General features: G+C 44.0%; 2 protein-coding genes across 2 annotated transcripts; both read right to left on the bottom strand.

Moving 5' to 3' along the window:
- Positions 1-25,457: 25,457 nt before the first annotated feature.
- On the bottom strand, positions 25,458-27,242 carry LOC123429503. Its single transcript, XM_045113530.1, has 2 exons — positions 26,736-27,242; positions 25,458-26,585 (listed from the first exon to the last, which is right to left on the bottom strand). The coding sequence occupies exons 1-2, from the start codon at positions 27,092-27,094 to the stop codon at positions 25,931-25,933; spliced, it is 1,014 nt and encodes a 337-aa protein (XP_044969465.1). The 5' UTR covers positions 27,095-27,242; the 3' UTR covers positions 25,458-25,930.
- Positions 27,243-41,120: 13,878 nt separating this feature from the next.
- LOC123429502 lies at positions 41,121-43,962 on the bottom strand. The gene has a single exon (XM_045113529.1). The coding sequence runs from the start codon at positions 43,845-43,847 to the stop codon at positions 41,250-41,252; it is 2,598 nt and encodes an 865-aa protein (XP_044969464.1). The 5' UTR covers positions 43,848-43,962; the 3' UTR covers positions 41,121-41,249.
- Between the last annotated feature and the right edge of the window lie 28,127 nt (positions 43,963-72,089).

The raw sequence follows: 72,089 nt of genomic DNA, 5'->3' as shown, positions 1-72,089 counted from the left end.
ATATACTTATGTTTTTGTCCTTTGGTGCCCACCATATGAGCGTGTGGGTGATCAAACCTTCACTAGTGGAAAACGGGCCTTTGGCCTGGACCCTTTAGTCCTGGCCTGCCTGTGGGCCGGGACTAAAGGCCCAGCCACGTCGCCCCAATTCCCAATGCCTCCCTCGAGGCTTTAGTCCCGGCCCGTAAGGAGCCTTTAGTCCCGGTTCGTGTCCCAAACCGGGACTAAAGGGCTACGCGGTGGGCAGCCCGCATGTGCGCCACCTTTAGTCCCGGTTTGTGTCTCAAACCGGGACTAAAGTCCTCTACCTATATATAGCACAGCCCCCCTCTCCCCTCTTCCTTGCATTTTTCTTGGATGGAGGATTGTGGGTGGGTGCTTGCTCTACACTTTTTTTATGCACTAGAGGTGTTTGTGGAAATGTGTGTTAGAGCGATGCCGCTTCAGTTCACCGAACACAACTACGATATGAGATGCCTGAGCCACGCTTAAACCTCTTCCTCTTTATTTCTACTTATTCTAAAAGGTTAGCAACTATATTTCCTTGTTTAGACCGTGCGGTACTAATTTTTAGGATCGTGATTGTATTTCATATACTGTCGTATAACACAGATGAGCCATCCATGGATGTACGGTGATCGACGCACAGCCGCTTACAGAGAAGGCGTGCATTCTTTTCGAGATGCAGCCGATGCGAACAAGCATGGTGGTGGCTATATGTTTTGTCCATGTGTTGAATGTCGGAATGAGAAGGATTACACTTCCTCAAGAGTCATTCAGAACCACCTGCTTCGGTCCGGTTTTATGTCGGGCTATAATGTTTGGACCAAGCACGGAGAAAGAGGGGTTATGATGGAAGACGACGATGAAGAAGAAGAGAACGATGATGACAACTACCGATCTATGTTCCCTGAGTATGCTGATACCGCAATGGAAGACAATGAAGAAGAAGATCAGGATGAAGAAAGGGAACCAGATGAGCCCGCTGATGATCTTGGCCGGGTCATTTCTGATGCACGGAGAGGTTGCAACACAGAAAAGGAGAGGTTGCAGTTCGAGCAGATGTTACAGGGCCACAACAAATTGTTGTACCCAACTTGTGAAGATGGCCAGAAGAAGTTGGGTAGCACACTGGAATTGCTGAAGTGGAAGGCAGAGACCGGTGTGACTGACTCGTCATTCGAAAAGTTGCTGGTACTGATGAAGAAGATGCTTCCAAGAAAGAACGAATTGCCCGCCAGCACGTACGAAGCAAAGAAGCTTGTCTGCCCTCTAGGATTAGACGTGCAGAAGATACATGCATGCCCTAATGACTGCATCCTCTACCGCGGTGAGAAGTACGAGAATATGGATAAATGCCCGGTATGCACTGCATTGCGGTATAATATCAGAAAAGATGACCTTGGTGATATTGAGGGCGAGCCACCCAGGAAGAGGGTTCCTGCCAAGGTGATGTGGTATGCTCCTATAATACCACGGTTGAAACGTCTGTTCAGAAATAAAGATCATGCGAAGTTGTTGCGATGGCACATGGAAGATCGTATGAAAGACGATAAGTTGAGGCACACCGCTGATGGTCGGCAGTGGAGAAAAATCGAGAGAGAGTTCCCGAGATTTGCAGCTGACGGAAGGAACTTATGGTTAGGTCTGAGTACAGATGGCATGAATCCTTTTGGGGAGCAGAGTTGCAGTCACAGCACCTGGCCCGTTACTCTATGTATCTACAACCTTCCTCCTTGGTTGTGCATGAAGCGGAAGTTCATTATGATGCCAGTGTTTATCCAAGGTCCAAAGCAACCCGGCAACGATATTGATGTGTACCTAAGGCCATTAGTTGATGAACTTTTACAGCTGTGGGCCGAACCAGGTGTACGTGTGTGGGACGAGCACAAACAAGAGGAATTTGACCTTCGAGCGTTGCTTTTCGTAACCATCAATGATTGGCCTGCTCTTAGTAACATTTCAGGACAGTCAAACAAGGGATACAATGCATGCACACACTGTTTGGATCAGACAGAAAGTATATATCTGGACACATGTAGGAAGAATGGGTATCCGTACAATCGTCGTTTTCTTCCGCCCAAGCATCCCTTAAAGAAAAAAAGGCAAGCATTTCAATGGCAAGGCAGAACCCCGGGGAAGCCTGTCATCTGTACTGGTGCTGAAGTATTTGATATGGTCAAAGATTTAAAAGTAATCTTTGGAAAGGGTCCTGGTAGCCAACCTGTTCCTAACGGCCCTAATAAGCGCGTACCCATGTGGAAGAAGAAATCTATATTTTGGGAGCTACCCTACTGGGAAGTCCATGAGGTCCGCTCGGCAATCGACGTGATGCACCTGACGAAGAATCTCTGCGTGAATATTCTAGGCTTCCTGGGCTTGTATGGGAACTCAAAAGATACACCGGAAGCACGGGAGGACTGGGAACGTCATAAAGGAAGAGATGGCATGCATCCAGGGTAGTTTCAAGGGCGTTCCAGCTACGCTCTTACTAAGGAAGAGAAGGAAATCTTCTTTGAAGTCCTTTTCAGTATCAAGGTCCCGACTGGCTTCTCGTCGAATATAAAGGGAATCGTAAATATGAAAGACAAAAAATTCCAAAACCTAAAGTCTCATGACTGCCACGTGCTTATGACGCAATTGCTTCCGGTTGCATTGAGGGGAATTCTACCGGAAAATGTTCGCCTCGCAATTGTGAAGGTATGTGCATTTCTCAATACAATTTCTCAGAAGGTAACCAAATTTAACTTCTCGACAAGAATTTTTATGTGGGTTGGAATTTCCGGTTCACATACCTCCTAGATTAAAAAAATATATGTCACGTTGGTCGTCATAATTGTCATAAACACTAAATAAAACAAATAGTTATAAAAGATAATATATACCACATCCGAATCATAGACAGGACGAGGGCCGACGGAGGCGGATACCAAAACCATCGCACTATATAATAACAAAAAATAATGAAAGTGAGTAATTTATACAAGTATGTATCTAAATCATACAAGTAAGATTTTTTTTCTTTTAAAAAGAAGATAAGAACAAGAGGCTCACCAAGGTGGTGCTCGCGACGAGATCGGCACGGGGCGATCAACAATGGTGAGGACGGGCACGGGACGACTGTTGGGGAACGTCGCATGGGAAACAAAAAATTTCCTACGCGCACGAAGACCTATCATGGTGATGTCCATCTACGAGAGGGGATGAGTGATCTACGTACCCTTGTAGATCGTACAGCAGAAGCGTTAGTGAACGCGGTTGATGTAGTGGAACGTCCTCACGTCCCTCGATCCGCCCAGCGAACAATCCCGCGATCAGTCCCACGATCTAGTACCGAACGGACGGCACCTCCGCGTTCAGCACACGTACAGTTCGACGATGATCTCGGCCTTCTTGATCCAGAAAGAGAGACGGAGAGGTAGAAGCGTTCTCCGGCAGCGTGACGGCCCTCCGGAGGTTGGTGATGACCTTGTCTCAGCAGGGCTCCGCCCGAGCTCCGCAGAAACGCGATCTAGAGGAAAAACCGTGGAGGTATGTGGTCGGGCTGCCGTGGAAAAGTCGTCTCAAATCAGCCCTAAAACCTCCGTATATATAGGTGGGAGGGAGGGGACCTTGCCTTGGGGCTCCTTGAGCCCCAAGGGGGTCGGCCGAGTCCAAGGGGGGAGGACTCCCCCCCCCCCAAACCGAGTTGGACTTGGTTTGGTGGGAGGGAGTCCCCCTTCCTTCCCACCTCCTCCTTTTTTTTCTTTTCTCTTGATTTTTTCTTCTTGGCGCATAGAGCCCTTTTGGGCTGTCCCACCAGCCCACTAAGGGCTGGTGTGCCACCCTCAAGGCCTATGGGCTTCCCCGAGGTGGGTTGCCCCCCCCCCCCGTTGAACTCCCGGAACCCATTCGTCATTCCCGGTATATTCCCGGTAACTCCGAAAACCTTCCGATAATCAAATGAGGTCATCCTATATATCAATCTTCGTTTCCGGACTATTCCGGAAACCCTCGTGACGTCTGTGATCTCATCCGGGACTCCGAACAACATTCGGTAACCAACCATATAACTCAAATACGCATAAAACAACGTCGAACCTTAAGTGTGCAGACCCTGCGGGTTCGAGAACTATGTAGACATGACCCGAGAGACTCCTCGGTCAATATCCAATAGCGGGACCTGGATGCCCATATTGGATCCTACATATTCTACAAAGATCTTATCGTTTGAACGTCAGTGCCAAGGATTCATATAATCCCGTAAGTCATTCCCTTTGTCCTTCGGTATGTTACTTGCCCGAGATTCGATCGTCAGTATCCGTATACCTATTTCAATCTCGTTTATCAGCAATTCTCTTTACTCGTTCTGTAATACAAGATCTCGCAACTTACACTAAGTTACATTGCTTGCAAGGCTTGTGTGTGATGTTGTATTATCGAGTGGGCCCCGGGATACCTCTCCGTTCACACGGAGTGACAAATCCCAGTCTTGATCCATACTAACTCAACTAGCACCTTCAGAGATACCTGTAGAGCATCTTTATAGTCACCCATTTATGTTGCGACGTTTGATACACACAAAGCATTCCTCCGGTGTCAGTGAGTTATATGATCTCATGGTCATAGGAATAAATACTTGACACGCAGAAAACAGTAGCAACAAAATGACACGATCAACATGCTACGTCTATTAGTTTGGGTCTAGTCCATCATGTGATTCTCCTAATGACGTGATACAGTTATCAAGCAACAACACCTTTGTTCATAATCAGCAGACACTGACTATCTTTGATCAACTGGCTAGCCAACTAGATGCTTGCTAGGGACGGTGTTTTGTCTATGTATCCACACATGTAAATGAGTCTTCATTCAATACAATTATAGCATGGATAATAAACGATTATCTTGATACAGGAATTATAATAATAACTATATTTATTATTGCCTCTAGGGCATAATTCCAACAGTCTCCCACTTGCACTAGAGTCAATAATCTAGCCCTCACATCACCATGTGAATTACATTGTAATAAATCTAACACCCATACAGTTCGGGTGTTGATCATGCTTTGGCCGTGGAAGAGGTTTAGTCAGCGGGTCCGCTACATTCAGATCCGTGTGCACTTTGCATATATTCACGTCCTCTCCCTCGACGTAGTCGCGGATGAGGTTGAAGCGTCGTTTGATGTGTCTGGTCTTCTTGTGAAACCGTGGTTCCTTTGCTAAGGCAATGGCACCAGTGTTGTCACAGAACAAGGTTATTGGATTCAGTGCGCTTGGCACCACTCCAAGATCCGTCATGAACTGCTTCATCCAGACACCCTCCTTAGCCGCCTCCGAGGCAGCCATGTACTCCGCTTCACATGTAGAATCTGCTACGACGCTTTCCTTGGAACTGCACCAGCTTACTGCACCCCCATTAAGAATAAATACGTATCCGGTTTGCGACTTAGAGTCGTCCAGATCTGTGTCAAAGCTTGCATCGACGTAACCTTTTACGGCGAGCTCTTCGTCACCTCCATACACGAGAAACATCTCCTTAATCCTTTTCAGGTACTTCAGGATATTCTTGACCGCTGTCCAGTGATCCACTCCTGGATTACTCTGGAACCTACCTGACATACTTATGGCCAGGCTAACATCCGGTCTAGTGCACAGCATCGCATACATGATAGAACCTATGGCTGAAGCATAGGGGACGGAGCGCATATGCTCTCTATCTTCATCAGTTGCTGGGCAATGAGTCTTACTCAATCTCGTACCTTGTAGAACTGGCAAGCACCCTTTCTTGGACTGTTCCATTTTGAACCTCTTCAAAACTTTATCAAGGTATGTGCTTTGTGAAAGTCCTATCAGGCGTTTTGATCTATCCCTATAGATCTTAATGCCTAGAATGTAAGCAGCTTCTCCTAGGTCCTTCATAGAGAAACTTTTATTCAAGTAATCCTTTATGCTCTCTAAAAACTCTACGTTGTTTCCAATCAGTAATATGTCATCCACATATAATATTAGAAACGCCACAGAGCTCCCACTCACTTTCTTGTAAATACAAGATTCTCCAACCACTTGTATAAACCCAAATGCTTTGATCACCTCATCAAAGCATTTGTTCCAACTCCGAGATGCTTGCACCAGTCCATAAATGGATCGCTGGAGCTTGCACACCTTGTTAGCATTCTTAGGATCGACAAAACCTTCGGGTTGTATCATATACAACTCTTTCTTAAGGAAACCGTTAAGGAACGCCGTTTTGACATCCATCTGCCAGATTTCATAATCGAAAAATGCAGCTATTGCTAACATGATTCTGACGGACTTAAGCATCGCTACGGGTGAGAAAGTCTCATCGTAGTCAACTCCTTGAACTTGTGAAAAACCCTTTGCCACAAGTCGAGCTTTATAAACGGTCACATTACCATCAGCGTCCGTCTTCCTCTTAAAGATCCATTTGTTCTGAATGGCCTTGCGGCCCTCAGGCAGTACCTCCAAAGTCCACACTTTGTTCTCATACATGGATCCTATCTCGGACTTCATGGCTTCCAGCCATTTGTTGGAATCTGGGCCCACCATTGCTTCTTCATAATTCGCAGGTTCATTGTTGTCTAACAACATGATTGATAAGACGGGATTACCGTACCACTCTGCAGCAGCACGTGCTCTCGTCGACCTGCGTGGTTCGACAGAAACTTGAACTGGAGTTTCATGATCATCATCATTAACTTCCTCCTCAACCGGCGTCGCAATGACAGAGGTTTCCCCTTGCCCTGTGCCACCATCCAGAGGGATGAGAGGTTCGACAACCTCGTCAAGTTCTATCTTCCTCCCACTCAATTCTCTCGAGAGAAATTCCTTCTCGAGAAAAGCTCCGTTTTTAGCAACAAACACTTTGCCCTCGGATTTGAGATAGAAGGTGTACCCAATTGTCTCTTTTGGGTAACCTATGAAGACGCACTTTTCCGCTTTGGGTTCCAGCTTTTCAGGCTGAAGCTTTTTGACATAAGCATCACATCCCCAAACTTTAAGAAACGACAACTTTGGCCTTTTGCCATACCACAGTTTGTATGGTGTCGTCTCAACGGATTTTGATGGTGCCCTATTTAAAGTGAATGCAGCTGTTTCTAATGCATAGCCCCAAAATGATAATGGCAAATCAGTAAGGGACATCATAGATCGCACCATCTCTAATAGAGTATGATTACGACGTTCGGACACACCATTACGCTGTGGTGTTCCAGGCGGTGTTAACTGTGAAACAATTCCACATTGTCTTAAGTGAGCACCAAACTCGAAACTCAGATATTCACCCCCACGATCAGACCGCAGGAACTTGATCTTCTTGTTACGATGGTTTTCCACTTCACTCTGAAATTGCTTGAACTTTTCAAATGTTTCAGACTTGTGCTTCATCAAGTAGACATAACCATATCTACTTAAATCGTCAGTGAAGGTGAGAAAATAACGATATCCGTCGCGTGCCTCCACGCTCATCGGACCACACACATCGGTATGTATGATTTCCAACAAGTCACTTGCACGCTCCATTGTTCCTGAGAACGGAGTCTTAGTCATCTTGCCCATGAGGCATGGTTCGCACGTGTCAAGTGAATCAAAGTCAAGTGACTCCAAAAGTCCATCAGCATGGAGTTTCTTCATGCGCTTTACACCAATATGACCTAAGCGGCAGTGCCACAAAAATATGGCGCTATCATTGTTAACTCTAACACTTTTGGTCTCAATGTTATGTATATGCGTATCGCTATCAAGATTCAATATGAACAATCCTCTCACATTCGGTGCATGACCATAAAAGATGTTACTCATAGAAATAGAACAACCATTATTCTCTCACTTAAAAGAGTAACCGTCTCGCAATAAACAAGATCCAGATATAATGTTCATGCTCAACGCAGGCACTAAATAACAATGATTTAAGTTCATCACTAATCCTGACGGTAACTGAAGTGACACTGTGCCGACGGCGATTGCATCAACCTTGGAACCATTTCCTACGCGCATCGTCACTTCATCTTTCGCCAGCCTTCGCCTATTCCGCAGTTCCTGTTTCGAGTTGCAAATATGAGCAACAGAACCGGTATCGAATACCCAGGCACTACTACGAGAGCCGGTTAAGTACACATCAATAACATGTATATCAAATATACCTGATTTTTCTTTGCCCGCCTTCTTATCTGCCAGATACTTGGGGCAATTGCGCTTCCAGTGACCCATACCCTTGCAATAGTAACACTCCGTTTCCGGCTTAGGTCCAGCTTTGGGTTTCTTCGTCGGATTGGCAACAGGCTTGCCGCTCTTCTTCGAATTGCCCTTCTTGCCTTTGCCGTTTCTCTTGAAACTAGTGGTCTTATTCACCATCAACACTTGATGTTCTTTACGGAGTTTAGACTCTGCGACTTTCAGCATCGCAAACAACTCGCCGGGAGACTTATTCATCCCTTGGATGTTGTAGTTCAACACAAAGCCTTTATAGCTTGGCGGCAGTGATTGAAGGATTATGTCAGTGATAGCTTCTTGCGGGAGTTCAATCCCCAGCTCAGCTAGACGGTTTGAGTACCCAGACATTTTGAGCACATGTTCACTGACAGATGAGTTTTCCTCCATCTTGCAAGCATAGAATTTATCGGAGGTCTCATACCTCTCGATTCGGGCGTTCTTCTGAAAGATAAACTCCAACTCCTGGAACATCTCAAATGCTCCATGACGCTCAAAGCGACGTTGAAGTCCCGGTTCTAAGCCATACAAGACTGCACATTGAACTATTGAGTAGTCCTCCTTACGTGCTAACCAAGCGTTCTTAACATCCTGATCAGTTGTAGCGGGTGGCTCATCTCCTAACGCAGCATTAAGGACATAATCCTTCTTCCCAGCTTGTAAGATTAGCTTAAGATTACGAGCCCAGTCTACAAAGTTGCTTCCATCATCTTTCAACTTAGCTTTCTCTAGGAACGTATTAAAATTCAGGATGACTGTCGCGTGAGCCATGATCTGCAACACAAATATATTCAAAGTGGACTTAGACTATGTTCAAGATAATTAGAGTTTAACTTAATCAAATTATTCGCTAAACTCCCACTCAAAAAGTACATCTCTCTAGTCATTTGAGTGGTTCATGATCCACTTACACTAGCTCAAGTCCGATCATCACGTGAGTTGAGTATAGTTTCAGTGGTAAGCATCCCTATGCTAATCATATCATCTATATGATTCATGATCGACCTTTCGGTCTCATGTGTTCTGAGGCCATGTCTGCACATGCTAGGCTCGTCAAGCTTAACCCAAGTGTTCCGCGTGCGCAACTGTTTTGCACCCGTTGTATGTGAACGTTGAGTCTATCACACCCGATCATCACGTGGTGTCTCGAAACGACGAACTGTAGCAACGGTGCACAGTCGGGGAGAACACAATTTCGTCTTGAAATTTTAGTGAGACATCACCTCATAATGCTACCGTCGTTCTAAGCAAAATAAGGTGCATAAAAGGATTAACATCACATGCAATTCATAAGTGACATGATATGGCCATCATCACGTGCTTCTTGATCTCCATCGCCAAAGCACCGGCACGATCTTCTTGTCACCGGCGCCACACCATGATCTCCATCAATGCGTTGCCATCGGGGTTGTCGTGCTACTCATGCTATTACTACTAAAGCTACATTCTAGCAAAATAGTAAACGCATCTGCAAGCACACACGTTAGTATAAAGACAACCCTATGGCTCCTGCCGGTTGCCGTACCATCGACGTGCAAGTCGATATTTCTATTACAACATGATCATCTCATACATCCAATATATCACATCACATCATTGGCCATATCACATCACAAGCATACCCTGCAAAAACAAGTTAGACGTCCTCTAATTTTGTTGTTGCATGTTTTACGTGGTGACCATGGGTATCTAGTAGGATCGCATCTTACTTACGCAAACACCACAACGGAGATATATGAGTTGCTATTTAACCTCATCCAAGGACCTCCTCGGTCAAATCCGATTCAACTAAAGTTGGAGAAACCGACACTTGCCAGTCATCTTTGAGCAACGGAGTTACTCGTAACGATGAAACCAGTCTCCCGTAAGCGTACGAGTAATGTCGGTCCAAGCCGCTTCAATCCAACAATACCGCGGAATCAAGAAAAGACTAAGGAGGACAGCAAAACGCACATCACCGCCCACAAAAACTTTTGTGTTCTACTCGAGAAGACATCTACGCATGAACCTAGCTCATGATGCCACTGTTGGGGAACGTCGCATGGGAAACAAAAAATTTCCTACGCGCACGAAGACCTATCATGGTGATGTCCATCTACGAGAGGGGATGAGTGATCTACGTACCCTTTTAGATCGTACAGCAGAAGCGTTAGTGAACGCGGTTGATGTAGTGGAACGTCCTCACGTCCCTTGATCCGCCCAGCGAACAATCCCGCGATCAGTCCCACGATCTAGTACCGAACGGACGGCACCTCCGCGTTCAGCACACGTACAGTTCGACGATGATCTCGGCCTTCTTGATCCAGAAAGAGAGACGGAGAGGTAGAAGCGTTCTCCGGCAGCGTGACGGCCCTCCGGAGGTTGGTGATGACCTTGTCTCAGCAGGGCTCCGCCCGAGCTCCGCAGAAACGCGATCTAGAGGAAAAACCGTGGATGTATGTGGTCGGGCTGCCGTGGAAAAGTCGTCTCAAATCAGCCCTAAAACCTCCGTATATATAGGTGGGAGGGAGGGGACCTTGCCTTGGGGCTCAAGGAGCCCCAAGGGGGTCGGCCGAGTCCAAGGGGGGAGGACTCCCCCCCCCCCAAACCGAGTTGGACTTGGTTTGGTGGGAGGGAGTCCCCCTTCCTTCCCACCTCCTCCTTTTTTTTCTCTTGATTTTTTCTTCTTGGCGCATACAGCCCTTTTGGGCTGTCCCACCAGCCCACTAAGGGCTGGTGTGCCACCCTCAAGGCCTATGGGCTTCCCCGAGGTGGGTTGCCCCCCCCCCCCCCGGTGAACTCCCGGAACCCATTCGTCATTCCCGGTATATTCCCGGTAACTCTGAAAACCTTCCGGTAATCAAATGAGGTCATCCTATATATCAATCTTCGTTTCTGGACTATTCTGGAAACCCTCGTGACGTCCGTGATCTCATTCGGGACTCCGAACAACATTCAGTAACCAACCATATAACTCAAATACGCATAAAACAACGTCGAACCTTAAGTGTGCAGACCCTGCGGGTTCGAGAACTATGTAGACATGACCCGAGAGACTCCTCAGTCAATATCCAATAGCGGGACCTGGATGCCCATATTGGATCCTACATATTCTACGAAGATCTTATCGTTTGAACCTCAGTGCCAAGGATTCATATAATCCCGTATGTCATTCCCTTTGTCCTTCGGTATGTTACTTGCCCGAGATTCGATCGTCAGTATCCGTATACCTATTTCAATCTCGTTTATCGGCAAGTCTCTTTACTCGTTCCGTAATACAAGATCCCGCAACTTACACTAAGTTACATTGCTTGCAAGGCTTGTGTGTGATGTTGTATTACCGAGTGGGCCCCGAGATACCTCTCCGTTCACACGGAGTGACAAATCCCAGTCTTGATCCATACTAACTCAACTAGCACCTTCGGAGATACCTGTAGAGCATCTTTATAGTCACCCAGTTACGTTGCGACGTTTGATACACACAAAGCATTCCTCCGGTGTCAGTGAGTTATATGATCTCATGGTCATAGGAATAAATACTTGACACGCAGAAAACAGTAGCAACAAAATGACACGATCAACATGCTACGTCTATTAGTTTGGGTCTAGTCCATCACGTGATTCTCCTAATGACGTGATCCAGTTATCAAGCAACAACACCTTTGTTCATAATCAGAAGACACTGACTATCTTTGATCAACTGGCTAGCCAACTAGAGGCTTGCTAGGGACGGTGTTTTGTCTATGTATCCACACATGTAAATGAGTCTTCATTCAATACAATTATAGCATGGATAATAAACGTTTATCTTGATACAGGAATTATAATAATAACTATATTTATTATTGCCTCTAGGGCATAATTCCAACAACGACACCCTACGCATGTGCAGACTCTAAGAAGTTAATTTGAGCATTTGAAATGAGCTACACTAGAAGTGACAAATGAAAGGATGAAGTAGCTAACCTTTTAAAACACTTGTGCAGTTGGTGCACGGCCAAACCTAGACAAATATTAAGGAAAATGGAGCTTGGAGGTCGAGCTTGGAGAGGACAAAGCTTAAGTAGAGTGGCTCGGGCATTTCATCGAACACGTCATGTGCATGAACTAGAGTGGCAAGAGCATGGCATGGTCACACTTCAACAACCAAAAAACACGGGATATGGTGGGCAGGGGCGAGAGTTTATGTAGGCAACACTTTAGTCCCGGTTCTTTCCACGCCCCGGGACTAAAGGCCCCTGCTTCCCGCCTTCTGGTCTGCCGAAAAAGGGCCTTTAGTCCCGGGTCGTGGCTCCACCCGGGACTAAAGACACCCTTTAGTCCCGGTTCTTGCCACGCCCCGGGACTAAAGGCCCCTGCTTCCCGCCTTTTGGTCTGCCGAAAAAGGACCTTTAGTCCCGGGTCGTGGCTCCACCCGGGACTAAAGGGGTCTTTAGTCCCGGATCGAGCCCCGAACCGGGACTAAAGATCCACCTGTATAAGCGGGAGTTAGAAAATTTCGAACCCAAATCGTCAATTTCTCTTCTTCTTCCTCTCGTTCTCCTGCCCGGCGCGGCACAGCTAGCGACGAACTCGACGACGCCGTCAGGCTGCCCGCCGTCCTGCTCGCCGCCGCCTGCCGTCCTCCTCGCCGCACGCCGTCGACACCTCCGGTCGGTAAGCCCCACGCCCCCTCATCCCCAACACTCCGACCAGCACAAGCAAAGAAGAAAAAGGAGAAGAAAGGAAGAAAAAGGAGAAGAAAGGAAGAAAAGGAGAAGAAAAGAAGAAAAAGGAGAAGAAAGGAAGAAAAAGGAGAAGAAAGGAAGAAAAAGGAGAAGAAAGGAAGAAAAAGGGAAGAGAGAAGAAAAGAAGAAAAAGGAGAAGAAAAGAACAAAAAGGAGAAGAAAAGAAGAAAACGGGAAGAAAGGAAGAAAAAGGAGAAGAAAGGAAGAAAAAGGGAAGAAAAGAAGAAAAAGATTTTTTTTGTCATTTAATTCCGATTGTTATTAGGTTTGTGCTAGATTATTAGGGTTAGTAATATGTAGAATTAGGAAAAAGGAAAATAAGAAGAGGAGGAGAAGAAAAGAAGAAAAAGGAGAATAAGAAGAGGAGGAGAGGAGAAGAAGAGGAAAAATATAAGAAGAGGAGAGGAGAAGTAGTAGAAGAAGAGGAGAAGTAGAAATAGAAGAAGAGGAAAAATTAGTGTAGGGTTACAAGAAGAAGAAATATATTTTTTGTCATTTAATTTTGCTATTGTATAGTGTATATGCTTAAGTGTTAATAGTGTTTCTTAGATTATTGCTTAATTTTGCTATTGTATATGCTTGAGTGTTAATAGTTTAATTTTGCTATTGTATATGCTTAAGTGTTAATAGTTTATTTTTAGCAAGAAAATTAATAGAACTAGTTTAATTTTGCTATTGTATATGCTTAAGTGTCCGGGACTGGGCTCCGCTCGGCTGGTATTTTAGAGTTTAGGTTCTAGCCAAGACCCGGGACTAAAGGTCCTCCTATATAAAACGACACTTCGAAGTTTCCAACCCCTCTTATATAGTTTGTTAGTTTATTAGTTAATCAAATGTTCGTTTTTTGCAGAACTATGGATCCACATATCAGGAACCTCGAAGAGGAAGAACTTCTCGAAGATATAATCAAAGACGGCCCCGACGTTGAACCAGTTGAATCTCCGACGTCATATCTAAACGAATCCGGATATGGAATGGAGGTCGAGCGACATGAAGATGAAGCCGATGGGGCAGGAGATAGGTCCAATGACGGAGAAGGTGATAGCTCCACTGATGGAGAAGCCGGTGGAGAAGCCAATGAAGAAATAATAAAGTCCGGCGAGGTATACATATGAAGTTCGACAATCACTTGTAATATGTGAAAAATATTGGAGATAGCTCTATATTGTATACAATACATTCATTTGACGAATCTTTCTCCCTCTTAGGCCTCCACATCGAGCAAATCTACGAAACGAGGCCCGACTAGAAAGTAGGATGCACGGACGCATTACACCTTTGAGGTGATAATGCCTACGGGTGAACCCAAGCTTCCTAAGAATGTTGCTGACACATTCAAGAAGCAATGCGGAGTTCTCGTTAGGGATCACGTCCCGATCAGCGTTCGGGAGTGGAACAAGCGCAAAGGGGCAGCCGATAGTGACTATGTCGCTGAAAGGTACAAACATAATCTTTGGAATGATCTCATGTCACATTTCAACCTGCCAGAATGTGAGAATGAAGACGCCGCAGACAAACTGAGGGCCAAAGTCAAGCAGTGGACTCTAAAGAAGATGGCCGAACTGTTCCGTAGCTGGAAGAAGAAGCTATGGAAAAACTATCTGAAGACAAAGAAAGTGCTAGTATTCGAGGGGTATCTAGCCAAGCAGGCGAATCACTGGAAGGAATTTCAAGAGTACAAGGAGTCAGAAGATGCCGAGGCATTATCAGAAAAGAACAAGATAAATGCCGACAAGAAGAAAACCACAAGCTGGGGCCAGGGGGCTATGAGACTGCCATCCCAAAGTGGGATAAGAAAGAGCAAGATCTGATAGATAAAGGCATCGTACGTGAACCACTCCATGATGAGTGGGAATTGAGAGCAAGAAATTGGTTCCTTGTGCATGGTGGGTCGTACGACGAAACAACAGGGGACCTCATCTGCAATGACGATCTTAGGATACCCAGGGAGAATTGGAAAAGGATAGTGCAAGAAATTAAGGAGGGACAAAGAAAGTTCACTGTAGATAGAGATAAAGATTTGCTCACACTGGTCCTCGGCAATGACGAACATGTAGGACGAACGCGAGGCTTCGGTCCTTCTTACCCGTGGTGGCTTGGGTTTGCCAGAGACCAAGACACTTACAGAAGCCGAGAGAGAGCAAAGAAGCGGCAGCAGGATGAGGAGAATGACAAGTTCAACCAGTTGCTTGCCAGGATTAACGAGCAACAGAAGCAGATTGATGAGCTTAGAGGAGTACCGCGCTAGGAAGATCCTGCACTTGATATTACCAGCGCCCCATCTAAGCGGAAAAGCAGCGTGGCTGAATCTGAGGCCCCGCCCGACGATGAACGAAGAATGATAGAGGGCGGTCCCGGCTACCCCGTGGATGGAATCAAGGAGTCAACATCATGTGAACTCCATCAGAAATTCAAGAACATAACCATGAAGGTGGCCGTCGGACAAGCTTTACCTTCTGGCCCTGATGCACGCTGGCATGGCCATGAGATTCCAGCTGGCTTTGCTAAAGTCGGGGTGGATGAAATCATGACGGGGTTTAATGATATGGAGCTCGACATAGCTGGACCCGAAGATGAGAGGACACTCGGAGAAGTACTGGGTGGAGTCATCCTATGGGACAAGAACTACATCAAGCTTCCAGGCTCGGCCCCAAGGACAACACCGCCTCCAAGTCGTCGTAGGTCACCTACACCTCCATTACCTCCAAGCCCTCCACATGACGTCGGCCAGCACAACACGAGTCCATCTCGATCACCGCCGCCGGACTTGGGTCGTCCGTCTCCGCCGTCGCCCGCTCCGGATACAAAGCAGGAGCGTGCCACCAAGAACGCTCCGCCGACGATTCCTAAGCCACAGAGCACCCCAAAGCGCAAACGGTCGCCCCTCCCAAAGGTACGTCATGCTAATCTTCCTATCAGACCTTATGATCGTACCCCCGAGGAAAACGCCAGGATAGCAAAGGAACATCATGATGCGCAGATGAAAAAGAAGGAACCCGAGCCCCGCCTGGAATACACCGAGAAGCAAATAGCATTTGCAAAATACTTCACGACCCTTCCATCACAGTATGACTTACACCATAAGCCTCATGACTATACACGCACATTGCATAAGGAAGTGAAAAAGAGCAGATCACGTGCAAGCCCTCCACATGACGTCGGCCAGCACAACACGAGTCCATCTCGATCACCGCCGCTGGACTTGGGTCGTCCGTCTCCACCGCCGCCCGCTCCGGATACAAAGCGGGAGCGTGCCACCAAGAACGCTCCGCCGACGATTCCTAAGCCACTGAGCACCCCAAAGCGCAAACGGTCGCCCCTCCCAAAGGTACGTCATGCTAATCTTCCTATCAGACCTTATGATCGTACCCCCGAGGAAAATGCCATGATAGCAAAGGAACATCATGATGCGCAGATGAAAAAGAAGGAACCCGAGCCCCGCCCGGAATACACCGAGAAGCAAATAGCATTTGCAAAATACTTCACGACCCTTCCATCACAGTATGACTTACACCATAAGCCTGATGACTATACACGCACATTGCAGAAGGAAGTGAAAAAGAGCAGATCACGTGCAAGTGCAAGTGGGAGCAAATCAAGTTCAACTACAAGCAAGAAAAAATCAGACGTTCCTTAGCTTGGACAACAGGCCAAACAGTCGATCCCACCCCTCAAGGTGTTAACCGAGAATGTTCCCCCTCCGGTGCAGGGGCTAGCATTTGAAAGAGCAAAGGAGTTGGCGGCTGCATGTGGTGTCTCGGTTGAAGATTTGCTGGCTTCCCAAGACGACAGGATACCCAAGGCTGTGGTAGCCCCTAAGCCATAGTTTGTCATGGGTGAGCCTTTGGTCAGCAAAGATGATCTTCCAACAAATATGTGTTACTTGCATCAATGGTACTTAAGTGAATCAAAGAATGGGAGAACGATGATCGTGCTGAGTGTCCCACAGGAGTACTATGGCCGCCCCGAACAAATCCATATCGACTTTGATGAACTCTTCCAGATGTACAATGGCGACGCCCTCGACAAATCGCTTATGAGTTGCTATTGTCTGTAAATTTTTCAATTTGTTGTCTACATATAACTTGTTTAGTTATTTCAATTCATTGTCTATGTATAACTTGTACTCTATTATGCAGAATGAAGATTCTGGATTGTAAAAGTAAGAGCATCCTAAATATTGGGTTTATTGACCCAGATAAAATACATATAGCGACGCTAACTAATTATCCCAAGGAGACGGAGGAAAACCTTCTAAGGTTTCTAACAGATCAAAATTTATGTGACCACATACTGTTTCCATACAACTTCAGGTGAGGGTCTTTACTCTGTTGTGTCCATTCACTTATAAGTGTAATTGATAAGTTACTGACATATATATATATATATATATACATGTGCAGCTTTCATTGGATTCTGTTGGACATTCAAATTGATAAGGGAAGAGTTGATGCCTTCGACCCATTATCGAGACCCTTGGAACAGTTCCAAAGCCTATAGGACATGCTCCAAGGGTAATTTCAATCATTCTCGCACTCTATCGGTCTCTTTCGATGATTTTCTGATATATCAATTAATGAAAAACTTAGTAAATCATTATCCTTGTCGGGCAGGGTTTGGAAGCGGTTCAAGTGCGTGACTCCCGGTATCGAGCATGAGAAGCTGACCTTTAGAGCGGCTCAGGTAAGTAGTAGTATGATATACTTCTATTTTCAATACATTTATGATGCTAGATTATTATTTTGATTATATATATTCTATTCTCGTAAAGTGCGACCAGCAGCCACAAGGAACGCATCTATGCGGATACTATGTTTGCGAGACCATTCGCACGTTTACCTCTGAGCACAAGGATCACAGATTCGACGTAAGCAATGAACATTCACACCTCTATTTTTACCCGTCATTCTTTGTTATCATGATTGATATTCATATTCATCTCCTCTTCTTATATATAGCACACGGCCATGACGACGAAGGTCCTACCAGAGCAACGCGTGATTGCTGTTGCAGAGGAGCTTGCGACCTTTCTGAGGACGGAAGCTATAGATGACAAAGGACGATTTAGTGTAGCTAGGGGCCATTAGTGATGTTCGTCCATGTAATCGAATAGACGGGCTCTAGTCCCGATAATTCAGATCTTCATATAATTGTATATATATGCTCGCTTGTAAGATAAGTTAACCTTATATATATATGCATAATTATTTCTATTTAAATTATATGAAAACTAATTCCCGAACACCAAACGAGGCATCATGTTAATCTCCCGAACACCTAAACCCTAAAACCCTAAAACCCAAAAATAATTTCATTAAAAAAAACCGGAAAATAAGCAAAATCTGAAACTCTTTAGTCCCGGCCCGTGTAACGAACCAGGACTAAAGGTCCTGCCCCTGGGGCGCTACGAGGCGCCCACGTGGAGCACCTTTAGACCCGGCTTGTAACAGGGTCGGGACTAAAGGTTAGGCCTTTAGTCCCGCCCATTTAGTCCCAGCTGATGAACCGGGACTAAAGCCCCTTACGGGCCGGGGCTAAAGGCCCCGTCCCCACTAGTGCTTAGACTTAGTTGTATATCAAAGAGAACTATGCATAGGCCGGCCGAAGTGATAGATATTGCCAACGTTGAGTGTAGGGATCGATACATATTAGATGAAGGGGGGACAATTTATCTTAATGCTGTGGTTGGGTTTAACTTAATTAATGTGCTAGTATTCCAAGATGCTTCCTAACGTTTCAGTCATAACTACACATAATTCCTAGTACATATAGTAAGTCATTAGAGGCCTCTTCCACATATAAAACTGCAATGATGATGACCGGTCTAGCAACTTAGCTAATTGTCTAGGGACAATTCCACACATTCGAATTTTCCACACTCACTATTTTTATTTTATTATACTTTTAGCTAAACAACACCTAGCCTTTATGTATATGTTCTTTGTTATTTAGCATACCTATCCTTTTAAATCCACATCATAGGTTTATTTCTATTTTCTACATAAAGAAAATGTTCCGTATATGCAAGGTTGTACACTGATAGATAGGACCCGAGAGAATACTAATTCTACCTTTAGCTCCTTGTGGTTCGACACTCCATACTTATCACCCCATCATTGAATAGTGTTATGACAATTCATTACACTTGGGGGTTATGAACCCTCTATTGAAAAAAGCAAACCAATGACTAATGTTCGAAAGCGGGGTATGGTAGGACCCATGCTTATGCTGGCGACAAATTCTCTTTTAAACAAGAAAGTCGTTTTGCTCTAGACAACCTGGTAGCTGGTGATATACTGCACGATCTTTGTAGTTATCTTCCATACAATCCATAATACTCATATGACAACCTTCTTCGACCTTCTCCCTTCGTTGCTGCCAGCGAAAACCCACCCACCGTTGGTCGTGGTAGGGCCTCCCTTTTTCGCGGATCAGCAACAATGCAGAGTGTGAAGCTGATGCTATGGCATGATCATGGCGGCCGGCTGCGAATTTCATGGTGGAGAGGGGTAGGTGTTGTACTAGAGTGCACAACCACCAATGAAGAGGGTGGTGCGACAGGTACAAAATGCAGTGTCATGAAGTCTTCTCTTGTGACGAAGTCTTCTTTGATGCGACACTTGTCAGAAGCCGACTAGTACTATGTGAGAAGGCCGGTAGAGAGGTAAATGGCGACATCAACAATTGACATTGGTGTTGTGCTTAATTCGGGTAAAAACAAATGGTTTAGCATCTCACTAGGGCTTGTGGTAGGATATTGGAGACGCTGTTGCGAGGCAGGGTATGGTTTCTCTTCTTTAATTCTAAACCGATTTAATAGTAACGAGGCTGCACATTTTATGGCTCAAATGGGACGTTCTGGTCAACGCACTGCTATTTGGTTTGGTTCCTGACCAAATGAGTTCTGTAAGATTTGTAAAAACGAGTGTAAACCCATTCATTAATTAATATATACTCGTTTCACCCGCAAAAGAAATAATAGTAATTGTCGTTATCTCTTTACTAATACATAGTGCTTCCTTCGTTTTTAAATAATTTTTTTAGTGATTTCATTATAAACTACTCCCTCCTCCCTCCGTTTCTAAATATAAGTCTTTGTAGAGATTTTACTAGTGAACTACATACGGATGTATATAAGAGTATAGATTCAATCATTTTGCTCCGTATGTAGACCCTTAGTGAAATCGCTTAAAAGACTTATATTTAGGAACGGAGGGAGTATATTCAGATGTATATGGGCATACTTTAGAGCCGAGATACATTTATTTTACCCCATATTTAGTCAATAGTGAAATCTTTTAAAAAAATTGTATTTTATTTATATCAACCGGTTCAAAGGCCCGGGATTATCGTTTTTTCCGGATAAGAAAAACAGTTCTCGTCTTTGCCCCCTTATTGACCGCCTACGTGTGGTAAGCAATTTAAACTATTAAAAATAATCTCAACTGGCTACAATCATCCCACTTGACAAGTAGAAAAACAAGGCGGTGATATGTAAATAGTAAGTACATGAGCAAATTAGCCCCATTTCAAATTTCCAATAGTACAAACAGCCTCTCTGGATGGAGATTATTGCACCGGCACCGGCACCGGCACGAACATCCAACTCAAGGACAGGCCACAGAGGTGAGACCTCCCTCCTTCAAGACAGCCTGCGGTGCCGTTGCTGTGGTCCAGAGGAAGCACCGTCCCAGATTTGCCATGAATTCAAGGTCAACATTTCACAATGCCCAGCAACAGCTGCCGCTCTTCTAGCAGAGTGCCATTACCTGAGTAACGCAGCTTCAGAGATAAACTTACTTTGTCCTTATCAACAAACAGTCAAAGACCAGAATATCAAAATGATGGATTTTCACATAGCGAAATACCATGGATATAAGAGGGCAGCACTAGCCCCACGGAAGCACGGAGCAGAAATTAAGCTGCAACTTGAACATGGACCAGTCAGGTCAGCTGTCGGCATCTCAAGAAACCCCCAGCTGGAAAATCAGGCAGAACCCATGACCAGTGGTCGAAAAGGCATATGCCGATACGCTGTGCCGAAAACGGCGGCGGATTCTTGGAATCAAGAGGGTCGTTTTCCGGTTCGCAACAACCCGGTGGCTGGTGAGATGCCACAACATCTCTGTATCTATAATCAGACAGAAGATTCAGGTTTCAGAATGAATGGTGGACTCCACTCGACTGGCACCAAACATGACAGAGCTGCTACACGAGGAAACATGGATACCAGGATGCAGATAACATCATAACATACAGAAAAAGATCATGTCAGTTAATAAATTGTGGATATGCAGCACTAATGATAATAGAAATATAATTGGGCTTCACTCCGCATCAGCATCAACAAAAAAACATGATAAATGCTAATAAAGATGAGTGATCACCGGCAGGGGCCGATAAAGGGGGTGCTAGCAGGGGTCTGACCCCTCCTCCCCCCCAACCGTTCGCCCCCCAACAATTATCAGTAGATAATACTAGGCATAATTAGCCATTTAGCCTATTGTAATAATTACAGGTCCAATACACAGAGAATGACAGAAGCCCATGTAGACTAGTCCAGCCTATCGATCGGTACTAGTCCAGCCTCCAGGTCGCTGCTCCCTGGCCGCCAGCCCTCCCTTCTGCCGCGTAGAACCTGGCGCAGAACGTCTACTCGTCTAGGGCACAGGTCCAGCCTCCACTTCAGGTCGCTGCTCCTGGCCGCCAGCCCTCCCTTCTGCCGCCAAGTCACCAAGTCGCTCGTTGTTCGCCGCGACGCCGCCAACCCGCCCTTCTGTTCTGCCGCAACCCCGACATCGTCCTCGTCCAGACTCGCTGGAAATTCGGTCAGTCAGCGTCAGCCCGCGTCAAGTTTTTCTCTATGTTCAAAAGAATAGAACATGCAGATTTTCTCTATGTTCTAAACGTTCCAGAATAAATCATGGTTCTAAACGTTCCAATGCTCCCTGGCCCGCGTGCACTATGTTCTAATACTACTGTTTGTCTCGATAAGCTGGATCTAAGGCTTATTTTGTACTGTTTGTTGTGCAGTTAATACTACTACTGAATCAACCTGACTGTTGTTGCTGCACTATGTTCTAATACTACTGCTGCCGCTGCTAGTCGATCGTCTAGGGAACGTCTAGGGCACAGGCGAAGGACATAATATATTAGATATTTATTTATTATGATGGTCGTCGACTCTTTGCCCCCCCCCCCCCCCTCCATGTTGGAATCCTCGCTCCGCCCCTGATCACCGGCACCAACAACTAGGACAAAACGTAATGCAACCGTATGCTGCGACTTGGTATTATGGCGAGCAGGCACACAAAGATAAATGGTCCACAAGTGATGCAATCCTAATTGTGAAAAGGCAGGAAACAAGCTGAATATCAGATATGCTCACATTTAGTCACCACACGAAGAGATAGTACCGTTCGAGGATATCACCAATGCCAAGGTGGATAATGGATAATAAATGTAGATGCATAGGCATCTCTAAGGCCTTCCGTAATGATAGTATCTTGGCACAATATCATAGGCAAAATGCTGACGTGGCACTATATTTATTGAGGAAAGAGGAGGTTGTTGTATCTTATTCAGGATACGGCTCTTACACGGTATCATAGGCAAAATAACTTGTTAGACCAATCACATATTAGTATGAGGCCAAAATCATTAAATACATGCTTACTAAGATACGACACTTAACATACAATACATTAGGATGGTTGTATCTAACGATCGTATACTACCTAGGATACCGCGCTAAGAGACAATGCATTACGGAAGGCCTAACTATTCAGCAAGATACTACTATAGCATAACAAAGTGTATTTCAGAAATGATTGATCAGATAGGACTTTCGTGAAATACAGAGTTATCCTTGTCACAAACCTTGCTCGGTAATTGCTGCTAGACCATTGTAGGAAGCTGTTGGGCTAAAAAATGCACAACATATCAGTTTGACCTCAGCTACTCGAAAAGAAAAATCGAGACACTAGTAAGATTACAGTACAGCTGATAATTGTCGGTAACTAAAGCTAAAGACTTCAACAACCACTCACCAAAATGTAACGGAGTCCGGCACAATGGTACCTACCCGTAATGATTTTTGTGCACATTCTTCAACTGGGAACTGAGCAAACATTGACCCCAGTCCAAAGTCAAAAAACATTACTCCCTCCGTCACAGTTTATAAGGCATGTACGTATATCTAGGTCGTTAATTTGACCAACTTAATAGAAGACATATATTACAAAAAATATATCATTAGAAACTTTAGATGTTCTATTTTCTAATAATATAATTTTTATGTTAAACAATATATTTTATATAAGTTAAATTGACGACCTAGATACGCGTGCATGCCTTATAAACTGTGACGGAGGGAGTAGCGTACAGCGCATCATGGCTTGTTTTGTTGCTTCATACATACTCCCTCCGTCCCATAATATAAGAGCGTTTTTGACACTAGTATAGTGCCAAAAATGCTCTTATATTATGGGACGGAGGGAGTACAAAATTGCAACTAATGGTAAATGTAGGATCATTGGGCATCACTAAACATCATCATAGATAAATCTTACTAACATAGATGGGTTTTCTTAGATACCACGTAAAATTCAATGTTCAAAAAAGCGAAAAGCGTAAGCGAAGCGGAAGGCCACAGCTTAGAGCAATGGACGCTTAAGTACAGCTTAATCGCACTTAAGCGTTTTTTTTAAATTGGCTAGAATTTGACAGATTTTGAATAATATACACAGGAAAATAGGAAACATGGCACATGTGTAATTGAATAGCCATCTAAAATACAGTTCACACCGTAGCGAATACACATTAAGTTCACATGGCAAGTAAAATAACAACTAAAATGCAGTTCAGTTCAAATAGTCATAGCTTAATAGAGATCATGTGGCCATAATTTTGCCAGCATATGAAGGAAATAATTCCAAAACAGAGCCTAATAATAAGATAAATGGAACATTGCCATTATTGCGCAAGCAGACAAGCAAAAGTAGTTAAAAAAAAGTCAAATTCTGGTCAAATTAAAAAAAAAAAGCTTAATCTACCGCTTAGGGCAAAAGCAAAGCGCTTTGCCATCGCTCAGCGCTTAAGCGTCGCTTAAAAACGTTCAACCGCATATGTATGAATGATCTTGTCTAACAAAGATGACTGGCAGACAAGTGATACTCACTCTGTTCCAGAATATAAGGTGCATCAGTTTTCGTAAAATATCAACATCTACAATACAAAGTAAGTAATATGAAAATAATTTTCCTGATGGATCTAATTATACAAATTTGGTACTGTGGATATTGATACTTTTTCCAAAAACTTGGTCAAACATGCACATGATTGAATTTTGAAAAACTAATACACCTTATATTTTGGAACGGAGAGAGCAGAACAGATATGTTCACTATTAGCCACTACACTTGACTTAAAAGGTGAGGCGGTACTGGTGCGCCTCGCCTCACCTTACCGCCTTAAAAACATTGATGCTAAGAAGCTGTGCTAAAGATGGTGGTGGATTCTTTTGGAATCAAGAAAGTCATTTTCAGGTTCGCTATAACTTGGTGGCTGGTGGTGGGATACTAAATATCTCTGCATTTATAATCAGAGAAAGGATTCATAATCAATGATGGAGTCCCTAGTCCCCTGAGACTAAATGTTTGCTGCTTAGAGTAAATAAAACAGTTTTGGCCTCACTCAGGCTTAGAGTAAATAAATCAGATATATTCACTTTTAATCACCACACAAAGAGATAGTACCACTGCCAAGGTGGATAATGAATGAATAATAAATATAGATGCATAGGCATCAAATTAATTACCAAGATACTACTACTATAGCATATAACGAAGTGTATTTCAGAACTCTTTCACTAAGTACAGAGTTACCCTTGTCACAGACCTTACGTGGCAATTGCCGCTTAACTGTTGTAGGAAGCTGTTGGGCTACAACATGTATAGCATATCTGTTTGACCTCAACCACCAAAAAAATCTTCCAGCCATTACTAAGATGACAGTACAGCCGATAATTGGTGGCAACAAAAGCTAAAGGCTTCAACAACCAGTCACAAAAATGTAATGGGACTCCAGCAGAATGGTACCTTCCCATCATAATTTTGTTCACATTCTTCAACTCAGAGCTGAGCAAACATTGATCCCAGTCCAAAGTCAAAACTCATTAGCGTACAGGGCATGGCTTGATTTTTTCTTCACACATCCAAAATTGCAACTAATGGTCAAACAAGGATCATTGGGCATCACTCACGTGATCATAAATACTAACAAAGATGGGTTATCTTAGGTACCAATAAAAATGTATTGCAGCCGCATGTTTATGAATGGTCTTGTGGCAAGCAGGCAAACAAAGATAATAGGCAGACAGGTCACACTATACTAGTTTTGACAAGCAATGCAGGAAGCCAGCGGAACAGATATGCTCATTCTCTGTACCACAGAAAGAGATAGTACCAATGCATGATAACGCCAGTTCCAAGGTGGATAATGAAGAATAAATAAAGTGTACAGATCAAACTATTCACCAAGATACCATAGAATAACAAAGTGTATTTCAGAACACATTGATCAGATAAGCCCGTCCTTAAGTACAGAAACAGGATAACAGGGTTATCCTTGTTACAATTTACTAGACCTTGTGTGGTGATACAATTACTGCTTGACCATTGAAGGAAGCCGTTGGGCTACAAAATGTATAACATATCAGTTTGACCTCAACTACCCAAAAATCCTCCAGACATTACTAATATTACAGTACACTGATAATTGGTGGTAACTTTAAAGACTTCAACATCCACTCACCAAAATGTAATGGGACTCCAGCGCAATGGTACCTTCCCATCATGAATTTTGTTCACATGCTTCAACTCGGAGCCGGGCAAACACTGGTTCCAGTCCAAAGCCAAAACTCATTATCGCGCAGAGCATGGCATGCATTTTGCTTCACACATCCAAAATTGCAAAACAGAAACTAACTTGTCTGTCTTCCTGCGCTGTCAAGATCTAAACTTTTGGCCTCCAAAATTCAAACCATATCTCATAATGGTTAAACAACAAGCTGTCATGAGTGCGCTTCCCAACATACTCAAGCCCCAATTCAGTAAGCATACGTGTGCACACATCACCGCCCTTTCTTGAGCAAAACTTAATGTTATGCGACACAAAAATCCTGCCTGTCTGTGGCTTCAGCTTCCCTGCAAGCCTCCCAAGCCCAATCCAAACAAGATCATCGGGAATGTGGATAAACGCGGCACTAGCATAAATAAGGTCATACATAACAGTATCCCCGAACTTGCTGAAATCCATATCACCCCCTCTCACAATCAGCGGTCGCTTGTACAACAGCCCCTGCGACGGCAGCTCGTACCGAAGCGCAGCCATGAGGGACAGCTCATCCTGCTCCAGGCAATGGAATCTCCCAGCATCGAGGAACCTGATGAAATGCAGACCGACACGGAGCGTCCCGCACCCGATTTCAAGGACCTGGTCTCTGGGCGTGAGGGCGGAGGCGTTGGCCAGGAACTCAAACACATCCCGGCCACCGGCCCACGGCTCGCCGTAGTTACTGTGGTGCTCCTCGACGAGGAGCTCCCCGGGGCAAGGCAGCGCGGTGTGGTTGGAAGCCTCTTCTTCGGGATAATGAGAGATCCCATGGTGCCTGCGGTGTGGCGAGGGACAACATTGAGATGCCATTTTCACTTTCTGAAGCCCTAGGGCTAGTAATGTAGCAGGAATTACTAACTCGATCGCAGCACAACCTGGTAATGGAGATCTAAGTCGGCGTTGGTAATTGGGGGCACAGTATTACCTGTTGAGGTCGAAGAGCTGGACCTCGCGGGTGCGGGGGTTGATGCCCTTGCGGAGTTCGTGCACGTCGTCGCCGGAGGCGAGGAGGGAGTTGGAGGCGAGCTGCGCCTTGAGCCAGGCGACGTCGTCGGGGGAGGTGGCGATGGGGGCGGGGGCGGCGGTGGTGGTGATGGTGGTGACGCTGGTGGTGGTGTGGGTGGTGACGGGGTCGGAGCAGGCGCAGAGGTTGGCCCCGGACGAGGAGGAGGAGGGGGACGGGAGGAGGAGGAAGACGAGGAGCGCGGCGCAGGAGAGCAGGAGGAGCAGCGCCGGCACGGTGAGCAGCCGCGCCGTGGAGCCGCCGCCCGACGGGAGCGCCATCGGTCGCCGCGGGGTGGATCGGGGATGGTGGTGGTGGGGACGGTGGGCGGTGGAGTGCGTGGGTCGGTCGGTCGGATTTGGGGATCTCGTCTCGCGACGGTGGTCGCTCCGCTACCTGGCCTGGTTCGACCGCATCGGAAGACGCGCGCATGTGCAGGCTGCAGCTGCCATTTATTCCTTCATGAACCCACGAAAGTCTTTCTCTAAAAAAAAAATCAGTAAACGTTGGATGTTTAGGCATGACAAATCAAATATTCCAGCGTAGTTTCATGATAAATTATGTTTATCGAGGATGACATTGATGCAAATCCGCCACCGTTTGTTTTTTTTGTCAAAAACTTGTCACCCTCGTCAACTAAATTTATCGTCCTCACCCAAACATAAATTGTCATAAAAATATTCGATCCATGCCTACAAATCTGGCGTCGGATTTTTAGCATTGGTTTAATTTTGTTTTTTGAGCAAGCGATGTCGTAGTTCTTTTTGGGGTGCTAACAAAGGCTTTTGGGATGAAAGGAATTATAGAAAAATGTAAAGTCTAAGGCTGGTCATAGTGGAGAGTATCATATAGTACTATCATGCATATGCATATGGTACTATCTTCATAGTGCATAGTATCATAAAATAGTATCATATATGACCTTATTTGTTGTCATGCATGACACATAGTAGCATAACATTTAACATGTTACGGCATCTACCTATGTTACTCCAACTCTCTCTCTCATCTTTAATTGTGTGCCACATTAGCATGTTTGCTAGTCCCAAGAACATAATACTACCTAAGTTACTTCCACTATGGCCAGCCTAAGGAATGTTTTGTGTCTTTTAATGATTTATAAGAATGCGGCGTCCCAATCTGGTATTAGGCCTGTGAGAAAAAGTTTGGCTCTTTTATATGTGACTCTTCAATGATGAAGTCACATGCTGGATGAGGATGAAGATGTTGAGTAAATAGTCAACTTCTTGATTAAACTAATCAATGGAATAATCATTATGATGGCATTAACTAGATTATTGATATAATGATTACGAATCAGATTAGCATGTACTATACATGTAGTAGAAATGTCTACAAATATAGCTAGTACTACTAAGACTGAAATAGATAGGAGCGGGATAAACGTGTTATACCCTTCAATAGGCCAATTGGCCGCAGCTGCGACAACATCCTTGGTCGCCTTCTTGTCGGCTTCGAGCTTCTCGGCGGCGAGATGGTCAGCGTCGGTTGGAGAAGACCTGGTGATGACGACGACGCAGACGTAGAGGAAGTAGGTGAACGGAGGCGAGCGGTCGCGTGATCGCTTCCTAAAAACCTAATCGCCCATTTCCTGTACAGGATCGAGAGAGGCAGGGTTTCTGTGGCCTGATCTTCCGTCAACTGTGTACGCGGTGAACGAAGCGGAGTCGCCGGCGACAGCAACCACAAAAGGAAAGACGGGGCGGTGCGCGTGGGAGCAGATGTCATCTGATCTCATGGAGCCACGGTTGGTCGAAGCCTCACTTATGTAGACGCGTCCTCGTGGAGAGACGTGGGCTGGACCCACGTCTGAGTCAGTAATAGCACACGATCCAACATCTCAGATCGTGGCGCATCCGTTACATATTCTCCTTTCCTGCTCTAGACCCATCTCATATTTCAACAATTCCTCACTAGATCTCGAGGGTCCATTATGTCCTCTATTCCAATCATTTTTTTGGTATACCAGCATTTTCGTGCAGACCTGTTAAGGTTGAGCTTCACCTAGAAAAGTATTTACAATCCTTCACAACTTAACAATGGACTATGCCTTGAATTGTCAGTTTGGCATAAAAAAAGATTTTATCACATCTCTTAGTAGTACTAGGCTCTCGAAGGCTCATCCCTCGGGTGGAGCATATTAGTCACACTCCTGGCCTATTCATGAGCTTACTAGAGATCATTCCAATCTCATAGACCGTGACCAACAGTCAAGCTCATATAGGTGTGTTCCTCCAAAGGTTGCTTTGTAGGACAACATCTTGCTTACACATAAGCTTTAGAACACATTAAGATACTAGTCATCCTACCATATAATATCCGAGAGTGTTGCATCTCCAACGGAGTGGGTTAGTAAAGTTACTCTCCTCAGTTCACCACTGGCTTCTTTTCCCAGGTCCTACTTGACGGGACCTCCGATCACATAGGTTGAGTTACCACCATGGCAACTCATGTGGGTCCCATACCCATCTCCATTGACGCTTTATCTATCACAACACGTGATAACCCTTTAGTAAAGGGATCTGCCAGATTCTTAGCCGTTTGAATGTAATCCAACACTATCACTCCTGAGCTTTTTAAACATCTGACAGCTTCCAATCTCATTTGTATATGTTTGTTGGACTTCATGTTGTCCTTTGAACTCTTTACTTTAGCAATAATTGTCTGATTATCGCAGTTCATAAGGATAGCCGAAACTGGCTTCTCAACCACTCGCAAGTCCATCAAAAGATCTCGAAGAAATTTTGCTTCGACACCAGATGTGCCTAATGCTGTTAATTCTGCTTCCATTATCGATCTCGTTAAGATCTTTTGCTTGCAAGACTTCTAGGAAACAACACCATCTCCAAGATACCCTGTAGTGGCCTTCCTCTCATTAGCATCAGCGATCCAATTTGCATCACTACACCCTTCAAGTACCGATGGGTATTTGGTATAGTGAAGTCCGTGGTTCATGGTACCTTTCAGATAGCACATAATTCTTTCAACGGCATGCCAATGAATATCACCTGGATTGGCAACAAACCGGCTTAGTTTGCTCATAGCAGACGCAATGTCAGGCCTCGTTGCGCTTGCTAGATACACAAGTGAACCAATAATTTGAGAATATCTCAATTGACCTTTAGTTGTGCCTCTAAACTTTTGAATGAGCACACTAGGATCATATGGCATTTGAGAATTTTTGTGGTTCGAATATCCAAAACGACTCAAAATCTTCTCAACATAATGGGATTGCAGAACTGTAATCCCACCCTCATCATCTCTCGATAGCTTAATGTTCAAGATAACATGAGCCATCCCAAGGTCCTTCATCTCAAAGTTCCGAGACAGAAAAGACTTAACCTCCTCGATCACTTTGAGGTTGGTTCCATATATCAGTATGTCATCAACATATAAGCACGGTATAACTCCTTCACCCCACCATAGCGATAGTATACACATTTGTCAGCTTCATTAACAACGAAGCCAACAGATGTCAGAGTTTTATTAAACTTCTCATGCCATTGCCTAGGTGCTTGTCTCAGACCATATAAATATTTTAGCAACTTACACACCTTTCCTTCATGGACATCTATTACAAAGCCATCCGGTTATTGCATGTAGATTTCCTCATCTAGATCTCCGTTCAAGAAGGTCGTCTTAAGATCCATTTGATGAGAAGACCATGCGAGGCCGCCAATGAGAGTAGTAGTCGAATGGTTGTCAGTATGGCCATGGCTGAATAAGAGTCAAACAAATCTTCTTCTTCTTTCTAGCCATCCTTGGCCATAAACCTAGCCTTGTACTTTTCAAGAGTACCATCGGGCCAAAGGTTCTTTTTGAACACCCAGTTACATCCCAATGGTTTGCAACCATAGGGATGCTCGGTAATTCCCATGTCCCATTAGCCATGATAGAATCCATCTCCCTATGGACCGCACCTTTCGAGTAGTCAGCATTTGAAGATGCATAAGCTTCTAAAATAGAAGTGGGATTATGATCCACGAGGTACACGGGGAAATCATCACGAAAGGTCTTTGTAGTCCTTTGTCTCTTGCCCCTACCTAGGATTTCCTCGTCATCCTCCTCAGGATTTTCATCATGTGTTTGTTTGTAATATTCCATAGGAATGGCAAGCTTAGGATTCTCCTCGTATTCCTGTCTAGAAGTGCTTTGCATATCTCTCATGGGGAAAATATCCTCAAAGAATGTAGCATCCTTAGACTCCACAATTGTATCGACCTTCACGCTGGGTACCTCAGATTTCACTACTGGAAATCTATAGCCAATGATATTCTTAGCGTAGCCCAAGTTGCCACAGTCCATGGTTTTTGGTCCAAGCTTACGCTTTTTGGGACCGGCACATTGACTTTCGCCAAACAACCCCAAGTACGTAAGTAGGAGAGTGTCGTCCTTCTCTTCGACCACTTCTCATAAGTTGTGACCTCATTATTTTTTGTCGGAACCTTATTCAGGACATGATATGAAGTCAATATAGCCTCCGCCACCATGCCTTGGATAAACCTGATGTATCTAACATGGCGTTAACCAAATCAGTTAGAGTATATTTTTTCGTTCGACAACCCCGTTTGACTGGGGTGAATAGGGAGGCGTCCTCTCATGAATAATGTCGTGTTCCACACAAAAATAATCAAACTCATTTCAGAAGTACTCTCCACCACGATCAGACCGAACTCATTTTATTTTATTTTCAAGTTGGTTCTCAACTTCTGCCTTATAGATTTTAAAGTAGTTTAGAGCCTCATCTTTGGTATTTAACAGATGCACATAACAATATCTAGTGGAATCATCTATCAATGTCATGAAGTATTTTTTCCACCTTTAGTCAACACACTATTTATCTCACAAAGATCATAATGTATGAGTTCTAATGGCACCAAGTGTCTCTCCTCCACCGCCTTGTGAGGCTTGCGAGGTTTCTTTACTTGTACACATGAATGACACTTAGAAACTTTGGCTAATGTGAAACTCGGGATTAAATTCAGTTTTGCTAGCCGTGACAGAACACCAAAACTAAAGTGACAAAGACATGAATGTCAAACTTTAGATTCATTAACATCTGAATGAATACTGTTCACGACTTTATTACAAAAATCTGCAAGGTAAAGGCGGAACAGACATCCGCATTCATAACCTTTTCCAACAAAAAGTCCATATTTCGTAACAACTACTTCATTAGACTTTAAGACCAACTTAAACCCTTCTCTACAGAGATGGGAGCCACTAACAAGATTCTTCTTGATGGGGGGGACATGCTATATGTTCTTCAGTTGCATGATCCGTCCAGAAGTAAACTTCAGATCGACCGTGCTAACACCAAGAACAGAAAAGCTTGCGCCATTCCCCATCAACACTAGTGGAGAAAAGGCTAGCCACAAATCTTGTTTGTGGCGCGCCATTCTCAGCAACGCCAACACTAATATTTTCACTAGTGCTGGCATGGGCTAAATTTGTACAACATAGCTATTAGTCTAGTGCTGGCGCTGGACGTACGTGTCATGACGAGATGATGTATATACTTATCGCACCTCATTGGTTACCCCAAGTGGAAGGTTGAGATGTAGTCAGCAACAAGTTTTCCCTCACACGGGAACTGTAAGGTTTATCGAACCAAAAGGACTCCTAGGATCAACAAGTAGGTGTCTCATGTCCTGGTCAGCAGAAGACGTGGACCTGCACACACAACAAATAACTTTGCTCCAATGAGTACAGAGAGGTTATCAATCTCTCCGGCCTTGTAGTTTGCAAAGGATCAAAACACAAGCGGGAAGGTAATAGTGATTGCAACGGAAAAGAAATGAAAGCGGTAAATGATGGAGGTGTAAACAATGATGGTGATATGGACCGGAGTCACATGATTTTCACTAGTGACGTCTCTCTCCCAAAATACGATAAACAACTATGCTTGGGTAAACAAATCACAGTTGGGCAATTGATAGAATTATGAACGCACCGCAATGCTAATTATGCTACTTGATAGTTAGAGGTTCAATAGTAATGGGCAGTACGCCAAGACAAGTAGGCCGTTTATTCATTGGCATCTACTTACTAATCATCCACCTTGAGATATCTATCCAGAATATCTCGTTGGTATTAAGTTGCGAGCCCCACCCAAAGTGTAAACTCAAAGCAACGGACAACTGCATTAATGAACTATGCGTAAGGTAAACAATCCTTGCAACCGTGGTCACAAGCATCGTTATTTTCTCCCTCGTGGCAACAACACATCCCCTAGTCTCATGTTTTTGTCACTCAAGCTAGACATCGAGGGGCATGAACCCACAATCATGCATAACGCTCCCTCTTGGAGTTACAATCTACTACTCGGCCAAAGCAATAAATAGCAACGAAGAACATGCATGAATCACTAAGGAACATAATATAAAAGGATAATCAAATATATAACTCATAACAATCTGAACATAATCTCATAATCCATCGGATGCCAACAAACCGAGCATAGAAATAGCAAGAGAATTACATAGATGCCTTGATCATGTAGGGCAGCTCACAAGGACTAACCATTGAAGCACAAGATTGGAGAGAAGACATCACATAGATACTGGTCATGGACCCATGGTCCAAGGAGGACTACTCACGGCACGTCCGGGAAGCGTCCATGGCGGTGGAGAAGCTCCCGGAGGTCAATCCTCCCTCCGGCAGGGTGCCGGGAAGAGGTCTCCTGACGCTCCCGATCTCAGAAGCGCTGCGGTGGCGGAACGATGGAGAAATTCGCGATTCTGGAAGTTGTGGAAGGGTTTCCTCTCGGGATTCTAAATATAGGCCAAAGAAGGGCACCAGAGGAGGTGGGGCCCACCCAGGCGGTCTCCTGGCGCGACCTAGGGCCTGGCCGCGGCAGCAGGTCGCCTGGGCAGCCCCTGGCCCTCCTCTGGCGCATCTTTAGTGATCCGGAAGCTTCTGTTTCGCTGATTTTTTATATATTTTTCCTGGAATTTTTCGGGCTTCGGAAAATTGGGTAAAAGCCCCTGCAAAATAGATATCAGCAGACAGAAACCGGCACTGGGTGCACTGAGTTAGTAGGTTAGTCCAAATATGTGTAAAATGATATAAAAGTGTAGCAAAACATATAACAATGTCACCCAAAAGATCATGGAACAAGCATAAATTATAGATACGTTTGGGACATATCAACGTGGAACGCCATTTGTATGTGGACTCCAATTTTGTGTGCACCCGTAAATTACTCGTGGCGTACCAGGTTGGCGCTACACCGGTAGTGTTTCCCGTAGGCTTTGTCCGGACGCAAACAACATATTTTGTGGTTTATTTTTCTTGGTAAACTTTTGGGTCCACACAACACTGGTGTAGCGTACAATGGGGCGCCACGAGTATACATATTAGTGATGGTGTTGTATTGTCTAGTTATGCTAGTACTAAAGTCGCAGTGCTTTCCACTTGGCCACCCTTGTGTATACACTAGTGTACTCCCTTCTCCTTCCTCTTGCTCTTCATCTTCCTCATCTCTCTTCCCTCCTCAACTTGAGAAGAAACCTAATTATTCTAGCATGATTCTTAACTAGGTAATTAGATCTAGCTAGGTCATGCACTACTACTAAGTTTTCTAGCCTCTCCACAGACCCCACTCTTTAAGTAATTAACCTTGCTAGATAGCTCTCTCCTCGACACACTTGCATTCAATTTTCCTTAACCCTCCATTAATGGCACCCTCCAACCTACCTATGGCACACCGGCTTATTGCGCGATCGATTGGGAGGACTAGCTAGCTAGCTCAACTTGTGTATCTTCTGCTTGAAGGTAATTAACACAAACCACTTCCTCGTCATTTAATTATGCATGTTATGTACGTGTGTGGTTGCTATATGGTGAAACATGCATCGATAGCAAATTTGTAGAGACAATTGCCAATGTTTCGACGAAATGTTGATTCGTTTCTGTTTCGTCAAATTTCTGGTACTCAATATGTACCATTTTATAACAAAGGTCATGCCGAAATTTTGTATGCCTTGTTAATATGTATGTAATTCTTTTTGTATTCCCCCCTAAAGGCTACTTTGATCTATCAAAAGATTCAATATGTATTGAAGTGTGAAGGCCTTCCTCAATTTCACGTTGATGAATATGATACAAAAGTGTGAAACGCAGATATTATGTCTATGCAAGGGTTGCAAAAACGGAGTTTTCCTTAACCTGTTCAATGGTAGAGTACTCACGCGCTTGCTTCATCATGGTTTCTTTGAAGGTTATACACGATGGATAAACCATGGTGAGAATGATGATGTTCCTGACGACGACAACAAAGCGGCGGATATGGAAGCGGAAAACCCCTTCGATGAATTAGTAGGGCCGCCAGAAGGAGGAAACAATAATGAACATGTGTTTGGATGAGGAAATGATGAAACGCCACCCGAGCATGAAGAGGACCATGTCACCTAGGATATGTCGTTGGCTGAAATGGTGTAGGATCCCCATGTTAAAGAACTGCTTCAGAAAAAGACGACAAGTGAGAGGGCTGCTATTAAAGAGGCTCTCAAGTTGTTGCAATTGGACTTAGACGCGAAAGCCCCACTGTATGAAGGTTGCAATCCTGAGCACACCCGCTTTCGTGCCACGCTCAAACTTCTATACATCAAGGCAAGATTCTAGAAAACGGATGCAAGTCTGGATGCTACACTGGAATATTTACATAAAGTTTTGCCTAAGGGGAATATGTTGCCTAAGAGTGTCGATGAGGCCAAAAAAATTGCGTGCCCTCTTGATTTGCCGCATGTAAGATATCATGCATGCATAAATGATTGCATCTTGTATCATAACAAGCATGAGCACAAAACAGAGTGTCCAACTTGCAAGGAACCTTGATACAAGCCTAGAAAGAAGGATCCTCGAAAGGTTGTATGGTACCTTCCGTTGATTCCACGCCTGCAACGTTATTTCGCTGACGTGAAGGAAGAAAAGAACATGACTTGGTACAAGACGGGGAAATCCAAAAATGATGGCATTCTAAGACATATTGCAGATGGTTATCAGTGGAAAGCACTTGACTGCATGGAACCAGAATTCGCAGCAGAGCCAAGAAACCCTAGGTTGGGTGTCAGTAGTGATGGACTAAATTCATTTGGCAACCACAATAGCACATACAATACATGCCCATGTTTGTTTGGATGTACAACCTCCCCCCTTGGCTTTGCATGAAACAAAAGTACATACACATGGTAATGCTAATTCAAGGGCCGATCCAACCAGACAAATGATATCAACACATATCTGGAGCTATTGAAGGAGGAGTTAGACATATTATAGAAGGATGCATGGGTCAAAATGTGGTCCTAAATGGAATTATTATATACTTCGATCCACAGTTCTTATGTAATATGTGTTTTCTCATGCCATATGTCAATTAGAGCAGCCCTAACAACACACTACCAATTATTCCTAGCGTTGACCACGTGGTAAAAATGTTGAAGGTTGACAAACATATCATTGGTCCGTGATGCAACACATGAAAGAATTAATAAGAGAAGAGAAGATTTACGTGCAAATACACTATCCTTGACATCTTTTATGATCGTGAGCCCCCATTAACTATAATATGCCAAAGCTGTTGACATTGGACAAGGAAGACAACATAATGATTTATGCTTGTTCACATACACATAGAAGTTATGTTGTTTTCGATACTCTAACATGTGGTGCTTGCCCAATAGCTTTGCTAGCCAAAACTCCGTACTACGTAGAGATACTACTTGTCCATCCAAAACCTTAAACCAAAATCCATGTTTTAAGAGTTCACCATACCTACCTATGGATTGAGTAGGATCCTTCAAGTAAGTTGTCATTGGTGCGGGAAGCAATAAAAATTGGTTATAAACATGTTTTATCATTTAGTGTAAGGGAAATTAAGCGTTGTACAAACTTGTGATGGCAATAATAAAAGTGATGGACTGCATAATAAAGGTTGGCATCACAAGGGGCAATATAACGTGATGTTCCTTCGCACTAACAGATTTGACATACAACCAAAAAGTGCATGACAACCTCTGCTTCCCTCTGCGAAGGGCCTATATTTTACCTTTATGTTTTTACTTTTGTGCAAGAGTCAAAGTATTTTCCTCTATTTCCTTTATCTTCTCTTTGGCAGACATTATGTGGTGGAGAAAGATCTAGACATATATATCCATGTGTCGGTGTGCTCAAGGGAAGCAATCTCTTCTACCATAGCAAACTGCCATTCAGGATGAACAATAGCTCAGGATGAACAATAGCATCTTGATAAGAAGTCGGCTTGATGCTTGTGATCTGCATTGGGTTTTCTATGAAGAGGAATGGGTTATCTCAGCAGAATGTGGGTAAGTATTTCCCTCGATTAAGAAACCAAGGTTTATCGATCCAATAGGAATATCAATCCTCAATCGTCTTCAGCGGTTTCACACAAAAGAGCAAACAAGTTGCACCCAACGCGGGCAAGAGGGTTGTCAATCCCCTCGATCTCGTTATTTGCAAGCGGATGAGGTGTGTAGATAATTGTAGATAGTTGTGACTTGCAAAATAAAATAAAAGACAAATAATAGCAGCGAGGAAGTTATAAGTTTTCTGTTTTCTGAATATATGAGTGAATAGACACGGGGGCCATATTGTTCTCTAGTGGCATCTCTCATGAAAGAAACATACGGTGGATAAACAAATTGCCGTTGGGCCATTGATGTAACAGCGGATAATTATGTGATTATCACGTCAATGATCACGTGTATATAGACGTCACATCCATAAGAAAATAGGTCGTCTCCTTCCTGCACCTACTACTATTACTCCACCCATCGAACGCTATCCAGCATGCATCTAGAGTATTAAGTCAAATAGAGTAATGCTTGGAGAATGACGACATGATGTGGACAAAGTAAACTCAATCAATATCAATAAACCCCATCATTTTATCCTTAATGGCAGCAACACAAAGACGCATCTTGTCCCCTTTCTGTCACTAGGATATAGAAAGTCGCCAAGTGGAACCCACTACAACGCACATCTACCACTGAAGAAAGATCAAACTACTTGGACAAAGCAATTCAATAGATCAGATAGATTGACAAAGCTATGATGATCATGCAAATAAGAATCATAAAACTGAGAGAAGATTCAAATACTTTTCATGAATAATCTGAACATGCACCCACAATTCATCGGATCCCAACAAACGCACCGCACAAAGGAATTACATCGGATAGATCAAAGCGAAGATCGATGATCATTGTATTGAAGATCGAGAGAGAGAGAGGGAGAGAGAGATAGCCATCTAGATACTAACTACGGACCCGTAGGTGTGTGTTGATCTACTCGAACATCATCATGAGGGCGCCAAGGTTGATGAGGAGGTCCTCCGTGATTGATTCCCCCTCTGGCACAATGCCGAAACAGAGCTCTAGATTGGGTCGTCATGGAACAGAGACTTGCGACGGCGTAAAAAGTGTTTTGTCCATATATTTAGGGTTTCTGGAATATTTGGAAATTTATAGGACGCAGAATGAGGCAAGAGGGGCCACACGGAGGCGACAAGGTATCAGGGCGCGACCATCCCCCTGGTTGTGCCCTGTTGCCTTGTGGGCTTCCCCTGGGGTTTTAGGTATCCTACCGAAGCTTCGAGTTCTTATTTTGATCCAAAAAAACCCTCATAAAGTTCCATGGCAATTGAACTTCGTTTGGTACCAAAAACCTAAAAATAAAAAACACGTAGAAAACAACAATTGTCACTCGACACTGGATTAATAGGTTAGTGTTCAAAAATAATATAAATTTGTGTATTATGACCCAAAAAATATCTTAAGATGATAATATAACATCATGGAACAATAAAAAATTATAGATACGTTGCATACGTTTCACGGCTCAACAATAGTCGAAAGACCATAGCGAGAAGGAGAATATCAGTTAGGGGCAGACAGGCCCAAGAACGAAGACCATAAGTTGGATGAGAGGAGGAAGACGACACACCAGAAGTAGAGAGCACATCGAACTCATCCACAATACGTTGTCGACAAGTATAATGGAAAGGAAAGGAAAAGAGGGGAGAGGTGGAATCACTAGAGGTGGAGACTGAAAATGTATTAAGGTGATGAAGGTGGAGAAGAGGAGGATATCGGCGATGAAGGTGGAGACTTAGGGGATGAGAGAGGAGAAGAAACAATGGGAGAGGATGTTGTTGGATCTGCAACAGCGGGACGGGGAGTATGAATATTAGGCGCAAAGGGACTTGTATCCGGAAACATAAGAAAAGAGATGTCCTCCATTGAAAAGACGAAGAAGGATGGGTAGAAGGGACCAGAATCATCAAAGGTGACATCCCGGGAAATACGCATCCAGCGACCGACAGGATCCCAGCACCGATAGCCCTTATGCTCATCATTGTATCCAAGAAAGGCACACTCAATAAACTGAGTGGTCAATTTCGTGCGTTCACGAAGGGCAAGTAAAACATAGCAAACGCAACCAAGCAAACGAAGAACCGAATAATCAGGAGAACAAACAGAAAGATGTTCAAGAGGAATATCGCCATCTAGAGCAGCAGATGGCTGAATGTTGATGAGATAGATGGAAGCGGTAATAGCCTCAACCCAGAAGTGAGCCGGAAGAGAGGCGGTGATCATCATAGCACGCGTCGTCTCAAGGTGTCGATGCTTGCGCTCAGCCACACCACTTTGAGCATGAGCAGCAGGACAATAGAACTGGGCAAGAATACCCTACTCAGCAAGGAATCCTTGCAATACATGGGAGATATACTCACGAGTTGAATCTGCATGAAATACACGAATAGAAGTGGAAAACTAGGTATGAACCGTGGCAACCTTTTTTTTGTATATACATAAGACTTCACTATGAGAAGACATGAAGTAGATCCAAGTGTACCGAGAAAAATCATCTATAAAGATAATATAGTAGCGATGGCCCCCTTTTGAAATGAAGGAAGCTAGACCCCAAACATCAGAGTGAACGAGATCAAAAGGATGCTCGGAGACTGAATCACTATGAGGATAGGGTACCTGAATCTGCTTACCAATCCTATAACCCAGAAAATCCAACGAAGCGTTACCGAAGACAGACCCCATAACACTTCGATGAACCAAAGACGGGAGATAGAACCACATAAAAGGCTAAAATGATGATGCCACTGCTGAAAAGAGCTAGTAAATGCAACAACAGGGGCAGTAAAACTGGCGGTGGTGGCGGCGAAGAGAAGACGAAGCCGGTCAAGATCCGAGAGACCATCAGAGCGTCGAGGTCCGACATCAAGCAGAGCGTTCGTGCCACGATCGTGAACAAAACACAAACCATAGTCAAGAGTGACCCTACAACTAGAGTCAACAATCTGACCATCAGATATGAGGTGGATGGTAAGTCGAGGAACATGGGCTACAAAGGAAACATAAAATGAATAACTACTAAGAGTGCCTCGACTAACTACAGGAAGGGGAGTGCCATCAGCCGTAAGAACACGTACAGGGATACTCGACAGGTCGAATGGAGGTCAAAGTGAAAGAACCATAAGTCATATGAAAAGATGCTTCAGTATCAAAAATCCATGAAGATGTACATAAATAGGTAGAAAGTGATTTCTCAATGCTAGAAGAATCAATCACAGAACCTGCAGAACCTGTCAGTGAAGAATCTCAAGCAGCAAGTAGGCATCGCAGCTACGCAATTTCACGCGTAGACAGGGACATGACGAAAGAGGTCGATGTAGAAACACCTGCCAACTACGAGCAATCGCCACAACCCGTGAAAGCCATGTGTAGAGTTGACGGAGAGCGGTCAACGACATGCGCGGAGAAGCCGCAAGAGGAGTCGACGTTGAGCGGCCACCACGATGCGCGACGGCTGCGAGAGGATTCGTCGCAGAGCCACGAGAGGAGTCGACGTAGAGCCATCATCATAATATAGGCAAGCCGCGAGAGGAGTTAACGTCGCAGATCCCCGCAAAAAAATTGTCGCGGATTGGATGAGCAGCAAGTATCGAGCGACGATGTATGTGTGAAACGAGGTCAATATAGGAAACCCGTCAAGAATCACAGGATAACAGAGGATCCCGAAAGTGTTAAAACAGAACACGCCAGCCAGCCGAGGCAGCGGCGTACAAACTGGCTGAAGGGCCGACTGCGTAGAAACACGCCAGCCAGCCGAGCCAGTCAAAGCAAAACTGGCTGGCAGCAGCAACCAATGTGCCCAAAATCCCATATTCCATGAAGAGATAGAAACGCCACTTTGGTCTTTCGTTGGCGCTTGAGTTGTCGCCTTGTCGGCACGATACTCATAGATTCAACGATTGCAATTTTTAAGTAGACGTGGATGGTGTACATGATTTTTCTTATACAAAAATTTGAAGAGATTCGCTAACTGTCAGTCTAGTTCCTATCCTACAGATCATCGGTACCACTTTTAACAATTGGTTTAGCTCTGTGGCTGAGCCTCCGGTGGTGCACCGGTTGCGGGAGTATTATTTACTTTGTCCCGGGCTCTCCTCCCCAGCAACCAAAGCACGAGGTGGATGGCGATGTAGGCGAGCACGGCGGCCAATAGCGCGACGACGTACCCCGTCGCCTTCCACTCCCGGCTGCTGCCGACCGCGTACGCCCCGAGGAGGCCGAGCAGGTCCAGCACGATCGCCGTGTTCATGGCATAGAGCAGCAACACGTTGTTCTGCAGAGACTCCTGCAGCAGCAGGACGATGACGACCACCGACGCCACGAACGAGGTCGAGTTGCAGTAGAAGAAGGCGCTGTACCGGGCCGGGTTGCTGCGCCGCATCACGGCGTTCCCCGCGTGGTCGCCGCCGCCCGGCGGCTTCATGGCGGCCTGGTAGGTGACGCTCGCTGCCAGGATCGCCAGCACCATCATGTACTTCCGCCTGGCACTGTTATTTGAGCCACTGTTGTGTCGTTGCCGCCTCATTGCCGTGCCTCCGGCCGGACTTGGCCGTGATGAGCTGCTGTCTTCTCCTCCATTGGCTTCGCCGAATATGAACAGGATGACCAGCACCATGGCTGTGATGGCAATCAGCGTGATTACGACGGCGACCAGGACGAAGACGTACATGGACGTCCGTGGGTCCGGGATAGTCCCGCTGAGGTAGGCACCCATCAGGCCGAACAGGGCGATCACCATGCACACGTACAGCGCGTAGCACCGTATGCCCGGCTTGTACAGGTTCGGGTTCACCAGCAGGATGATGAGCGTGATGGACACCATGAAGCTCGTCGAGTTGCAGTAGAAAAACGCTTGGTATCTCATCCCGTATGTGTCGGCCATGATGGGGCCTCCCGCACGGCGCCACTCCCCCAAGTCTTCCGTCCAGAAGCCCCCCGGCGGCGTCAGTCCAGCTTGGTAGGTGATGGTGGCCACCAGGATGGCGAGAAGCAGGAGCCGCTTGCGCCTCTTCTCCAGCTTTCTGTTGTCCTCGTAGCCCATTTCCTTGTGGTCCAGCGTGAAGAAGACGACGTGGATTACCACGTACGCCAACGTAGCGGCCGGCAAGGCTATGAGCTTGACGGTGGTGATCACGTCCCGGCAGCTCCCGGCCGCGTACGCGCCGATGAGGCCAAGCAAGCACAGTAGCATCGCCACCTCGAGTGTGTGCCGTCGGATCAGGCCCCTCGCCCGGACCATGAGGATGACAACCAAGGACGCCACGAACGCGGTCGAGTTGCAGTAATAGAACACCATGTAGCGGCCAGGGTTCGTCAGCGAAAGTATCGGGTCGCCGGCCTTGTAGCTGTTGCTGCTGTTCTGCTGCTGCCCGTCCCGCGACCTGACGCCACCCGGCGGGTCGAGCCCCGCGTGGTAGGTGATGGTTGCCACGAGAGTAGCAAGCAGCAGAAGCAGAGACTTGACCTTCTCCATGCCTGCTGGTTTGTTATTGCATGTGTTGTTCGCTGCCTCATCCACCATGACCATGTTGCTGCCATGCCGATGCCGTTGCCGGCCGCCATCCGCTTGCAGTTGTCCTTCTCCAAAGCCTGTTTTTTGTAGCCAGCTTGAACATGCAGAGTAGGCGCAGACAAATTGATGTGGTAGCCACCTGGTGTTCTTGAGAGGATTCGAGACAACCACCAACACCGTCATCACGAGGAAGATGTAGACGAGAACCAGGTCGACCAGCGCGATGACATAGGCAGAGGAGCCCGCGTCGTCCCCGTAGCTCCCGGAGACGTAGGCCCCCACGAGTCCGAACAGCACGACCAGGATGAGCCCGCACAGCTGCACCATGGCGCAGCACCGGCTCTGCAGCCTCCGGACCAGGAGCAGCACGATGATGAGCAGCGACGCCACGAACGCCGTGGTGTTGCAGTAGAAGAAGGCCATCCGGTGGAGGGGCTGGCGGCCGCGCACTTCCTCGCCGCCGCCGCCGCCGGGCAGATTCAAGCCAGCGGAGTATGAGATCCCCACCGCGAATGTCGCGAGGAGCATGAGTACCTTGCGTTGCTCTGTGAGCTTGAGAGACTCCTCGGGGCTCTGCTCCTCGGGCAGTCCCAGCTCCACTTCCGATTCCAACGGCGTGTAGGAAGCCAGTAGGATGTGGACGCCAACGTAGGCGGCGAGAGCGACCACCAGCAACCAGGTGTACACCGTGGACGGCACGTCGAAGCAGCTCCCGCTGGCGTAGGCCCCCATGAGGGCGAGAAGGTCCAGCACCATGACGAACCGGAGCACGGCGAGCCAGACGGGTCTCTTCTCGTTGAGGACGAGGAGGAGGAGGTTGACCCCAATCGAGGCAGCGAAGGCGGTGGTGTTGAAGTAGACGAATGTGATGTACTGGGGCGTGAGCTTGAGGACCATGCTCCCGCCTTCGCTCTCCTCCGGCGGCGACACTCCGGGCGTGCTGAAACTCGCCTCGTACGTCGCTGTCGCCACCAGCCCGGCCAGCAGCATGAGATACTTCCGCAGATAATACTCCCACGACGGCACGTGTATGCTGCTGCCGGCCGGCGAGCCGGACACCGTCGCCGTGTGGCTGTCGTTGGACTCTACCATTTCGATAGACAACGCCATTTATTCCTATGACTAGCTATAGCTTTTTGTGCGAGCACGGATACGAGGGATGCGTCTTTGAGGAGATCGATTGCCGATGGCGGCTGTGAGCACGTACGGATAGGAGGAAGGCTCCGGTGACTGTGAGTCCGATTGCCACTGCATCTTTATATAAAGCTCAAGCTGACAGTGACAAGGCCCACTGTGTACGTACGAACCCTGAAGCTAGTTGGTAGCCAAGACTTCTTCAACTGCACTTGTTAACTCCATTTCATGGTGTATTCAACAGTTCATTGCATGTTTGAATGCTTCAACCCTTCCAAAATCGTTGACCGCATGCATATGCAAAGGGGATATGCATGGTTTATAGCCCGCATGCAGCAGCAATGGAGCGTGGGTGTGTCTTACTATGTGGAGTCTAGTGGCGTGCATAGACATGTGAGGGGGAGTACAAGTTCAAAGTAAAAAAAAAAGCACGTGGGAGTACTAATTTGGTAGATATAAGGCTGGTTGTAATGGATAGTATCATATACTAGTATCATGCATATGATACTCAACCCTCTCTTTCTTCATTTAATTCTATGCCACATCATCGAAATTGCATAGTTGGCATGCATGATACTACCTATGATACTACCATTACGGGCAGCCTAAGGCTGCACATGGGAGTACTAATTTGGTAGATATAAGGTTGCCCGTAATGGGAGTATCATAGGTTGTATCATGCATGTCAACTAGGCAATCTCAATGAGGTGGCATAAAATTAAATGAAAAAAAGAATTGAGTATCATATCATGATACCGTATCATATTAAATGATGTGCTACTATGTGTCTTGCATGACAATAAATGAACTATTCTATGATATTAACATATGATACTATGCATTACGGATGTGGTATCATAGACTAGTATCATATGCATGATACTAGTATATGATACTACCCATTACAACCAGCCTAAGGTACTTACACTTGAATGCTCAGTGTATTTGAAAAACTAGTGGTGGTTATGTTCTTTGAAACTAACAACACGTGATACCATTGGAAAACTGTTTCGCCCTCTTTCCTTCCCGAGAGAAGGCGGTGATTTTTCATCCTTCATGAACGCTGACATGGCGGTGGTTTCCGACCCTCCATCCGTTGCTCCGGTGGCCACTAATAGAAAACAGGGCATTAGTCCCAATTTCTAACGGCCTTTAGTCCCGGTTCTGTAACCGGGACTAAGCAATCGGGACAAAAGGCCTCAATTTTTAGTCCCGATTGTGTTACGAACCGGGACTAAAGGACCTACACGTGATCACTGTAGGGCGCCTAGGCAGCTTTTAGTCCCGGTTGTCTTATGAACCGAGACTAAAGGTGCTACACGTGATCATTGTAGGGCGTCTAGGCAGCTTTTAGTCCCGGTTCGTAAGGAGCTACACGTGACCACTGTAGGACGTCTAGGCAGGAGGACCTTTAGTCCCGGTTATTACACCGATCGGGACTAAAGGAGCTCCACGTGTCAGCACGTGCCAAACACTTTGGTTTTTTTAATATATTTTTGAGATGGGGTTTATTCGTGAATGCATGGGTCGACTGGTGCATTACACATATTGATATACAACTTCGGTATAAATTATGGAAAGACAACATCCAACATCAGTATAAATGAGATGGATGCAAGAGACCAAGTTGAATTAGAGGAAAATACGATGTTGCGATTCGCAACACCGTATTTTCCTCTAATTCAACTTGGTCTATTGCATCCATCTAATCTGTACTGGTACATGTCATATAGCAACTCATCATCATCTTAATCAACTCTTCATCATTCTAGGTAAAATAGCATAAAAAGGTAAACTCTTCGTCATTCTGGTTGTTATCATACTAGCAAGTGATCAAGTTATCACAAGTTAGAAACACTAACTACTGCTCTCTCCTAGGTGAAATAGCATAAGAAAGGTAAACTCCTGCATCTCCATATTGAAGAATACAGGTCAACCCATCTTCAACTTGTGGCGTTATCAACCTATCTCCAACAATCAAGATATTGTGTCCAAGTGGTTGCGTGGATGCTTTTATTGCCTTGCTCCATCCTTTGATTTTCAGGGTTTCTTTGCTTCGAGATATTCTGTATTTACCAGGGTAACTCATCAACATTGGGCGTAAGCTAATCATATGCAAATCACCGGTGGTAAACATCCATTTAGGCACGGTCTCTGGCGGAAGTACTGGTTGAAGAACATAAGTAATAATAACATAGTTAGCTAAACTAGTTTTGCTTAAGAACAATGTATGAAAAAGATGGACTTGTGACGCAATGGTAAAAAAAGTTCTTACAAAGTTGTCTGAAATGATGTTATAAGGGGTCAATTGGTGCACTAGTGGCACATATCCATGATAAATGTTACCAGTCATGTTATATTTAGCATGATACTCAACATCATGAATAAATGAGATGGGTTGGTTTTTCTTCAACCAAGTAAGCTCAGAGCCATAACTGTAATAGGTCTGATATATTATTTGTCGTGTAGTTCTTGTAGCATGGAAATAAGCTAGTAATTAAAAATAAAAAAAATTAGTCGAGATGAGTACTAGATACTTTTCAATAATAAATGTAAATTACCTTATCTGTTGACAAACACACGTGGAGGTAGAACTGGAATCAAGTCATACTCCGCATGCACCCAAATTTCTATATTATTATCACAAACATCGTCATTACCAAGATCAAAGGTAATGTTCATGTCCTCATCCAACTCATACGCCTTACAAAATGCTCTACAATTAGAACAACCAAAATATGTGTGATCTTCTTCATTTTTTACCTTAAGAATAAAAGTGAAATGTTTCATTTAGGTGAGCTATCTTAGGCTCAGTACTATCCTTCTCTTTAAAATGAAACTTGTCCAAAACAACAAATCTTGCATGGCAGGGAATGCACTAGTCGAATTGTACAAAAGAAAATTAATGGTTAATTAAAGCAAAAAAGCACACGTCATACTTCATTAACAAACATATACATGCCGCCTTTACATACCGTAATAATCTCAAAGTCATCCTCTAGCTTGACGATGAAGGACATACCGTTGTCTAGGTGAGGATAACGGACGCATATACTCGTGTCATTCCAACACAAATGGCACTCAGGGATCCTATCGTCGTCGGACGATGACATTTCCTGTGTTCATGATTCTAAAAATAAAAATCGACGACAAAATAATTTCTTAATGTTCATTGATTCTAAGATTAACATTTTAGTATTTAATGGAAAAACTAAATAATAGTAGTTAGCTGCCGGCGAGGTTCGATCTAAGGGGCGAGGGGTGGCGAGGATGATTAATTTTTTTAGGAAGATCATTACATAATATAACTAATACATATAATATCACCTGCGATCATGGGGGACTCTTCATATAATATTGTCATATAATATCACTAATACATCTCGAACAACCGAGTTAATACATCATCAAATATTATCACTAATACATCTGAAATATTATCATATAATAACACTAATACAACTCAAATATTATCAAATAATCCAGTTGACACCCGAACCGCGGGCGATGGACACCCGAACACTAATAACACTAATAATCAACTAATACATCCTGAACCGCGGGCGATGGACACCCGAACAAAAGGAGCCATCATAGGATCATAGCTCGGGTGAGATCCCTGAAGATTCTGCCAGGTATTGGAGAGCCTCACGTCAAACGCAACCATGTAGCGACAGACGTGCTCGTCCTCCTCCCTGACATGATGATGTACCACCTCATCAGGTGCCCACTCCTGACTCCCCGCTGATTGCGATGGTTTCCCTCCGAGCTTAAAGGGTGATGTAGCACAGCGATGGTAAGTATTTCCCTCAGTTAGGAAACCAAGGTATCAATCTAGTAGGAAGATCCATAAGACTATATAAGTGGTACCTGCACACAAATGACAAATCCTCACAACCCAACGCATGTAGGGGTTGTCAATCCCTCGTGGATAAAATAAAACGGTAAAATGATAGATTGATATATGCAAATAATGTGATGGTAAATAAAATGCAGCAAGTTATTTTTGGATTTTTGATAATATAGATCTAAAAATAAAAGAGCAAATAAAATGGAAACGTGAATAGAAAAATAGACATTGCAAATAGATGATGTAAAATAGAACCGGGGGGCGTAGGTTTCACTAGTGGATTCTCTCGAGAAAATAGCAAACGGTGGGTAGACAAATTACTGTTGGGAAATTGATAGAAGAGCGAATAATTATGACGATATCCAAGACAATGATCATGTATATAGGCATCACGTCCAAGACAAATAGATCGACTTCTGCCTGCATCTACTTATATTACTCCACACATCGACCGTTATCCAGCATGCATCTAGTGTATTAAGTTCATGGAGAAACAGAGTAATGCTTTCAGAACGATGACTTGATGTAGACAAGATCTATTCATGTAGGAATATACATGATAGTTTTATCCTTAATAGCAATGATACATGTGTGTCATGTCTCTTTCTGTCACTGAGATTAAGCATCGCAAGATCGAACCCATCCCAAAGCACCTCTTCCCATTGCAATATGAAAAAATCAAGTTGGCCAGACAAAACCCAACTATCGGAGAGGAAATACGAGGCTATAATAATAAATAATGGATATAATTTCATAGATCTGATCATAAACTCACAATTCATCGGATCGTAAGAAACACACCGCAAAAGATAGAGTTACATCAAATAGATCTCCAAGAGACCATTCTATTGAGAAGCAAAATGAGAGAGAAAGCCATCTAGCTACTGCCTACGGACCCGTAGGTCTGATATGAACTACTCACGCATCATCGGGCGAGCACCAATGAGGATGATGAACCCCTCCATGACCGTGTTCATCTCCGGAACGGGTTATATATTGGATTTCGTGGCTTCTGGAACTTCCGTCTTCTCCTCTAGTGTTTATGGAATATTGTGGTATTCATAGATCTCACAGGCGGTGGAGGAGGTTCCCGAGGCCCCCACTACCCACCAGGGTGTACCAGGGGGCTAGGCCTCGCCCTCGTGCATAGTGGGCTGTCTGGCCCTCCCCTGATTAGCATCCTTGGCCCTCAAGTTTCCTTCTGGTCCAAAAAAATCTCCAAAAAATTTCGTGGCATTTGGATTTCATCTGATATTGCTTTTTCGCGAAGGAAAAAAATAGCAAAAACAACAACTGGCACTGGGCACTATGTCAATAGGTTAATCCCAAAAGATGACATGAAGTTGCTACAAAATGATCATAAAACATCCAAGAATGATAATATAACATCATGGAACAATAAAAAATTATAGATACATTGGAGACGTATCACCATCCCCAATCTTAATTCCTGCTCGTCCTCGGGTAGGTAAACGATAAAGCGGAATTTTTTGATGTGGAATGCTGCCTAACATGTTCATTATATTGTTTTCTTTTTAGCAAGGACATATGGATTTGTAGATGATTCAAAGCAATAGTCTATAATTTGACATGGAAACTTCAATACTCAAGCATATCAACAAGCAACCAAGTCTTCCAAAATATCAACGCTAAAGAACGCTATCCCTAGCCCATCATGCTCCGTCATTGATACATTCATGCCACACACCCAAATATTAGCTACATCCAATGCTCAAGTATGATAATCATGTTCCTCAGTTGGTGCTTTATAAGGGAGGATGGATACTCAAATTCAAAAATAAGAATTACATAAAGTAAATAGATATGCCCTTCGCAGAGGGAAGCAAATATTTGTAGAGGTGTCAGAGCTCAAAGTGAAAAAATTAGAGATAAAATATTTTGGGTGGTATGCTTTTCCTGTCAACGAAAACGACTAAGAGTTCCCAACATATTCCATGCTAAACAAACCATAGACGGTTCCCAAGCTTAAAATAAAGTTTATTCATTTTTCAACCATTCTTTCACACTCCACTGCTAGCCGCATCCACGGGTCCCGTCCATACCAACACTTTCACACTTTCCATTTTGGGAATGGGCATCCCTATTACCGCCATTCTCTCGTGCAATGACAAGTGAATGAACACTCATATTGAGAAGAACCTATTTAACATGGAAGATATCGACCACCCCTCGCCGCTTCATGAGTGGTATGGGCATACAAAACAGAAATTTATTTTAAACATTAGAGTTGGCACTTGCAAGTTTACTTAGAACGACGTTGAAATACGACATATTGGTAGGTATGGTGGACTCATTTGGCACAAATTTGGGTTTAAGATTTGGATGCACAAGCAGTATTCCCGCTTAGTACAAGTGAAGGCTATCAAATAGATTGAGAAGCGCCCAACCAAGGAACGAAAATCATCATAAGCGAACATTAAACATAACTAACACCGAATAATGCTACACAAGTAGGATGTAATTTCATAGCATAATTATTGACTTCATGTGCATGCATAGGGAATCACAAAACTTAACAACAATATTCTTACTGAAGCATAATTAATCATCAACATAACTCACATATCACTATCTTCATATCACAAAACTATTGCAAAGAATCAAGTTTAACATCCAATGATCTTCATGGAAGTTTTTATTATATCTCCCCTGGATATCTATCAATTTGGGACTAATTTCATTTAAATAGAATTTCCATTGCAAACAACAAGCTCACAAACAAATATAAGTGAAGAACGAGAGCACAAGTTTCTGTAAAATTTTCAACTCTCAGAATAATATAAGTGAAGCAAGAGAGGATTTCTTCAAAATTTTCTACTAACTCTCAAAATGATATAAGTGAATCATGAGAGAAAATTTCTTCAAAAGAGCAGCATCAGCGTGCTCAAAAAGATATAAGTGAAGCGCTAGAGCAATCCCATGGCTCTAAAAAGTTTAAGTGAAGCATAAAGAGCGATTCTAACAAATCATAACATAATTTGGCTCTCTCAAATGTGTGTGTCGAGCAAGGTTTATTATGACAAACTAACCAACAAAGAAACCAAAGAATCATATAATAGAAGACGCTCCAAGAAAAACTCATGATATGTGAAGAATAAAAATATAGCTCCAAGTAAAATTACCGATGGTTGTTAGAAGAAAGAGGGGATGCCTTCCGGGTCATCCCCAAGCTTAGTTGCTTGGTACTGTTTGGATATTACCTTCGGGTGCCACGGGGCATTCAAAGTTTAGGCTTTTATCACTCCTTATTCCTTCATCCATCATGATCTCACTCAAAACTTCAAAACTTCAATCACACAAAACTCAACAAAACCTTCGTGAGATCCGTTAGTATAAGAAAACCAAACTTTACTTTAGGTACCGTTGAAAACCTATCCCAAGTTTGTTTTTGCATTATACCTATTGTATTCTAACTTTACCATGGCTTATACCCCCCGATACAAACCATAGAATCATCAAAATGAGCACACAACGCAAATGAAACAGAATATGTCAAAAACAGAATAGTCTCTAAAGACTCAAATTTTACTCATACTTATATAAATCCAAAAATTCATAAAACTTAGGAAAAAGTAGGTAATATGTATATCAATCTTGTGTACAAAATTCATACAATTTTGACGCTTATGTGATTTTTAGAATTTCTCCTACTGGATGCAGAAGTTTCTGTTTTCAACAAGATCATAGCAACTATCACCCTACATGATCCTAAAGACTTTACTTGGCACAAACACTAATTAAAACATAAAACCACAATCATAAAACCAGCTTAATTGTGAAAACACTCAAGAATAGAAAGCAAAATCCAAAAATAAATTTTATTCGTTGGGTTGCCTCCAACAAGAGATATCGTTTTACGCCCCTAGCTAGGCATAAAGCATAAATTCAAGTATTGTCATCTTTGTTGGTTGCTCCATAGGTTTACCTCATGATTGATTCATATGGTAATTTAATATTAGTTCTAGGGAAGTGTTCCATACACTTTCTTAGTGGAAACTGAAATTTAATATTCCTTTCTTTCATATCAATCACGACCCCTATAGTACGCAAGAACGATCTACCAAGAATTATTGGACAAGACGAATTGCAATCAATATCAAGAACAATAAAACATATGGGCACACAATTTATATCTGAAAGAATAGGAACATCATTAATTCTTCCCATAGGCTTTTTAATAGTAGAATCCACCAAGTGCAAATTGAGAAAACATTCTTCAATATTGGTAAGACCAAGCACATCATAAAGAGATTTCGAAACTGTGGAAATACTAGCACCCAAATCACATAAAGCATAGCACTCATATTTTTAATATTGATCTTAATGGTGGGTTCCCATTCATCATATATTTTTCTAGGAATTGAAATCTCTAGCTCTAACTTTTCTTCCAAAGCTTTTATTACCACATCCGAAATATGCTTAGCAAAAGCTTTATTTTGTTCATAGGCATTGGGTGAATTTATCATAGATTGCAACATAGAAATACACTCAATCAAAGAGAAACTATAAAAATTAAAGTTTTTTGTAATCTGAAATACTGAGTGCATCACTAGATAAAGTTTTGACCTCTTCAATCCCACTTTATCAAAAAATTCAATAATATTTTCACCCTCCAAATCATCGGAATGCCTTCTAACAAAAGTTGAATCTTGTTTAGTTCCCTCATCATTAATTTTTACATCACTAAACAAGGAATCAATAGAAGAAACACCAATAATTTTAATTTCTTCACCATTTTTATGAAAGCAATCGGGAAACTCTCTTTCTAGAAATTCTCTTTTATCTCTAAGCATAGCAGTTCTTTTCTTACTTTCATCTATGAAAACATATAAAGCTTTAATTGATTCATTAATATCAACCTTAGGAAAAAATTATTCTTGAGATTTTCTACATCATGTGAAATTCTATCAAGGTTTCTATACATATCATCAATCTTATTCACTTTTCTTCTATCGTGGTATTGAAAGCTTTTTGCGCATTGAATAACTCCTTAATATTACTCTCAAGATCAGAGGGTATCCTAGCATTTTTAGTATTAGAACTACCATAGTAATTACCATAATTATTTGAAAAACTTCCAGGATACGGCCTGATACGTCTCCATCGTATCTACTTTTCCTAACGCTTTTGCTCTTGTTTTGGTCTCTAATTTGCATGATTTGAATGAAACAAACCCGGACTGACGTTGTTTTCACGAGAACTACCATGGTGTTGTTTTTGTGCAGAAATAAAAGTTCTCGGAATGGAACGAAACTTTTTGAGACTTTCATGGAATAAAAGAAAAATACACGAACCAAGACCCACCGGAGGGGAGGCCCTAGGCGCCCACTAGGCACTAGGGTGTGCTAGCCCCCCTAGCGCGACCTGGTGTCTAGTGGGACCCATGGGGCTCCACTCGTGAAAGTGCATGCTATGTCCCTAATCGACTTTTGGTGTTAATGACAACACATACATAGCAAACTAATCCTATTTGTTGAGTGTATCTCAGGATGGCAAGTACTTTAGTAAATTGAGAATTATGTGCCAAAGGTTGTCTGAGAAGATTGGGATTTATATTTCGAGAAGGCTCGGGATTAAGAAAAGATGATGTAGACTAGTCTTTTGAGTTTACTGATATTGAGTATAGGGATCCCGCACTATTAAGAGGGGATCACAGGTTTTGCGATGAACTTGCTCATACCACATCTTCACTGTCATACCCAATACCACATATTCTCCACTCTGTTCTTATCTCAAAACAGGTTTATTGCCTCGGACATCCGGCTCCCTACGGACGTTCGAGGGCCGGACGACCGGCGGGCTTCGGAAATCCAGAGCCCTTCACCAGAAGTTTGTGAGTCGTATAACTCGGAAATCCGGCTTCCTCCGGACGTCCGAGGGCCGGACGACCGGCAGGCTTCGAAAATCCGGAGCCCTTCACCATAAGTTTGTGGTTCATATAACTCGGAAATCCGGCTCCCTCCGGACACCCGAGGTCCGGACGTCCGACCAGCCCCGGAAATCCGGAGCCCTGCACCAGTAGAACATGAGCTCTATAACTCAGATTTCCGGCTCCCTCCGGACGTCCGAGGGCCGGACGTCCGTTCCCCTTCGGAAATCCGGAATCACCCACCAGTAGCAGTTGAGTCGAATAACCCAGAATTCCGGTCCTCTCCGGACGTCCGGTCACTGTTCAATACACAGTATTTTCAGTCATATCTACAGGCCTCGGAAGACCGACCCTTGTGGGACGTCCGACGCCTTGCGGACGCCCGGACGTCCGGCAACTGTCGGACGTCCGGACCGTGTGTGACTTAAAGTGCCCCCAACGGCTGGATTTCACTCCCCACTATATATACTCTTCTCCCACCTCGTGAAAGTGTGTTCAACACAGCTTGAATACATCCAAGAACACCTTTCCTCTCACTCACTCTTGTCTACACCAAATCCTAGATCCCAAGAGCATTTATGAGTCCTTTTGAGTGTTGTTCCAATCAAAAGATAGATCGTCTCCCTATCCTCCTTCCCACCAAAGTGATTTGTGATTTGAGCAAGTTTTGAGCAATCCCCGTGATCTTGTTACTCTTGGAGGTTGGAGACTCCTAGGCGGTAGGAGTCTTCGGAGAGGAATCAAACCATTGTGATTTCCCCCGGAAAGTTTGTGAAGGTTTGGAAGCCACCTCAAGGCTTACCACTAGTGGTTGAGAAATGCCTTCGTGGAGTTATCTCAAAGGGAGAATAGGGTGAGCCTTCGTGGCGTTGGTGTGCCTTCGTGGTAACATCCGCCCCTCTAATGGTGACGTAGCTTCCCTCCAAGGAAGTGAACATCGGGATACATCCTTGTCTCTCTTGGAGTTTCGGTTATTCCTAAACCCTAACTCTCTACTTGTGTTAATCCTTATTACGTACTTGTATTTGATTATTGTTTACCGCTTGTCCTACTTCACTCTAAATAGCTTACTCCTTGTCGTAGCAATTATTAGGCCTACACTCATATTCCGCACTTTTGCCTAAAATTGCTAAGTAATTATTAAAATTTGGATTTGTACCTATATACCCCCCCTCTAGGTCCATCTCGATCCTTTTCAATTGATATCATAGCCTCGTGCTCCATTCTTGTGGCTTAACCGCCCTAGAGCGAGATGGACGGGGTTCCAGGTACAGTAGCTCCAGTGCAGAGGGACGGGACTTCCTCGGAAGTCAAGTCTTTCACCTCTGAGGACCAGGAATGGGCCCTTGCCAAGCAAAGATAGGAGCATGATGCTTCTCTTGAGACCATGGTCCAAATGAGACTAGCATCACTAACCATGGGGACAACCACGTCCCCGAGGGCCTCAGGGCCACATGTGCACGGTACTTCATCTGGCCAACAACCTCCGGAAAGGAACCAAACTAGTGTTCCATGGCTTTATGCTAGATCTGAAATTGAGAAACCTAAGTACAATCCTGGAGGAAAACCTCCCTTGCTTGATGACAATTCCGATTTTGCTTTGTGGAGAGTTGGTATGCAGGATTATCTTAGGTACGCCAATGATGAGATGTTGGACATCCTCGAGCATGGCTACAATCCTGTAGATCCAAGGTGCCTCACTCCGAGAGAAACTTATGACAAGCATCTCAATGACACTGCGATCATGTGCATAAGAAAAGGAATGAATGGCAAGCAACGAAGACCTTACATTCACATCACAAGTGCCAAGGAACTGTGGGATAGCATTATAAGGACCAAGACCGGTACCTCCACTCTTCGGTTGCTCAATATGAAATTGCCAAGGGGCAATTACAGAATTTCTGTATGGAAAAGGGTGAATCTCCCAAGCAACTACTAGAACGGCTCATGACTCTCGCCGCAGACGTTGAGTCATGTGACTGTGACAAGACGCAAGATGGTTTCAATCTGACCAAGAGATTTCTTGTGGACAAGTTACTTCATGCTCTTGCTCCGTATCACCATCAAATGGTATGGGACATGAGGCAGCACCATGGGTTCAAAGAAATGACTCCAGATGACATCATATCCACTTTCCAATTATTTGAAGAGTCAAAAGCAAATGCAACAAAGCACCTTGCCATGCATGGCACTTCAACATCAAAGATCAATCTTGCTTTGAAAGCCAAGCATGAATGTGACGAAGAAGAAAATGAAGAAGAAGAGGGTGATGATGACTGCGAAGATGGTGATGAGGTTGACTCTGATGAAAGCCCATCTTATGAGGACATTGCTCTCTTTGTAAAGAAGTTCAGTGCAGGAAAGTTCAAGGGAAGATTCCCAAAGAAGAAGGTAAGGAAATGCTATAACTGTGAGGAAACCAACCACTTCTCCAATGACTGCCCTTATGAGAAGAGAGAAGACAAACCAAGGTTTCCAAAGACCTTTGTAAAGAAGAAGTTGCCAAACCCTATGAACTCCAAGTTCAAGAGGACAGATGGAAGAGCAATGGTCGCACATGAAGAATCAGATCCAGAAGATGTTGGTGGAGTTTCCGGAGTAGCTCAGGATACACAAAACACCTTGAGGCTAGTCAACAAAAGTGGTGATGTTGTTCACTACAACTATATGAAGGACTACAAGGGCAAAACTCACAAGTGTTTGATGGCAAAGGCTGCCATGGGAGATGAGGAAGACCAAAGCTCCCACGATAAGGTTAAGGTAACTCCACGGTTAAACTCTTTCAGTCTAGCTTCTACTTCATCTGATGAGTATCTTGATGCGGAAGATCACTATGAGGATAATGACTTAGATCATCCCATGTTTGCTAAAATAAACAAATTTCTGTGCTCTCTTAAAGGAAAGAAGATCACTATGTTTGGCATACTTATGGAAATGGTGAGTAAGCACACCAATACCATCAAGGAACTCGAAACCCTCGTCACTGAGGAGAAGGAAAGAAATGAAATCCTTGAGCAGAAAGTCCTGTATGAGGAAGCACAAAATGATGCTCTATGCTCAAAAGTAGGTGAAAACCTTGATAAACATGCTAATGATCTTGCCTCCTTGAAAAAGGCTGAATCTGTGTGCAAAGAATTGCTAAATGATAAAAACCGACTTCTGAACTCTCATGATTCCCTTTCTAAGGACTGTGAGCGTCTATCCTTGTCTCTCAAAGACAAGGAAGAGAAACTCACTGTTCTTACAAAGAGCTTTGAGGCACTTAAGGTTACTTATCTTGACACTCTAGCTAAGGCCTACTCCTCACCTATCATTAATGTTGATACGTGCACTACTAATTCTAGTAGTGAACTAACATCTATCCTTGAGGAAAACTGTTCGCTAAAGGCACAGTTAGACAGAGGTCTCATGACATGTGCACAAGGACAAAAGACTCTCAATGAGATCTTAAGTCGACACAATGGAGGCTTCGCCAAGGAAGGCCTTGGGTTCAACCCAAGCACTGCCAAGAAAAGTGCATCTCCTCTCAAGTGTACCACTCCGCTTAAAGAAATATTTGTACGAGAGGGACACAAGGAGAAAGGTAAGGTTGTGAGTGGATTGGCCACTAGGGGTTCGCCTACTCACAACAAGACAACCAAATTCATGCCTCCATCCTATGTACTACGCAAATCAAAGGAAGGAGAGGTCTATGCTAAATTCGTTGGTCCCTGTAATGCATTCCAATTCTATGCTATTTGGGTCCCTAAGACTCTTGTGACTAATGTGAAAGGCCCCATGACAAAATGGGTACCTCAAACCAAGTCTTAATTTGTTACAGGTTGTTTTCTCCGGAGGAGCCAAATGGGTGATCGACAGTGGATGCACCAATCATATGACCGGAGATAGTAACTTGCTCTATGACTTCATGCAAGCCATTTGACCATACATGAGCATTGTATTTGGTGGAGGGTCGAAAGGGCAGGTAATTGGGTTGGGCAAGGTGGCAATCACTAATGACATGTCTATTGCAAATGTCATGCTTGTCCAATCTCTTCAATATCATTTACTCTCAGTTCGCCAATTGGCTTCCGTCGGTTATGACACATTATTTGGACTAACGGATGTGAAAGTCTTTAAGAGAGACACTCTCGAAGTGGCCTTTGTTGGAGAGTTGGATGGCAACCTTTACACGGTTGATTTCTCGAAAGAGAGCACCTTCCATACAACTTGTCTAATGGCCAAGGCCGACATGGGATGGCTGTGGCATCGCCGGCTCGCCCATGTTGGCATGAAAAATCTTCAAAATCTCTTAAACGGCAATCACATCCTTGGACTAACAAATGTATCTTTTAAGAAAGATCGTGTGTGCAGTGCATGCATAGCTGGGAAACAACATCAATCAAAACATCCACCCAAGAACATTGTATCCACTTCGAGGCCGTTAGAGCTCCTTCATGTGGATCTGTTTGGGCCTCCTTCATGGGCAAGTCTTGGAGGGAAAAAGTATGGCCTAGTCATTGTTGATGATTACTCAAGATATACATGGGTGTTCTTTCTCAAGTCCAAGGACGAGACGAAGATCACCTTCATTGATTTTGCTAAACAAGCCCAGCGGAAGTTTGACAAGGACATCAAGGCAGTAAGAAGTGATAATGGCTCTGAGTTCAAGAACTACACCCTAGAAGAATTTCTTAGTGATGAGGGAATTGAACATCAGTACTCCGCACCTTACACCCCTCAACAAAATGGTGTGGCGGAGAGGAAGAACCGGACACTTGTGGAGATGGCAAGGTCCATGTTAGACGAATACAAGTCACCACATAGTTTTTGGGCTGAGGCCGTCAACACAGCATGTCATGCATCAAACCGGCTCTTCCTTCGATCAATATTGGAGAGGACTCCATATGAGCTCCTAACTGGGAACAAGCCCAATGTTAAGTATTTTCGTGTGTTTGGATGCAAGTGTTTCATCCTCAACAAACGGGAACGGTTAGGAAAATTTCAATCCAAAACAACTGAAGGGATTTTTGTTGGCTATGGGTCAAACTCTCACGCCTACAGAGTCTACAACAAATCCACTGGATGTGTTATAGAAACTTGTGACGTGACGTTTGATGAATTTAACCGCTCCCATGGGGAGCAAGTTGATCTAAATGATGCAGGTGAAGAAGACTCCCCACAAGATATCTTAAACATGGGTGTAGGTGCACTTCTTCCCATGGAACAAAGACCCCATGATGATGATGAAGATGATGAGAGTATTTCTCATCCTCAAGTCAGTTCACTGCCCGTACCTCCAGAAGATAATAGCACACACATCATACCAGTTGTTGAGGATCAAGTGGGAGAACATGTCTCTCACCCTGATCACACTCAAGAACAAGCTGATCTTCAAGAGGTAGACCAAAGTATGGGTATGTTTGATGATGAACCTCAACAAGTGCAGCGCGAAGAGGAATATCTTCCTACGCACATAAATGATCCATATGTTGAGGATGTTGATGATGGAAACAAAGTCGAACCTCGTGAAACCTTGACCTCCATCATGCCACGTGTGGCCGGTCGTGTTGATATTGATCAAATCCTCACCGGCGTGTCGGAAGGTAGAGTGACTCGTAAACAATTAACAAACTTTTGTGCTCACTTTTCGTTTGTCTCTAGTACTGTGCCACACAGGGTTCAGGATGCATTGTGTGACAATGACTGGCTTCTTGCTATGCAAGAGGAGCTAAACAGTTTTACATGCAACGAAGTATGGTCATTGGTAGAACGACCAACTGAGGAACATAATGTCATTGGAACTAAATGGATTTTCAAGAACAAGGAAGATGAGAATGAGACCGTCCTATGCAACAAGGCAAGGTTAGTAGCATAGGGGTACTCCCAAGTTGAAGGTTTGGACTTTGGTGAAACCTTCGCCCCTGTTGCTCGCCTTGAGTCCATTCGCATTTTATTGGCCTATGCTGCTTTCAATGGTTTTACTTTGCATCAAATGGATGTGAAAAGTGCTTTTCTTAACGGTCCTCTACAAGAAGAGGTATATGTATCACAACCACCTGGGCTTGTTAACCGTCACCACAAAGACCATGTATATAAACTTCACAAGGCTCTGTATGGCTTCAAACAAGCACCCCGTGCTTGGTACGATCATCTTAAGAAGTTCCTACTCGATGATGGCTTTGTGGTGGGGGTGATCGATCCCACTCTTTTTACTAAGAGGGAAAATGGTGATTTGATCTTATGCCAAATATATGTAGATGACATCATTTTTGGTTCTCCTAACATCCATTTATGCAAGAAGTTTGCGGCTTCCATGACCAAGACCTTTGAGATGTCACTCAACACGGACTTGAAGTTCTTTCTTGGTTTTCAAATACAACAATTTCAAGAAGGGATTTTCTTGTCTCAAACTAAGTACCTCAAGGACATTCTTGAAAAATTTGATATGACAAATGCTAAACCAATGAAGACGCCCATGGCCACCGATGTAGTTCTAAATGAAGACACAAACGGTATTCCTTTTGACCCATCTACTTACAGCTCCATGATTGGTTCGCTACTTTATCTTTGCGCATCTAGATCGGACATCATGTTAAGTGTAGGCATATGTGCTAGATTTCAAGCTTCCCCTAGGGAAAGCCATCACACGGCGGTTAAGCATATTCTTAGATACCTTGTTCACACCCCAAAGTTAGGCTTATGGTACCCTAAGGATGCAAAGTTTGACCTTATTGGGTATTCCGATGCGGATTGGGCCGGTGATAAAGTGGGACGGAAATCCACTTCCGGTGCATGTCAGTTTCTTGGACGCTCCTTGGTAAGTTGGTCCTCGAAAAAGCAGAACTGTGTTTCTCTCTCCATGGCCGAGGCCGAATATATTGCAGTCGCAAGCTGTGCAACCCAACTGTTATGGATGAGGCAAACACTAAAGGATTATGGTATCACGTATCGACACGTTCCTCTTCTCTGTGATAATGAAAGTGCCATAAAGATCTCCGAGAACCCCATTGATCACCCTCGCACAAAACATATTGATATTAGGTATCATTTCTTGAGAGACCATGTGCAAAAGGGTGACATTGATATTACCCATGTGGGTACCGACATGCAGTTAGCCGACATTTTCACCAAGCCACTTAGCGTAGCTAGGTTCTGTCAACTTAGGCGTGAACTTGGTATCTTGGAGCTTGACAACATATCTTGAAACCTTGCACACATACACACACTCACATTATGTTTGTGTCTTGATGTGGGCATGTATGTAGGGGGAGTGAGTCTTAATTTTCTGTTTTTGAGCTTACAAAGTACGCATAAATCAATTTCTGTCTCCAAGTAGTACATGTAATGCTTGTAGGCAACTCTGTTCGTATTTTTTTGTGCGAAACCATGCAAGTCACCATTTCATCATCAAAACAAAAAAATTCAGAACCAACCTCTGCCTCCTCCTCCTTTTCGGACGTCCGACATGTCTCGGACGTCCGGCGGCAAAACCCCTTCCGGTCTTCCGACCAGTGTCGGTCGTCCGAGGCCTCAATCACCTCCGGACGTCCGACGCCTGTCGGACGTCTGACGCCTCGGGCCTATAAATAGCTGGGCGCGGGGTTGGGCTCTTGCCCTAACCCCCAGCGCCCCTTTCCTCCCTAGCGCCGCCGCCGCCAGCTCGAGGAGCCCCCGCCTGCGCCGCCAGACCTAAGATCCGGCCGATCCCCTCCGCGGATCCTCCTCTTCTTCCTCCTATTCCTTCGCGGGATCCATCTGCAGGTTGCTCCTCCCCTCCTTTCGTGTTTGTTTTGGCTCTCTCTCTCCCATGAGTCTCCATGTTCGTTCCTTATTTGGGATTTTTCATCCGCGTAGGATATTGTGCTCCATGGGCAAGACCAAGCACGCCGCTCGGAAGACCGTGGGTGGCTCATCATCTCGCGCCCCTACCACGGGGTCGGACTCGGATGAGCCACGCCGTCCCTTCAAACGGACTGCCCGGCGTTCTCCGGCCCGGCGTTCTCCGTCTCCACAACTCCCCTCGTCGTCTGATGGTGATGACCCCGACTTCGAGGAGGAGCTTGCCGCCGAGGACTTTGCTGACCAGCCTGCCGAACGGAGGTCCAAGCCAAAGCCCGGGACTCGCAGGGCGTCCTACATGCCACCACCTCCTCCTGCCCAGCCCACAGGTGAAGCTTGTCGCATATCACTAGAACCTCCTGCTACTTTAGGTCGTGCAATCACGAACTTCACCACACTTGGCGCGGCTTCATACCTCACTTTCCGCCGCGACCTTGATCCATACGCTGTCGTACGTGACTCTACGGACTCACGTTTCCGCACAAACGTCCAGGCGGACATCTTTACCACAGTCATAGTACCTAAGGGTTTATCTGTTCATCTCTATATTGATGTCGAGCATATTCGCACGCATCCGGCGAAATATCCGGGTGCCATTGAGCTTATTGAGGCATCGGGGCTTGCCGCCCCGTTTGCCTTTCACCGCGACTTTAATGCTGCTGCCATTCACCAGTTCTATGCCACATGCTACTTTGGTCCAAACCACACTGTCAGCTGGATCACCTCTGACGTTCGCTTCACTTCTACTTATGATACATTTGTTGCCGCACTTGGTTTCCCCAACTCCGGTTTCAAAATACATAGGGATGATCCTAACCATGCGCATAAGTCCATTGATGCATGTGGGTACCTTCTCAAACCACTAAGTGAGCTTGATGCGGATGAACGCCTGAAGGACCTTAACCAGGTATCCATCTGGCGATCACCTTACTTCATCATTTTTCAGTGTCTCATCCGCACCATCTATCCCAAGATGGGTGATAAGGGCTCTTGCAGTGGCTATTGTATTGACATCATGTCTCACTTGTTCGAGCACCCTAAGGGCAAAATTAATGTGCCTCATTTTCTATGGCATGAGATTCGGCTTGCTAGCTTTCAGTACAAGCGAGCCTTTCCTCATGCCCCTTCATCCAGGCTCTTATTAATCATGTAGCTGATTTCTCTGTGGCTGTCACTCACACACATCGCAAGTGGGTCATTCCCGCTCACATGGAGGATAACTATGCTCACAAGAAAGCCCCCTCATCCTCCACATCCACTCGCCGCACTGCTGCCCGGTCCGCCACCCCCTCATCTAGCTCCGCTCCTCTCGGCCGCATTGCCAAATTCCTTGGCAAGGCACATTCTGCTTTGATGAAGGCCGTCTCTTTCCAGTGTGGCCAAACCCATGATGTGGTTTCTCGCTTAGTCTCCTCCAAGAATGCCCTCAAGGCTCGTGTGAGAGCCTCGGGCGCTCTTGATGTGAGTGATGATGAGGCCACTCCTGCTGCTCCTCCTACTGATTTTGGCTTCCCATCTGGTTCTGAGTGGGCTGATTTCCTTGACGAGGCTGGTGGCAGTGGCTTGCCTGATGATGATGATGCTGATGAGCTCTGAGCGTGGTTGTTGCTGTTGGTGTCTCCCTTTTTGGTACTTGGTGCCAAAGGGGGAGTAATGTATCGTAGTTTTTAGTCTTTGGAGATTTAATGTAATGGATAAACTCATGTATGGCTACTTATGAATGATTGTGATTTGCTATGGATTGCTATGATATCATCATAGACTATTATGTTTTGCTCCACTACTTCTGTGATGATCTATTGTCTTTCTATGATGATCTATTATCTTTACATGTTGATCCATTGGAGCTTCGATATTTTATCATGCGTATACTAAGGGGGAGCTCCGTACTAAATATCTCCTAGGCTATAATGTATGTTAAATCTTTTTGAGACCTATGTATATGTTGTCATCAACTACCAAAAAGGGGGAGATTGAAAGTGCATGCTATGTCCCTAATCGACTTTTGGTGTTAATCACAACACATACATAGGAAACTAATCCTATTTGTTGAGTGTATCTCAGGATGGCAGGTACTTTAGTAAATTGAGAATTATGTGCCAAAGGTTGTCTGAGAAGATTGGGATTTATATTTCGAGAAGGCTCGGGATTAAGAAAAGATGATGTAGACTAGTCTTTTGAGTTTACTGATATTGAGTATAGGGATCCCGCACTATTAAGAGGGGATCACAGGTTTTGCGATGAACTTGCTCATACCACATCTTCACTGTCATACCCAATGCCACATATTCTCCACTCTGTTCTTATCTCAAAACAGGTTTATTGCCTCGGACATCCGGCTCCCTCCGGACGTCCGAGGGCCGGACGACCGGCAGGCTTCGGAAATCCGGAGCCCTTCACTAGAAGTTTGTGAGTCGTATAACTCGGAAATCCAGCTTCCTCCGGACGTCCGAGGGCCGGACGACCGGCAGGCTTCGGAAATCCGGAGCCCTTCACCAGAAGTTTGTGGTTCATATAACTCGGAAATCCGGCACCCTCCGGACACCCGAGGTCCGGACATCCGACGAGCCTCGGAAATCCGGAGTCCTGCACCAGTAGGACATGAGCTCTATAACTCGGATTTCCGGCTCCCTCCGGACGTCCGAGGGCCGGACGTCCGTTCCCCTTCGGAAATCCGGAATCACCCACCAGTAGCAGTTGAGTCGAATAACCCGGAATTCCGGTCCTCTCCGGACGTCCGGCCACTGTTCAATACACAATATTTTCAGTCATATCTACAGGCCTCGGACGACCAACCCCTGTCGGACGTCCGACGCCTCGCGGACGCCCGGAGGTCCGGAAACTGTCGGACGTCCGGACCCTGTGTGACTTAAAGTGCCCCTAACGGCTGGATTTCACTCCCCACTATATATACTCTTCTCCCACCTCGTGAAAGTGTGTTCAACACAGCTAGAATACATCCAAGAACACCTTTCCTCTCACTCACTCTTGTCTACACCAAATCCTAGATCCCAAGAGCATTTGTGAGTCCTTTTGAGTGTTGTTCCAATCAAAAGATAGATCGTCTCCCTCTCCTCCTTCCCACCAAAGTGATTTGTGATTTGAGCAAGTTTTGAGCAATCCCCGTGATCTTGTTACTCTTGGAGGTTGGAGACTCCTAGGCGGTAGGAGTCTTCGGAGAGGAATCAAACCATTGTGATTTCCCCCGGAAAGTTTGTGAAGGTTTGGAAGCCACCTCAAGTCTTACCACTAGTGGTTGAGAAACGCCTTCGTGGAGTTATCTCAAAGGGAGAATAGGGTGAGCCTTCGTGGTGTTGGTGTGCCTTCGTGGTAACGTCCGCCCCTCTAACGGTGACGTAGCTTCCCTCCAAGGAAGTGAACATCGGGATACATCCTTGTCTCTCTTGGAGTTTCGGTTATTCCTAAACCCTAACTCTCTACTTGTGTTAATCCTTATTACGTACTTGTATTTGATTATTGTTTACCGCTTGTCCTACTTCACTCTAAATAGCTTACTCCTTGTCGTAGCAATTATTAGGCCTACACTCATATTCCGCACTTTTGCCTAAAATTGCTAAGTAATTATTAAAATTTGGATTTGTACCTATTCACCCCCCTCTAGGTCCATCTCGATCCTTTTCAACTGGCCTTAATTCCAGCGCTATAACATCCTATTTTCGGAGAAAAAATCAGGGAGGAAGTTTTATCGCGTTTCACGATACGGAGCCGCCGCCACCTCTCATTCTTCATCGGGAGGCCAAATCTGGAGTCCGTTTGGGGCTCCGAAGAGGGGGATCTTTGGTCTTCGTCATCACCAACCCTCCTTCATTGCCAATTCCATGATGCTCTCCACCGGGAGTGAGTAATCTCTTCGTAGGCTTGCTGGTCTGTGAAGAGCTGGATGAGATTCATCATGTAATCAAGATAGTTTTATTAGGGCTTGATCCCTAGTATCCGCTATGTTTGGAGATTGATGTTGCTATGACTTTGCTATGCTTAATGCTTGTCACTAGGGCCCGAGTGTCATGATTTCAGATCTCAACCGTTTATGTTTTCACCATTATATCTATGTTCTTGATCTGATCTTGCAAGTTATATGGACCTACTACGTGTTAGGATCCGCATACCCCAAAGTGACAATAATTGGGATTCTTTTCGGTGATTATCATATTATGAGGAGTGCATGTATTCACTTTGTGTTAATGCTTTGTTCCAGTTCTCTATTAAAAGGAGGCCTTAATATGCCTTAGTTTCCTTATGGACCCCACTGCCATGGGAGGGTAGGACAAAAGATGACATGCAAGTTCTTTTCCATAAGCACGTATGACTATTTACGGAATACATGCCTACATTATATCAGTGAACGAGAGTTGGTTTTGCGTCGCCCTATGTTATGACTGATATATTGATGAATATTATCCAGAAATATCACCGATCCAGTGCCTATGAGTTTTCCAGATGTTGTTCTTGCTAAGTTACTACTATTGCTACCGTTGTTACAACTGCCAGAAAACTTCTATCATTGTTACTATTACTGTTGCTACTATTACCACTGCTATCAAAACTATCATATTACTGTGCTACTGATAACTGTGCTGTAGATACTAAATCTCCAAGTGTGGTTGAATTGATAACTCAGCTTCTAATACCTGCAAATATTCTTTGGCTCCCCTTGTGTCAAATCTATAAATTTGGGTTGAATACTCTACCCTCGAAAACTATCGCGATCCCATATACTTGTGGGTTATCAAGAATCTATTCAGGCGCCGTTGTCGGGGAGCATAGCTATATTTGCTGAGTCACTTGGGATATCTGTTTATTGACCACTATGAAGAATCTGAGAGATCCAAGAACCAAGATTGTTCCCTCTAAGACGAGGGGAGGTAAGGAAATGCCATCTAGCTCTGCACTTGATTCACCTTCCGTTTTGAATAGACTTGCAACACCACCACCACATGCTATTAATCCTGATATGTCGCAAGTTATTGATGATGCTACCTCTACTATGAATGATGCTAGAACCTTACTTGATGATACTGTGCCACTGGGTGAATTTATTAATGAACAACTTTCTAGAGCTAAAGAAATTGAGCATGCTGAAACTGATGATACTATTGAAACCGGAGAGCTATTTGCAACTGAAAATATTGAAATACCTTTTAGACATGACTATACTATAACTGAAATGCCTAAAATACCTGAAGATTGCGTTATGGATGAAGAAATATCTAGAGACTTTCTTGGTTGTGAGGATAGAGAAGATCTTAAGAAACTACTATGCAAGTTGAAAGAAAAATCCTTGAATGCTAGAACGAAATATGTTCCTAAGTTTGCTACTTCATCTATCTTTGTTATCGATAAGGATTATGAATTCTGTGTCAACCCAGAGGTAATTACTTTCGTTGAATCTGTTCCTTTTCATGGCTATGAAAATGACACTATTGTGGCACATCTCACTAAGTTAAATGATATAGCCAGCCTGTTTGCTCATGATGAGAAAAATCGCTACTACTATATTCTCAAATTATTTACGTTCTAACTAAAGGGTGATGCTAATATTTGGTACAACACTCTTGCTCTTGGTTATGTGTGTAGTCCCCAGGGTATGATTTATTACTTCTGAGGAAAATATTTTCCTGCTCATAAGAAACAAGCTGCCTTACTGGAAATATTTAGAGGGTGCTTGGATACGTTTTAGTACCACCCGCAGCGGAATCTAAAAGATTTCTAGTAACAAAATTCAATCCCTGACTCTCCGCTGATTTTCCTTGGTTTCCATCCAAGCTTAAAGGGTGATGTAGCACAGCGACGACAAGTATTCCCCTCAGTTATGAAACCAAGGTATCAATCCAGTAGGAAGATCCACAAGACTATGTAAGCGGCACCAACACACAAATAACAAATCCTCGCAACCCAACCCGTGTAGGGGTTGTCAATCCCTCATGGGTAAAGTAAGGATAGATTGATAGACCCAAATAAAAGTGATAGAAAACAAAACATTGCAAGGTATTTATGGGTTTTCTGGTAATATAGATCTGAAAATAAAAGAGAAAATAAAATAGAAACATGAATAGCAAAGTAGAGATTGCAAATAAACGATGTGAAAGAGACTCGGGGGCGTAGGTTTCACTAGTGGCTTCTCTCGAGAAAATAACAAACGGTGGATAGACAAATTACTGTTGGGCAATTGACAAAACAACGAATAATTATGAAAATATTCATGACAATGATCATGTATATAGGCATCTCGTCCAAGACAAGTAGACCGACTTCTGCGTGCATCTACTTCTATTACTCCACACATCGACTGCTATCGAGGATGCATCTAGTGTATTGAGTTCATGGAGAAATGGAGTAATGCCTTAAGAAAGATGGCATGATGTAGACAAGATCTATTCATTTAGGAATAGACCCCATCATTTTATCCTTAATGGCAACTATACATGCGTGTCATGTCTCTTTCTGTCACTCAGATTGAGCACTGGAAGATTGAACCCATCACAAAGCACTTCTTCCCATTGCAAGATAAAAGATCAAGTTGGCCAGACAAAAACCAAATATCGGAGAAGAAATACAAGGCTATAATAATCAAGTATATATGATTTCATAGATCTGTTCGTAAACTCACAATTCATCGGATCGCAACAAACACACCGCAAAAGAATGAGTTTCATCATATGGATCTCCAAGAGACCATTGTATTGACAAATAAAACGAGAGAGAAAGCCATCTAGCTACTGCCTACGGACCCGTAGGTCTAATATGAACTACTCACGCATCATCAGAGGTGCGCCAATGAGGATGATGAACCACTTTCACGATCGTGTTCCTCTCCAGAATGGGCTCTAGATTGGATTTCGTGGCTTCTGGAACTTGCGGCGGCTGAAACGATTTTTCGTCGGCTCCTCTAGGGTTTTCCGAATATTGGGGTATTTATAGAGCTTAGAGGCGGTGGAGGAGGCGGCCGAGGCCCCCACTAAGCACCAGATCGTGCCGGGGGACCTGGGCGTGCCCTGGTGTCTAGTGGGCCGACTGGGCCTCCTCCGATGCTCATCCTTGGCTCCCAATTTCTTTGTGGTCCAACAAAAATCTATGTAAAGTTTCGTGGTATTTGGACTTCATCTGATATTGATTTTCTACGAAGGAAAAAAACAACAAAAAACAGCAACTGGCACTAGGCACTATGTCAATAGGTTAGTCCGAGAAAATGATATAAATTTGTTATAAAATGATCATAAAACATCCAAGAAGGATAATATAACAGCATGGAACAATCAAAAAATAGGGATACGTTGGAGACGTATCAATCCCGCAATAAAATTTTGTATGGTCATCCACAAATTCAAACAATGAGTTGGGCAAATTCTTATCAAGATTGGGAAACATGCTCATGCTCAAGTTGTTTAAAATTCATAATCTGATTTCTAAGAGAAATAATTTTCGTGGGAGGAAAATAGTTCGTGATAAAAGCATCTTTGCACTTGTTCCAAGAATCAATATTATTTTGTGGCAAAGAAGAAAACCAAATTTTAGCACGATCACTCAAAAAGAACGGAAATAATTTCAACTTAACAATATAATTGTTCATATCTTTCTTCTTTTGCATATCACACAATTCTATGAAAGTGTTTAGATAGAACGCGGCATCCTTATTAGGAGTACCGGAAAATTGCTCCTTTATAACAAGATTCAAGAAAGTGGCATTAATATCTAAGACTCCGTACTAGTGACCAGAGGGAGCAATCGAGCCGCTAATAAAATCATTATTATTGGTATTGAAAAAATCACACAACTTATTGTTTTCTTGAGTCATCGTGACTAGGCAAAGAAGAACGCAAACAAACAAAAGATCTCGCGAGAAAATGGCAAATGAAAAGAAGGCAAATAAAAAGGCAAATTTTATAAAATGGTGGAGAGGAAAACGAAAGAAAAATGAAAAATAATATAACTGTAAAGAGATGAGAGTTTATGTGTAAGAACCTGATGGTGTCTATAACGTGAAATGGAAGTACTACAATTCGTGTCCTCCGTGTAGTCGATAAAACTAGGAGCTTCCTCGAACTTAGGGGAGTTAGCAAATTGCACCACTTGGCTGTCAACGCGACTTCGTAAATAGTCAAATGGACGGTCAGTGGCAAGGGACCTTGAAGGATTATAATTACTTAGACCAATGCAATGAAGCGAGCAAGCCTTCTGAAAAGTTTAATCAAGCCACCAGCTCCTCCCATGATAGAATAAAATGAATGATCTGACCACATCCCCAACGTTGAATGGAGAGAAAGAGAGAGAGAGTAGCCGACTGCTGATAAGACAAACGAATAGCTAACGACTCACGTGTTTCATTCTTGTACAGCTGCACTCTATCAAGTGTAACCACGAACACTGTTGGTCACCCAAAGGCTCGATCGTACCGACCAGTAACGCAACATCCACCAGTAGAAATAAGGACTTTCGTCCCACCTCGAAAAACACATTAGTCCCGGTTTTTTTATGAACCGGGAATAATGTTAGTATTAGTCCCGGTTCGAACGGCAAAGGCGCCGGTCGGGCATTAGTTCCGGTTCAAATGGAACCTTTAGTCCCGATTAGTGTCTCGAACCGGGACTAAAAGGTTTGGAGGATTTAGTCCCGGTTCGTGTCTCGAACCGGGACTAAAGGGTTTGAAGGATTTAGTCCCGGTTCGTGTCTTTGACCTTTAGTCCCGGTTCGTGTCTCGAACCGGGACTAAAGGGTTTGGAGGATTTAGTCCCGGTTCGTGTCTTGAACCGGGACTAAAGGGTAGACCTTTAGTCCCGGTTCGTGGTGTTTAGATTTTTTTTCTGTTTTTAAATTCTTGTTTGTAGTTTCTGTTTTAAATTGCTTATATCTTTTAGGATATTTGATGTTTTTGATTGATTCTTTTTGCATTAGATTCAAAATTTTGTCTAGTTTCTGTTTGTGCCATTAGTTTTCAAATTTGAATGGCTTAAATTTGAATTTGTTTAAATTTGCTTCAAACCCAGTTTTTGAATAACTTGAGTTTACAAATAGTTTTAATTTAATTCTTTTTGCTCCCACTCATGTGTTAGATTGTTGTCACAGTAAGATTTATTTGGTTATTTTTAGAATAATTTAAATTAGGATTTTAATTAAAGAAATATTGTTTTGCTTATATAGTTGTTTTAGTCATTTAATTGTTGTTTTTTTATTATTTTTAGTTAGTTATTTCTGTAGATTTTAACATGTTGTAGTATGGTGTATATTTAATGCACAAAAAAATCTACAGTTCAATTAATTTTAAAAAAAATGCCTTTGTAGCAGATGGGTTTTCGTCTGAAACGTTGATACTTTGAGTTTTGTAGAAAATAAACAAAAATAATAAAATATTCAAAAAATAAACAAAAATGATAAAATCTTCAAAAAATAAAATTCTTTGAGATGTTGTTAGGTTTTAGTGTCTAGTCGGTATAGAAATTTTGAGATATGAATTTTGATCGTTTTTGCAAAAACAGGAAAAAAAATAAACGACCATAAGTTTTGCATACGACGTCCAAAAAAAATTAATATATCAAAAAAACTAGAAAAAATTGGTACTCGATTTCACCCGGGCTTGCCCGGTGAAGTTTTCTCACATGCTCAAAATTTCAAATGGAAAAAAAGTTATTTCAAAAAGAAGTTTTTTCCAAAAAAAAGAAAAATAATTTTATTTAAAAATATTATGTTGTTTTCATTGAAATTCACTATTATTGTTACTTATTAAGTTTATTTTAATAATTGTTTGTAATTCAAAAAATTAAATCATGTGACATGACATCAAGATCCAAGTTGTTTAGGATTGATAACTTACTATTGTGAGGAAAACAACAAGTGCACACTTGGCAACTAGGGGCGATAGAACCAGAAAGTTAAGCGTGCTCGGGCTGAAGCAGTGAAAGGATGGGTGATCGGTCGGGAAGTTAGGCGATTTGAAATGAGTGATCGACGCTAGAGCAGTGAGGATGGGTGATTAGAGATTAAATTATCAAATAATTCAAAGATTAGAAAATTAGAATAAAACATAAAAAATTTGAAAAAAAATAAAAAAAAATCTACCTTTTCGGGTCAAACAAACAAAAAAAAACATACGGACCCTTTAGTCCCGGTTCGTAAGTAGAACCGGGACTAAAGGTATTCCCTCCGAGGCGGCCACGTGGAGCACCTTTGATCCCGGCTTGGAACAGGACCGGAACTAAAGGTTAGGCCTTTAGTCCCGGTTGGTGAACCGGGACTAAAGCCCCTTACAGGCCGGGGCTCTAGGCCCTGTCCCCACTAGTGATCTATGAAAAGCTTTTGACGAGAATTAAGTTTAAGAAGAGATTGTTTGGCTCACACTGAAAATCACGAGGCTGCAGTGAAAATAAGTGGAAATAGTGGTAAGAGCATCTTAGCGGACTCCATATAATCGTCGAAACTGTAAAATTCCGACGACTATACGAATTTGTGATGTTTTTTATGCCAGACTAGGTGTTGTAAACAGGGTTCAGCCCGTAAAAATTATGCGGTGGACCGTAAACGCGACCGCTCGCCCGCTATATCTGCAGGTTCGGCCGCTGGATGCGGCTCGAAACCTATCCCTCTGTCGCTGCGAAAAGCCCCCCACCTCATGCCGACGCCTTAGATCCGCCGCCGCGCACCTCAT

This window comes from Hordeum vulgare, chromosome 2H (genome assembly GCF_904849725.1).
Source record: "Hordeum vulgare subsp. vulgare chromosome 2H, MorexV3_pseudomolecules_assembly, whole genome shotgun sequence".
NCBI classification, from domain to species: Eukaryota; Viridiplantae; Streptophyta; class Magnoliopsida; order Poales; family Poaceae; genus Hordeum; species Hordeum vulgare.
This window is presented reverse-complemented; position numbering and strand designations above follow the sequence as displayed.

Excerpts from the sequence above, each read along its gene's own strand:
- LOC123429503 (XM_045113530.1), bottom strand. The coding sequence starts at position 27,094 with ATGGCGCTCCCGTCGGGCGGCGGCTCCACGGCGCGGCTGCTCACCGTG. Across the intron at positions 26,586-26,735 it reads CAGCTCTTCGACCTCAACAG|GCACCATGGGATCTCTCATT; the intron begins GTAATACTGTGC and ends GCCACACCGCAG.
- LOC123429502 (XM_045113529.1), bottom strand. The coding sequence starts at position 43,847 with ATGGCGTTGTCTATCGAAATGGTAGAGTCCAACGACAGCCACACGGCG.